Source organism: Acinonyx jubatus, chromosome A1, assembly GCF_027475565.1.
Source record: "Acinonyx jubatus isolate Ajub_Pintada_27869175 chromosome A1, VMU_Ajub_asm_v1.0, whole genome shotgun sequence".
Classification (NCBI taxonomy): domain Eukaryota; kingdom Metazoa; phylum Chordata; class Mammalia; order Carnivora; family Felidae; genus Acinonyx; species Acinonyx jubatus.
In genome coordinates, this window is record NC_069380.1 from 191,539,045 (window position 1) to 191,611,133 (window position 72,089).

The window sequence follows — 72,089 nt, forward strand, 5'->3', positions numbered from 1 at the left end:
TAAAAAGGGAAAAGATCCTCAGGAAGTACATACAGAGTATGTTTATATTCAGAAATAGGAAGGAGGTAAATGTAGGATATTGTTTATAAACACAGGCTTTGGAGGCAGATTAGGAATCAAATCCTGCCTGGACCAGATACTGGTTTGGCATTAATAAGTTGTTAAACTCATCAGAGCATCAGTTTCCTCAGTGGAAAATAATAACGTTGACATTATAGAGGACATGAGCCAAGTGTCTGGTGCTTCACACACTGGAAGGATTAGGGAGGTGGTATTTACACTGGTACTTAAAGAATGAAAAAATTTGGATATGCCGAAGTGAGTGGGCTATAAGTACAATTAGAAGAAACTAAGGCAGGCACCAGTTCAAGCAACCACGGTGTTGTAAGGAGAAGAATGTTAGAAATATAAGGTTGATCAAGGGAATTTGTAAGGATAAGACTAAAAAAAAATCAGGACCGGATAATACAGTGCTATATGGAGACATTCTGTGTAATAAAGCAATTTTCATACCCTTGCCTAAAGGGGGCGCCAAAATATCATGGTCTTACCATTGTTAAGAAAGTGGGCCCAAAGGACAGTCTGCCTGGGTTTTCACTCTGGCTATAACTATTCACTGGCTGGATGATCTCAGGCATTTAGTTTAACTTCTCCTCATTCATAAGGATGGCTCATTCATAAAATGCAGTGAATATCAGTACAAATACTTACCATAGTTATTCTTCTCATTGCCTGAGTTTCTGATAATGAACTTGTTGAGTGGGATGGAGAAAAATCTTCTCTAACCATCACTGAATGATTTGTAGCTCCATTGTCGATATTTCTGGGGGTGAGAAAGTAGAAATTCAAAACGAGCCCAAGGTGGGCAGTGTGATAAATATTACTTGCACATGAATGTAGGTGACAGCAAACCAGAGTAAACCATTCTTCACTCTCACTTCTGGAGCTGGGGTGACCATTGCTTTGGACAAGCCAATTCAGGACAGGTGTGAGCAGGAAGACGACCCATCTGTGGCCTTTTACTGAAATTTCAGTCCAATTTTACATTATAAATGTGATTCCAAAGCCACTTAAACCTTGTATTTAGTTTAAAGTAGTTTCACACTATCAGAGAAACCCCTGAAAAATAATTTTCAGAGCCAATAACCAGCCCACGGTCCCAGATAAACAAATACCCCAACAATAAACAGCCAAGAGTAGAAGCCATCAGAAGCAATAGCTGTAGAGACTGAGTCCCCATGACTTCAGGAAGTAAAGCTATCAAATACAGTTTACAAAGCAAGTGGGCTTAGCATATTTAATAAAAAAAGCAACCTTGCAAGTGTCTAAGAAGAAGACGGGCACAATGGGTGGCTCAGTTGGTTAAGCATCTGACTCTTGATTTTAGCTCGGGTCATGATTAACCTTCAGTAGTTTTAATGTATAAGAACAGTTCCCAAGTGGTGGTGAGAGGTCAGGGTTTTACAAAGAAGGAGGAAAGTAATGTTGGTGGTGGAGGCTCACCCACACGTATGTGTCTACTACTCTTTGACAGGCTCCTGCATACAATGTGCAAGTGATTATTACCCATGTGCGGGGGATGTGGCAGTGGGTGCTCAGCTCCAACCCTATGTCCTGGGGAAGAGGCATGTTTTCTTAAATACACCAGAGGCATCAGGAGTTGTGTCCTTGAATTTATTGACCTGACGGTGCTCAAGCCGACTTGGAGCTGAGCAAAACAGTAAGTGATGGATTTGGTGATTCCCTGATTTATAAAGCTGAATTTAGTGGAGGAAAAGGTGATGAGATGGTGACCAATGAAATGACACCCCAAGTGCTTCCAAAACGTTAATGGATGGAAATTTAAACAAGTGGAATCTTTGGTACAAAACAGGTCTGAAAAGGCCCTCCCTCCCCCGCCCTGAGAAACATCTGGTCCAGGCCCCTCAGTATAAAATCTCAGAGGAGAAAAAGTGCCTTTTCTCTACTTGAAGGAACAAACAAGGCTTGCTGGAGGCCAAGTTCTTTCCCAGGTGGGCAGGGCTGAGCACGTGCTGGGGAGGGTGGGGCAAAGTCTGCTTCTGGGGTATACCTTGTTTGATGCTTTTGCTTCTGTTCACAGGGACAAATAGGTTCCCTTTGCTGGTGTTTCAGGTGGCACATTGTGTGGTTTCAGTTTTGAGACTAAAAACAAACTTTCCTGTAACTGAATGGGCCCTCACGTGGAATACAATACTCTCCAGATGAGAATTGAAAAAAATAAACCTTAGTGACAATTTCTGCCAGTTCCAGACCCCTTGAGCTCAGGGGAGGGTAAGGGTCATGGACTTACCAATCCAGATAGAGTGGTTTGTACAGGGAGCGGGAGATGGGGAGGGGTAGGCATCATCCCACATAGCACAGACCTGCTTGAGGCACTGGGCCACCTCGTCCAGTCATGGCGAAAACAACAGTTGGATCCACAGGTTCGTGTAGTGCCCTAGCACAGACTGAGTTATGTACCTTGCTCTATCAGGATGCTGGAAGGCCAAAAACTCACCTTCTAATGGGGCTCAAAGATGTGCTTATAACGCTTGTCAAGAGAAGTCAGGCACTTTAGGTCTAGTACAAGTACCTTGCTGTTCTCCCCAAGCAATAAAAACAAAAACACTTTTAGATTCAAATGGCATTTCTACCTAAATGCAAACTCTCATATGCACCATCTTGCCTATAATTCACGGACTAGCTGGCCTAAGGTAGCAACCTCTTTACAAAGAAGCATCGATTTGGAGCATCCAGTCCCCTGCATGAGAGACTTTCTCCCGTCTTCCTACCAATGTGGCAAAAAGGAGGAATTAGAAAAATGACATTTGCTGAGCAGTTATAATGTGCCAAGTGCTGTGCCAACTACTTTCTTAAATTATCTCTGAAGTTCAGACCATTTACTTGAGGAAGAACTATTACCCTAATCTTCCAGAGAAGTTAAGGGACTTGTCCTAGTTTAATAGTTAATAGGCAATGGATCTGAGAATAAAAAGGAGGACTGTCTTTTTAAAATATTGATACTCTTTCCACTATACGTATTTTCAGTAAGCAGTTACTCAAGGTGGTGATGTTGATAATCTTGAACCATTGAGAATAAAAAAGGTAACATTTATCTAGAGAAACACAATCTTCCTTTCGGAAGAAAATGAAACCAGTCACAGGTGATGATTATTTAGACTATTAAATCATTGTTCATCTAAAAAATATATTAGGTGTTACTGTGTAATTTCTCCATTCAGGAAGCATTTCAGCATAATACGCTAAACTGACTTGGGTACTTAGGGCTTCAAACCGACTATGTTTTTAAGTTTGTATGAATTTTCATTTTTTTTTCATTAGTATATTGAGACATCTCAGCAGTGAGACAAAATTCAAAGACTACAGCTATTTTTCCATTGTGTATTTGTTGCATAATCGCTGGCTAATGAGCTTTTTGAGAATAAAGAAAACCAAGTACATGGAAGCAACTCTATTTGTCTCCTTTTGGACAGCTACTGCATTTAACAACATGGTCTCTTCGGGAAAATGTTTGGCTCTGTGCGTTTCTTTTTCTTTTTCTTTTTGTTGTCATTATTATTCAAAACCCCTCCTGCTTCTCTACAAGAAGATAAAAAAGTGTTTCATGTTTTTAAAGTGCCTAGTAATATCCCTAGGGAAGAGCGAGGTATAATTACTCCCATTTTTCAGATGAAGAAGCACAGAGCTGTTGACTAGTTTTCCTGGGTCAGAGGGCCAATTTCATAGAAAATCTAGAATCTTGGGGTCCTTTTTGTGTTTCACTATGTTTTGAGATTGTGGGAAACCCACAGCTCATCCCTTGGATGTGCTTTCTTTTAGTGATGACCAGGATGGATATGGGAAGAACTAATGGCTATGTAATACATCCTATTCCCAGGTCCCACGCCTGCATTAAATTAGACTGGGGGAAGCACAGGATAATAGATTATCCCAGATGTCAAGGAACCTTTCAAAATATGCATATTTTCCGATACCTTCCCATCCCCCCAACCAAAATGAATGGTTCAGGAACAAGGCTCAGAATCTAGAGTTCTACAAAAGCAGGAGGATAGCTCTCATATTCAGCAAGGAGAGTTTGGAAAGTATTATTTTTCTAGTTTACCTGATGCTTTGAAGACCCTCTTTCATATCTCCCTGTCCAGGGATTACTGTGGAAGTAGTGTAGCTTCGGTTTGAATGCTAGTTCTGCCACATGCTAATTGGGTGACCTTTGACAAATTATCTAATGTCTCTGAATTTTGTTTGAACTGACAACTGACATAAAAAGATGAATAATGTAAGGGTAAGATACCCTAAAACAAAATCAAACAAAAACTAAACAGAATAAGAATGCAATTAATCGTTTCTTCCGGTAGAATGGTAGTGGGGGTGGGAGAAGTAATATTGGCCTTCTGATAGTCCATGGCCTTCGTGCCTACTTGTTAGAAAACCCTTACATTGAGAGAACTTCTTCCTTTCAATTTCCAGCCATCAGTGTTAGGCACGATCTTCATAATGATAGACTGCTCTGACTTCCTCCATGTGAAAGGCCTGCTAAAGTATTTCCTCACATCTCTTCTCTCCCCAACCCAATACTTCTTTTCTCTGGAATTGTTATTGGACTATTTATTCTAGATTTGTGCCTTCAACTGTTGCCCATAAGAAATAATCCTGGTCCAGGGTCTGTGGCTTCAAACTGTAGATGAATAGGTGCTTTGGGGTGCTTTTCTCCATTAACAAATCCTTCTGACCCATGGTTGACCAGTGTTCCCATATGAGTGTCAAACAAGAATTGAAGCCATTGCATCTACTACATCAGTGCTTCTGAAACATTTGAATCACCTGGGGATATGGTTAGAATGAAGATTCCGGTTCAGGAGGTCTGGGATCAGGCCCTATATCCTGCATTTCTGGTAGGCTCCCCAGGTGATGCCACACTGCTACGTGGGCTGTACTTTGAGGAATGAGGCACTACATCACTACATGTCCTTCATACCTAGATTTATATGGTAAATTCTTGCTTTTGTTTAATCCTACAAAAAATAAAATAGTCTCTGTAGATGGATTTATATAATTTCTACTGTCAGATAATGTCAATTCTACAAGTCAGTGTGCCTTCCTTTTGGCCTTAGCTGTCAAAAAAATACTGCCTGCCTATTATCTCCTCAGTGCTGTTTCCTGCAAGCATCTATAGTGCCAGATTCTTTCAGATGGGCATTTTCTCTGTTTTCTCTGTTTTCTCTGTTACGGCCCTCTCTTGAAAGTTTTTGTATTAGGCCATGTTTAAATCTCTTTAACAATAAGGATTTGCATCATTCAGGATTAACAGTGGCAACCTTTGTGTGATGGGAAACTTGGGTAGGAACTAATTTTGGCTTCTACAACTTGCTATTCCACTGGCTACTTGTGTCTTGTTACCGTGTAAAGACAAGCTAAGCAGATTGGAATTGATGTCACAAATTGAAAAAATAACCCCCTTCAACTTCCTATGATATTAGTTGGGCTAGGTGTCACTCTACAAAAGGGATAGTGGTGTGGGAGCTTCATTTCGGTCCAGGGATTTGGGTAAAGAAAGACACTTTGGAGGTACTGTTGTATTATGTTTTTTCCTTATTTATTTTAAAAATATTTTAAGATGAAATTAAAACTTATAAAGACATTATAAACTACAGAAAAAAAATTTAAGAGTCAGAAATTCCAGATGCCAACAGATTAGAGACATATACCATTGATTTTTCTTTCCTTCCAGAACTTTTTACTTTATTTTCTGTTTATGCACGTGCAATTTATAAGACACACACGCACACACACACAAACACACACACACAAATAATTTATTATTGGCTAGAGCATATAAAATTTCTATTTTTGTATGCCAAAACAGTTGAATGTTAGCAGTTTCTTACAATTCAAACTGTATATATGTTGATTTATAACCTGGTTTTAAAGGTCAAAGTTTATATAAACATTATCCAGTTCTATCTCCAACAATGTCACCAAAAATGGTAATATTAATGCCGTAGTATATATTTTACCAATCTTCTACTCCTGAACACTTAGTTTGTTTCCAACTTGTTCATTATTTTAAGTAACTATCCTTATGAAGTAAATGTCCTTATGAAGAATTGTTGGTATATCCCCACAATAATTTTCTCAGGAGAATCCCCCACAATTGGATTAATGGGTTGAAGATTACACATATTTAAATATTTCTGACACAATTTAAAATGCCAACATCTGTGTATGAGCTTGTGTCCCATCCTGTATCTGACACTCTTGATATATTTTAATCTCCTCTAGTTTGACAGATGAAAAATGGTTATTTTATTACTTGCTGTACATTATTTGATGGTGACTTTTGTTCTGTTAGTGTTTTTATTTTATCTTTTGTAAATTGCCTACCGTGTAATCTTCTGTTGTGCATTTTACTTGTTTGGCTATCTTTTTTACTTTCAAGTTATAAAAGTTCTTTTATACTTATGATATTGCCTTTTCAAGTCACAGGTGCTACAAACATGCCACCATTTTAGTTATCTTTTGATAGTCTTCAAGGCAGTTTTTTTTTTTAATTGTGTGATTTCAAATTCCTATGGAGATTGTATTTTATTCTTTTTGAATATAGTTTCTGCATTTTGTGCTTAGAAATTCCTTATGCCCTCAAATTATTGAAAATGTCTTCTAGGCTTTTTTTTCTTTCTAGTTCCTTTGAACTATTCAGTTAGTCCAAGATTTTTTTAGGAAAATCTTTGAGACAAAGATCCAGCCTTCTGTTTCTCTGAGCACAGCTTGTTGAATATTCCATCCTGTAATTGCTGATCTAAAATGACACGTTGATCCTAAACTAAATTCTGAGAGGTAGGTGTGTCTGCTTATGGAATTGTACTTCTTCTCATTCATCTTCCTGTTCTGCATCCATTACCAGAACTGTAATAACTCAATCGTTACACAGATTTTGAATGGCTAGCAAGGTAAGTCACCCACTATTCTTTGTCTTAGACCTTTCTTTAGCTATTCTTTTTAATTTATTTTTTTTTATCATTTTGTTCAGTTATGAGGAAAGAAATTCCATTGAGATTCAATGAGAATATTGAATTTAAAATTAATTTCGGGAAAATTAAAATGTTGAAATTTTGAACTTTGTTGCAGTCACGGTCACCCTTTTTACTTTTATGAGGACTTTTTTATGTCTATATTAAAGGTTATTTCAAATAGGTCTTACACATTTCTAGTTAAGTTTCGTCCAATACATTTTCTGTTTTTTTATATGAATAAGATTTTTTTAAAAAGCATATTTGTTTTAAAAAATCACATTTGTTACTGATTTTTAAAGGATCCTAGGCAAGTTGTTACTGTCTTTTCTTAATAAGTCATCTTACTAAACTCTAGTAGGATTAAATAATTATTCCATTTTCCCTTAGGCTTATTATTTCCAGTACCCCGGTAGTTAATAAAAATTTAGCCTGTCTTTTACAATAAGTTTTACATTTCTATTCCATTTACCTTACATAACTTTACCCAATCTTTTGTTTCTAATGTTTATTTATTTATTTTGAGAGAGAGAGAGACCACACACATGGTGGAGGGACAGAGAGAGAAAGAATCCCAAGCAGGCTTTGCATTGTCAGTGCACAACCCTACATGGGGATACATCTCATGAACTGCGAGATCATGACCTGAGTCAAAATTAAGAGTCAGATGCTTAGCCAACTGAGCCACCCAGGAACCCCTGAGTTTACCAGTCTTATTGTCTAGAATTTTCATAACCTTGTGGTTGATAGCTTAACTTTCCTTTTTCAGATTTTAGTTAGAAGGCCGTTATAGTTTTACTTTAAGTACAATTCCGGCAGTTGATTTGGGATACATTTTTCTTTCCAGGTTAAGATACTGGCATTCTTTTCATGGATTATTAAGAGTTTTTAGCTGTAATGTGTGTTGAATTTTGTCAGTTGGATTTTGGCCTCTGTTGACATAATTGTCCTTTGATCTATTTATTGACAAGTTGCTCTCCACTCATATGTTTCCTAATATCATACTGTTGTTGCATGCCTGAATAATCCATTTGTGGTATATTCTTTTAAAATGGCTTTAGATTACATTTATTTTACATTTAGTACTGCTATATTTTATTGACAGGATTATTTACAGGTATTTATTTTTTTGATATTTTCATTAGGTTTTATCATCAGAGTTATATTAGCTTGGTGAGCATAATTGGGAAGATTTATGATTTATTAATGTTTTTGAGCCAGGGTATGGGAGATAAAATATCTTGTGTCCACAGTTTAATCTCCTTCCAGCTTTTCATGTTGTGAGTTACCTGTATTCCTTACTTCTAGAGCCATCCATTTTGAGACTATACCTCTGAAACAACACTTCCGAAATAGGGGAGACAGTTTGTGTCTCTAGTTTGTTCTTTTTTATTTGAACTATGGTAGCTCTCTAGGTGTCCAGAAATTTTTCTCTCCTTTCTCATCTTTCTAAAATGAGTCTTATGCTCAGCTACTTGACATTAGTTCCCTTAGACTGTATGGTTCTGCATTTAAATCTTCTAAATTCAGATTAAAAAAATAAACCAAACCAAGCCAACAGGTATTTAACCACAATATTACTTGACAATTAGGAGATCCATCAGCCTGCACAGGGGGAGGTTGTTGGGTTGTTGAGCCAGAGAGTTCTGACATGGTCAGAAATTCCTTCTTTGTGTTTGTTGGGGTAGCCCAAAATTAACTGGGGGAATATGTCAGTAACAGAGAAGTGGTCTTTTGGTGAAGAATGCTAGTATTGTGCCCATATTATTTTATAGAACATAGAAGAAGCTCAAATAGGCCATATTGGGTACTTCTCAGATTCACTGCTAGAATAAAAACTTGTCATTTATTAATTACTCTTTTCTCTAGTGCCTTTATGAATTTGAGAATATGGATATGTAGGTATCTGCTGGGGATCTGCTTATTTCCTAAGCCAACACATTCTTTTCCTGTGGTAAATTATGGGTCAGTTTGTTTACGTCTCATTCTGGTGTTCTCTGCATTTTTTTTCTTTGAAAATATTCCCAATTTTTAAAATAAGCCAAATTTTACCCTCATTTCCATTACTGGTATGGATTGTTGTATTCTTTTGGTCATTTGAATGGGAAGGCAGAATAAAGGGAAGGAAGTTTATGAAGTTAAAAGCATGCCCCCAACCCCTGACCTTTCTTCATAGATACACGTTGTCCTTTGGCCTTACCCTGAGGAAACTTGTCCAAGTGAGTCATAGAGAAAAGTTTTCACATGCAAATATTATATGATTCTAAGTGTGGGTCTTGCCTGTTTCAGAGATTTAGAAAAGGTTTATTATAAGAGCTTTTGGAGTAAATAGCTAAGACTGTTGTGTGAGAGTTGTCTGTACTGATGACTCTATGGCCTGTGAAGATGGGGGATGACTGTTAATGATGAGGAAATGGGGCCCTGAAGTTAAGTGTGTGAGTCAGAAATTCTCCTCATGGGTGACTGGAGCAAAAATATTTTGGTTGCCATTGTGTAATTTATATTGACTTACCCTTTTTCTACATAAATTTAAAAATCAACTTACTTTTGATTTTACCCATCCAGGCTATGAGACCTGACAAATTACAGTTACATTTTATATACACAAGGCTAAGATAATGCCAGCCATTTTATATAAGAGGAGAATGAAACTCCCAAAGGTAGGTGATCTCTCTAAGCTATTCAGCTAATATGAAATAAGATGCAAAACCCAGGGCTTCAGATGACCTGTGTGCTATCTTTCCCATCCCACCATTTTTTTTTTTTTGAGAGAGAGAGCTAGCGGGGGTGGGGGGGGGTGGGGAGGGAGGGAGGGAGAGAGAGAGAGAGAGAGAGAGAGAGAGAGAGAGAGAGAGGCTTAAGTAGGTACCACGCCCACAGTGGAGTCCAAGGAGGGGCTCAATCTCAAGACTGTGAGATCATGACCTGAGCCAAACTTCAAGTACTTAACCAACTGAGACACCCAGGTGCCCTCATCCCACGATTTTTTGAGAGAGAGAGAGAGAGAGAGCTAGCAGGGGAGGGAGGGAGGGGGAGAGAGAGAGGGAGAAAGAGAAAGAAGTTTAAGTAGGTCCCACGTCCACAGTGGAACCCAAGGAGGTGCTCGATCTCAAGACTGCGAGATCATGACCTGAGCCAAACTTCAGGTACTTAACCAACTGAGACACCCAGGTGCCTCCCATCTCACCATTTTTAAACAGTGGCTTCAGGATTTGGGTGTCACATTTTAATAGGGGATTTCTCAGAGGCCATTTCTATTTCTGACCCAGATCCAAAAACCAAACTGAAGCAATTCACACTTTACTAACTGAAGTGTTTTCCCTTAGATTCTTCACAGGAATTAGTCAAAGGAAAATCCGATAATGTTCCTGGAAAATTGGATGCTACTGTACTATTCTATAGGCAGTACATTTCTTTGACCCCAGCTTGAGCTCAGTGCATACCCTGACACCGGGGGACTAATTGGCCATGTAATTGTTATCCTTGCTAGTAACTGCACAAGCTGTTCTTATTCATAGAAGCACCTAATCCTTTTCCAAATTCTTCTTGCTTCAATTTGCCTCAATAATATCCTGCAGTAATGGATAATTGCACATTGTGTAGAGAAGGATTTTCCTTTGATCTTCTCTAAATTTAGACTCTGTTAATTTCATTTACTGTCCCCTTCTGGGTAGGCAACGGGACCAGGTAGCAAGGAACACTGAAATAGATGCCTTACAGCATTTCATTTATATTCCTCTATCATATATCAGGCAACACTTTGCTCTCTCCATTTCCCCTGCTGAAGAGACAGACTCTTTGTCCTTTGCCTGGAATCCTCCCTGTTATACTTCTCCAGCCATTCTAATTATTTCCGTTGCAATCAGATAGACCTGGCAGCATTGCTCAGGTTCAAAGGAAGAATAAATGGAGATTAGATCACTGACTTTGAGTGTCTGGAGGGATGTCAGGAGGATGAAGGATAAGACTTATCCTGAATGGTTTAAGAATTTGAGCTAGCAACTGCATAAGTTGTTGCAAAGTGGACTTGAACTCAATGAAAGGTGGGGGGTTATACATTAAATAGAGTTATCCATCTAAGAAGTGGTTACCTCAGAACAGAACAAGCTCCCCTTATGGGAGTCCTCAAAGCTGTTAAAGCCTGAGCTGAAAATCACTCAATTCTAGGCTTACATCTGGGTGACCCTGGGTGGGCTGCTTCACTTCTTTCAGCCCTTCTAATTTCCTTTGTGTAAATGAGTGTGACCGCATGTCTGGGAGACCTGTATGACTATTACTTAACATCATAATTAGTCCTCTCAGTGGAGGTGAGAGCTAAGAGGTAGGATTTTGGATATATTTGGGAGATAGAAAAACACTTTGTGGTGAACTGTTTTGGGTATGAGGGAGAAAGAAGTGTCAAGCAACAATTACCTGTTCTTTTTTATTTAATGTTTATTTATTTTGAGAGAAAGAGAGAGAAAGATGTATGCATGAGTGGGGAGAGGGGCAGAGAGAGGGAGAGAGAGAATTCCAAGCAGGCTCCATGCTTCCAGCAAAGAGTCCAATGTGGGGCTTGATCCCACAAACCTTAAGCTCATGAGCTGAGATGAAATCAAGAGTCAGATGCTCAACCAACTGAGTCACCTGGGCATCCCAACAATTTACTCGTTCTTAAGGATTTCACATACGTGAAGAAAATTGTATAAAGTATAAAACATTTTTACATATAAAAAAACATGAAGTGTCACTTTGTAATATGTTAAATGTTATTTTTTATTTTTTAAGTGAGCTACATTTTTAAAGTTTATTTATTTTGAGAATGAGAGAGAGACAGCACACGGGCACATGAGAGATGGGGGGAGAGACAGAGAGCGAGGGATAGAATCCCAAGCAGGCTCTGCACTGTCACTGCAAAGCCCTACGTGGAGCTTGAACTCACAAACTATGAGATCATGGTTTTGAACATTTAATCAACTGAGCCATGCAGGTGCCCCTGTAATATAGTATATGTTATAATCACTTCAATAAATAAGGAAGTAGGAAAGGTCAGGGAAGGTTCCCTGTAGGAGGAAATGATTGATCTGCATTGTAACCCATGAGTGGGCCTGAGAAGCAGAGCAAGGGTATGCTGAGCTCAGGATAATGATGATGACCACGATGACATTTATTGACTGACTATTAATATGCAAGGAATTGTGCTAAATGAGTACATGCATGATTCGATTTAACTTCATTTTAAATATGAAGGGACTGAGGTTCAGAAAGCTTAAGTAATTATTGTATGGTTGCATATCCAGTAATTGGTGGAGTTGGGCTCAAACCCAGAACCTACGTCCTTAATAATTTTGGGAAGCTGGTTGAATCCCTACACTTGAAGGGATTCTTGAAAATGTGTCAATCCTTAGGAGTCATCTTGAGTATCTGAAGTGTTACATTTGCATTCATAAGTTTATCGGAAACAGAATTCTAGTATAGGGCAGCAAAGAGGTAAAAGGCACAAAGGAGGCTGATACTCCTGGGGAAACTGCGATGATGGGAAACCTCATAAAGAACTAAGTGATGTGTTCACACAACACTCAACTATATGCTCTGAAAAATGAATGGATGAGAAGGATAAGGCTGTGGGCAAAGAAAGTTCCCACAAGAAACCAGTCGGCTGACATGAAGTTAACTTCAGTGTGGAAACTGGGTGCATCCATGTGGAAAGAAACGAGTATAGATTCATGAACATGACTTGAGAGATCTCTTAGACCAAACCACTCCTTCATAATTCCTCTCATTTAATAGAATAAGGTTTGGCTCCTGGACCAGAAACCTGCTCAAACTGACTGAAACGAAGACAATTTCTGGTAAGAATAGGGAGAGCTCAGAGAATCCAGGGCAGGTGATGAAGCCCCCTTCCCCCAGAACCTTAATTAAACTAGAAATAAAAACTATACACTTGGAACCAAGGCAAGTAGCTCCATCTCTGAAGGGCCCTCTGCTCTGTGCTGTATTGAACACTTATCTCTGTCTCTCACCTTGAACAGAAGCAACATTGCGCCCAAATCTTGTCTCTGTGAAACATCTCCACCCAAGAGCCTTCTGTGGATTGGCTCCAGATTCCACGAGCAATAGTTGAGGTTCACAAGAGGGAAACAGTCTGGTTGCTCATCGGTTTTATGGTATACTATAAAATCCCTTTTTAGGGGCTAGAGTATGGAACAAAGATGTGGGTAATTTTGGACTAAGTGGCATCCTAGAGGAGAAACTATTGTAACAAAATCACACAGCTAGTGAGAAGCAAAATCCAGCTTTTGATTTGCTCAGAATCCGTTGCATCCTTCTGCAATGCTCCACAAGAATTTTCTTTAACAGTGCTGCTGTCGCTAGACTTAAATCGGCTAGAATGGGAAAGAAAGCAAGTGATAACAATTGGATGTGATATTATCCTGCTTCTCTTTGACTACACAAATTTAAAAAAACTTTGCAAAGGCGCCAGGGGGACACTCACTCTCTCTACCCCAACACACACACCATTTCATTGGATGTCTTGGCAAGCATGGCTCATCTGCAAGGTTGAGTCCAGAAGTGATTCCAGGACAGTGATTCTCACATAGGCAATATTGAGATTTGTGTTCTATTCCCTGATGGGACAGCTGACCCCAGGAGAGGGAAAGGAATTTGTCCAGAGTACAGAATAGGTCAGTGGCCAAACTGGGGTAGAACACAGGTATCTTACTTTTCAGTCCATGCTTAGTACCTAACTTTCTGCCTATAAGTCTTATCTCATGTGTCAAGTTCTGCTGGCCATTGTAGGGGCCTGGATTATTTTTGAAAAGGTTTCTGAGACCCCATCAATTCTTTTTTTTTTAATTTTTTTTCAACGTTTATTTATTTTGGGGACAGAGATAGACAGAGCATGAACGGGGGAGGGGCAGAGAGAGAGGGAGACACAGAATCGGAAACAGGCTCCAGGCTCTGAGCCATCAGCCCAGAGCCTGACGCGGGGCTCGGACTCACGGACAGCGAGATCGTGACCTGGCTGAAGTCGGACGCTTAACCGACTGCGCCACCCAGGCGCCCCAGAGACCTCATCAATTCTTAACAGAAAAGACTGCTATGATTAATTTGTGATGTTTGAATTGTGCATGGAAGATGAGTATGGTAGCATGTAGCCCATGTGCTCCCCATCCTCGTTTGCCTTTTCCTCTTCTCCTCCCTGCCTCATTGTAAGCTACTCTGAGCTACTCCTCAGATAAGCAGTGGACTAAGTTCCACATGTAGTGTCTTCACATGATGGAAGGCTTTCCTTTGCTTGCTTGCATTCTGATTTCTAATTCCATCCTCTCTGAACAAGAAAGGACTGATTAGAGTTAAATTTATTTTAGCTAAACTGATCAGGTGGACTAGTGGCTCAGGTTCCCAATAAACATCCACCATCTCCTAGTTTATTTGCCTGGACTCTTGAAAGTAAATCAGAATTTTAAAGGTATGCTCAGACTACTAGTGGTAACAATCACTCGTGTTATATACTTTCATTTATAAGTCACTCTTTTCTTTATTCTTATGCTTAAAAGAACCATATAGATCATCTAGCCAATAAGAAAAATATTTAGTGGGTCCCCGATGGCGCAGTTGGTTGGGAGTCCGACTTCAGCTCAGGTCATGATCTCATGGTTTGTGAGTTCAAGCCCCATGTTGGGCTCTGTGCTGACTGCTCAGAGCCTGGAGCCTCCTTTGGATTCTCTCTCTCTCTCTCTCTCTCTCTCACTCTCGCTCTCGCTCTCTCTGCCCCTCCCCCACTCATGCTCGGTCTCTCTCTCTTTCTCTGTCAAAAATAAACATTGAAAAATTTAAAAAAAGAAAAATATTTTGTGTGCTCTACACTAACTCCCTCTGTGCATTCATTTAAATTGAAATAGATGACATGAAAGAGAATCCTATCATATAAGGTTGTGCCTCTTGTTTTGCTTCTTAGGGCTGATCTAGCCTGTTCTAACTGTAAGGCATTGCAAGGTAACACAAGGGGAATTGAACCATAGATATGGAAGCCTGAGTTTTGCATAAAATTGTGTGATTTTGTTCAAATATTCCCACCTTGGGTATCTCATTATAGACACATTTATCTTTGTGTCTTTTGGGGGGAGCTGCACTTGGAAAATCCAATTACTGAATACTAGGCCATATTCTGACTCACTTTTGCCCTCTGATGAGGAAGTCTGAGTGCAGAGACAAAAAAATGTTTTTGGTCTCATGAGATAGCACTCATCTTGTGGCTATGGCCACTGTACTACCGTCATGATAAAGATTCTGAAGCTACCTCTGAACTTATCACAAAGAATGACAGTAATCCATAATGTAGCATCTAACATGGACAAGGTCTGAGCTCTTTGTTTTAATGATTCTTTAGATAAGATATCTTCCCAGAAGTCTTTTTAATTCTTCTTCCCAGAATGTGCTTCTGCCCTGTTCTGGTGGATCTGAATCATGGCCACTAAAAGTCTACAAGCTACCACCCTATCTACCCCTGCTAATGTTGGGAATGACCTCTCAGGAATTATTTTCTCATTCACTCGTTCCTCACCCAATCAGACTCCAAGATCTGTCTTTGGTAAAAAGTGTCAAAAAGTGTGTTTACATCCCTCATTCCTGGCTGTCCATGCTTCTCCTTCTTTAGAACATGATAGCTGTTCTGAGTGGTACATGAGCAGTGGGCTTGGGGACTGGTGTAAAGAATGGCACTAGACTGCAAATCAGGAGATTCACATTATTGTCCTACTTCAGCTTCATTTATGTGAGCCCTGGGGGAAGGCACCTTCATTTCCTAATGAACACAGGCTAAGGGGAATTATTACCCTCATTTTACACAACAGAAGGTCAGAAAGGTGACCAGCACAGAACTTCTCAGCTTTGGGAGCAGACCATAGACCCAGCGGTCTTTTTACCACATTTATACTGCAGTCATAGTTCTATCTTCTGAGCTCTAGAGTCAGTACAGTAGAAAGAGAGACATTTCAGGATCTGGGAAAGAAACAAGGAAAATGGTTTCATTGGAAAACAGAAGCCTGCAGGAGTCATTTGTTTGTAGTCTCTTTCTCCTCTTCCCCCATTAACCCATCTGTCCACTGAGTCCCTCTACCCCCATATGATCTGGCTTTAAGGATCAAGACAGATTGTTCCCTTGGGAACACTCAGAATCAGGAAAATGTGTGATTTGTCAAATGCCCTCCTCCTCCCCAACCTACTGGGAACTCCTAAGGGTCATACCCTTTAAGTTGATTTAAATTCCCAGAGAAGGTAGAGCCCCTATTTCTAGCTACTTACCTTTCTCCTTGTTGCTGGAACCCTTAGTTCTCATCTATAGACTAAGGGTTTAGTGGAAGCAACCTAAGAATTTAGCTAGTCATATCACCTTGCTGTACATGGGAGAAACTTGAAACCTATAGATGGGAAAGATTTTCTCAGGGTCAGATAATACATGAGTGGCAGAGCTTGGATTAGAACCCAGGTCTCTGGATTACTGTCCCTACAAGAAGGGTATTCAATCTAATAAAACAAATATTTTCAAACCTTTGGTGGGGGTCATTGTTCTAGATACCTATTATTACATTAGGAGACCTAAAATTTAGTGGGATAAAACAATCATTTAATTATGCTTAATGATTCAACATATTAGGAATCAGAAAGGGTACCAACAGGAAGGACAGCTTTTCTCTCCTGTATGATTTTATAATTTTGAGGGTCTCACCTGAGATGGCTTAAATACCTGAGGTCTGGGTCATCTGAAGCTGGAGGATCTACTTGCAAGATGGATCCTTTATTCACATACCTGGATGCTGGATTGGGGTGGCTAAGGAAGGGTATCAGCTTGGATTGTAAGCCAAAGCACATATGTGTGGGCTCTGTAGCTTGGTAGTCTCAGAGAAATGGACTTCTCATGTAGCAGCTCAGGACTCCATGAGTGAGTGTTTCCAGCAAACAAGGCAGAAGCTGCATGGTCTTTTATGTTACTCTCAAAAGCCACAAAGCATCACTTCCACTGAAATGTATTTGTCAAAGCTTTCCCAGATTTAAGGGCAATAAATATAGATTCTACCTCTCAGTGGAAATACTATCAAAAAATTCACAGCATACCCAGTTACATCCTAAGACAGCATCTCAGGTGGATATAACCATTATGATTTCTCCCTCAATGGAGTTGATCTTGTTGGGAAGAGACATATATAAACAAATATATACGAACAAAAGAATATAATTATATTTTGACAGTATCAGTCAAGGAAACTGAGATGACATGATCAATGTTTAACAGGGCAAAGTAAAATGATGGGATGAATATGAAGTCAAGAAATATTTGTCCAAGGAGGTAATATTAAGCTGAAACTTGAAGGGTAAGGAGTCAGCCATGAAACATCAAGGGAATAGTGTGATCTAGGTAGAGAAGAAAATTGCAAAGGCCCTGGGGCAGAAATAAACTTAAGCAGGCAAATTACAAGAAGCCAGTGTGGCTGAGAAAGAACAAGCATTGGAAACACTGAAGAGGTTGCATAGGTGGATGGCAGGGCATCTGGGATTCTATGTGTCCTGGTAAGATATATAGCTTCTATCCCAAGCATGATGGGAAGTCACTAAAAGGTCTTAAAATGATCTCTGTGGCATGGATGAACACAGCTGGAATGGGATACTAGTCGTAGTGGGAGATCATTTGGGGAAAATGGTCATGTCTCAGACACAAAATGTAGGATACATGTTATAGAATGGAGTTCAAGGAAAGTAGATGGAGTGCAGAATATCTTGGTGATAAATAGACATAAGTTTCTAATAGTTTTGAAGTGAGAAATTAAAAAAAAAGCCAAAAATAATTTCCAGATTTTTTAGCTTGACCAGTTGGATCAATGCTGCTACCATTCACTAAGACAGTTTCACTTCCATCTCTGATCATTCATTTATGCCTCCCCAAGAACTTAATCCATGTGCATGCTTTGGATGCAAGAAATAAAATCTTTGACTCAAATCTACATAAACAATGTTATGTTTATTATGTGTGTAACTGGAGGTTCCGAGGTAAGTTAGGTTTAGTAATGTTACAACAGACCCAATATTTTTCCCTGTCTCCGTTCAACCTTCCTCAGTATTTATTTCATGGCAGTGCTGATTACTTTGTGGTGACAGTATGGCTGTTATTAATATTTGGGATTATGTAGTATGTTGTTTACATCCTGCAGAGAAGAGAGAGACACAGACACACAGACTGAGAGAGAACCCAATCAACCAAGCATGGACTGAGACCTTCCATTTGTACTAAATGAGGTCATCTCTGATCCCCATAAGTCATCCGGAAAAGACCATGGGCTGCTCGCTTGGACCAATTAAATCTGTACCTGAACTATTCCTTGAGGCATATAAAAAGTATCGCATCCTGAACAGATGTAGAGTTCAATAAATAACAAAAAAAAGAGAAATGGATGCTGGGTGCCTAATAAAAACTGTTAAAAGCTCTAGGCCACATCTGGGCCTAGAAAAAAAAAGAATGTCTTTGTCCAAAGGAGTAATTCAGTCATAAAAATTTCAGATATTGTGCCTTTCCAGATATGTTTTTGATAGGAGACATTTTTCTGATAGTTAAACAATTTAGAGCCAACACCACTCCTTACAAGTCATAGCCTACTTCCTTCTCCCAAGAAGGCTGGTGCAGTGGAAAGCAATATAATAGAAAAGGCTTGGTCTTCACAGAACCTCTCCTTCCAGAGTCTCAGTTTCAAGTAGTGGAAGATAAATCTGGAGGGGTGCAAAGCACAACACTGGATTACTCAGTACTACGAAGAAGACATCATGCTGTCAGGTGAAATTTGGGAGTTAAAATTTTGCCTCAAGGAAAAAACTCTACCAGTACGATGTCATGATCACTCCCTCTCAGTCCTTTGAGAATATCCATCACCATCTCTTTCCATCCTTATTGGAGTCTGAATTAATACCTTTTTGGTGGGTCAAGTTAGCACGTTCTCTCAGGAGGAGGAACTCTGGTACAAAGAGGTAGTCATCATCTATGCCTACCTTCTAAGATTCTGAAACTAGTTCCCTGGTGCTTTCTATTTATTTTATTTAAGTTTATTTAGTTTTTTAAGTTTATTAATTTTTATATTTTTATTTCTTTTGAGAGAAAGAGAGAGAGAGACAGAGAGAGAGAGAGAGAGAGAGAGAGAGAGATTATGAATGGGGGAGGGGCAGAGAAAGAGAGGGAGAGAGAGAATCCCAAGCAGGCTCCGTGATGTCAGCACACAGCCCAACTCAGGCCTCATCTCATGACCTGCGAGATCAAGACCTGAGCTGATATCAACAGTCAGCTGCTTAACCAACTGAGCCACCCAGGTGCCCCTCCCTGGTGCTTTTTAAAGAGTGAACTATGATAAACATTTCTACTATTACATATGGGGAAATTGCCATTTAAAGAAATCTGATGAATAAAAGATTTTATGGTTTGTGATTGGCAGGGCTAGAATAAAAAGCCAAGTCTCCTCGAGTATTATTAGGGTGACTATATAATTTACTGTCAAAATTGAAAAAATTTTGAGGGTACTCATAATTGCTTTGGGACATCTGGCATGAGCCAGGACCATCTTGAGCAAATAAAGACTCAGGGTTGCTCTAGGCTTGTCAGAATAAAGTATGTGATTGAAGATATTGTATGGATATAACAGATAAGTGATTTAAACTTAGTTAATGTAACATGAATAGTAGTCATTTTTTTCTTCTTCATCCTACTTCTGTATTTTTTTCTTTTTCTTTTGCTTTCTTTTTTTTCTTGCCATTTCTTAACATTTTTATCATTTACTATTTTTACCCCATAAAATTTTCACATATACATAGTTTAACAGATGAAACTTTCACCTTTTCAATTGTGTTCTGATAAAATATTTTACACTGTAGATTGTTTTTGAATTACCATTTTTTAAAATACAGAAATACAGAGAATAAATATATTGAATACATTCTTTACAGTATCTGTCTTGTTTTCCTTTGCTTTGAGCCTAAAGTCTATCTTAAAATGTATAATATCAACTGATTTAAAAATATATGTTAAGGCACACAATATGTACTTTGATTTTGATAATTTTCTTTCTCTGGAGCCACTCTGACAGCACTCTCCTCTGCTTTCCACTACATCCTATCTCGGAGGTTATTCCCAAGGGAACTGTGGTATTGTTTTCTTTGTTGAAGTCATTTTCTTATAATCAAGGAACTGTAGTCATGCTCAAGCATCACAGCCTTGGGGTCAGACCTAGACTGACCCCTGTCTCAGGGGCTCTGAACTAGAGCCATGTCACTTCACATGTCTGCACCTCAGTGTCTTCATCAGAGCCTCCATATTCTCCCCTTCAATTTCCTCCACTTCTAAAGTTGTAAGCAGTAAAATAAAATGATGTTTATAAGGCCTTTGGCACTGTACTTGGACCATAGCAAGTGATCAGAAAATAGTAGTTAGAAGGTAGGAATGGTAATAAAGAGTCAAGGTCAGAGAGACTCAAGGACATAGTAAAAATTCAAAGGAAAAGTTTCATGACAATTTGGACGGTCAGCTAGGTCTTTTAGACTTCTGAGAGCATAGCTCTGCTCATTCCTTAAAGGAGGTGACACATTTTTAATAATACTGTTTCATTTAATTATGTAATTAAACCACTATTGATTATAGACACCCTATGGATTTCAATACAAATTTTCAAGAGAAAATAGTTGGAGTACCACATTAAATGTAAGCATCAATTCTAAGACTCATTTCAGAGATAGTAAAAATTAACATAAACTAATATATTAGAATTAACAAAATAAGTGATTTATTGAGTGTGAGGTATTTTATGATATCCCCTGAGAAAATGTGAGGTCCATGGTGATCATGCTAGTGTCAAGGCATTACTGTTCCTCTGACACAACTAATTAACAAGAAAAACTTGTCATCTCTTTATTTGAAGTTGCATGTTGATAGAATTTGATACAAATTTATTATATGATTACTCTGTGCCAAGGAATATGCTGGGAACCCTATATTCATAATCTCATTTAATGAATGAAATGAATGAATGAAACTAATTTAATAAATGTCTCTCATCAATCATGTGAGATATAATTATTAATCCTGTTTTGTAGAGGGGGAAGAATTGATTGGCTAATGTTCTTGGACTAGTGGGTGGCAAAGGTCAGTTTTGAACCTAGTTTACATGCCTGAGGAGCCTATACTCCTGTTTTGCTAAATCAACTCCTTGAATGGTTTTCCTTGCTTTGGAATCAATCAAATTCCTTACCCCTTTTAACCAGGTACCAGGAAGAACCAACAGAGCTCAACGAAGCCAATTCCCCTGACCCCAGGCTCCCCATCCCTTGTTACTTTACTAGTTGCCTCAGAAAGCTGTAATTAACATCTACCCTGAGGAGCCAGGGGAGTAACAACAGAGGTGATTTTTGTGCTATTGACTTGCTCTGCCAAGTAATTGCCCACATTTAAGCTTTCAGGAGGAAAGCATCCCTGGAGACAAGAGAGTTCAGGGCCTGATAATGTGGGAGGGTGGTAGTAGGAGAAGCCTGGTAAGAAGAAAAGAGCTTTATTATAGTACATGCTGCTAATTTGGAGCTGTGACCTCTGCTGTTTTTTTTTTTTTTTTTCCTTCTAACTGGGTTTATGAAGTTTGTGTTCATTATCCACAAAAATATTATCATTTCTAGGTTTAGTTGTGAGTGATGAAAGGAATACAAGGATCTTGACATGGCATCCAGGGAGGAGTTTGAGTGTCTATGCTGTTTGGTAAAAGTGGTCAGTCTTAGAGTTTCTAGGATACTAGAAAAGAAAGATCAGAGTGGGTTCTGGGACTGAACAAGTCTTAGATGCAGGGAGAGAAGTTGTGTAGTAATTGATTAGTGATATCTGCTACATGGGAGGCATCAAAAAATGGGACTCGTATTTGTATTAGTTATTTACCAGACTGGACCTTTAAGTGACAACTAATGTCATTTCCTTACCTAATCTACTATAGCATAGCATAACATAACCAAGACTCACTTATGAAGACAAGCCCACGATTAGTGGGTAACAGAGAATAACTGAACTAAGGGAATAGTCCTATCTAGAGAAATGAAATATATGCTTGAAAATGGAAAGAGTTGTTCTGGCCACTGGAAAAACCAGTTGGTGGTCTGAGTTTTTTAGGATAAGGTCAACTGAAATTATTTGAGAGTGAAAAGGAAGGAACGGGCTATTTTATTTTCTTCTAATTTTAGGCCCTTAAAGATACAAAACATGTCTATGTTGTAATTCTGACTTCCCAAAGACACTCCTCCAACTTTGAGTATAGCTATGGTAATTCACTCAATGTTCTAATTAAATTAATAGTTGATGAATGTATTAAGTATGTTAATTGGATTCTGCTTGCTTGAAATCCTGGCTTCTTAATTGGTTAGATATTTGGAAAAGAGTAATCTAGGGTTTTAATCTCAGCAGGAAGAAAAAAAAAAAACAACAGTGAAAGGAGCAGCTAGGGAAAGTTTTAGAAATATATTACGTAACACAAATCTCAACCTAAAAGGATTTCCTCAGGAGTCTATATCCTAAAGACATTATATCCTAAAGACAAAGTGGATATTTCTTGGACACATTTACCAGTTTTCACCTCTGACTGCTTTCCCCTAAGAAATGTCAGAGTCTGTTCTGAGCTAGAACATGATTTAGAGGAAATTTAGTTTCATTTTTAGTGATAGAAACTTTCAAACCAACCGAATTCCTGAGATATGCAATATAGAAAACCAGGACTGCTTTGGTGGGCACAGTGAGTGGAGGACCAGGGTTCTGCCAAATCGATACTCTCTCATCACACAGGGCCCTTTTGCAGAATATCTGAAAACTCTGGTCTTCTACTGCCTGTAATTACGTAAAAGACAAATTGTTCTTTAGATGGGCTTAGGGTCTTACAAGGTCACACATTGAGATAGTGACTAAGTCAAAGCCTATACCTGGGCATCTGGCTCTAAGGTAGAGCTCTTGACCATATGGTTGTATTTTAGTATTCTTATTTTTAATCGAAGAATAATTGATATACAATCTTGCATTAGTTTTAGGTGTGCTATATGGTGTTTTGATATTTATATACATTACTAAATGGCCACCACAATAAATCTAGTTACCATCTGTCACTATATGAAGTTATTACAGTATTATTGATTATATTCCCAGTGCTATGCATTACACTCCCTGACTTAATAATTTTATATTTGGAAGTTTGTACTTCTTAGTCCTTTTCATCTATTTCTTCCATTTCTTGCCCCTTTCCCCTCTGACAACCATCAGTTTGTTCTCTGTACCTATGAGTCTATTTCTGTTTTGTTTTCTTTGTTCACTTGTTTTGATTTTTAAACTCCACACAAATGAATATCATATGGTATTTGTCTTTACCTACTTGACTTAATTCATTTAGCATAATATCTTCTGCTTTCATCTATGTTCTCACAAGTGGCAACATTTCATTCTATTTTATGGCTGAGTTATATTCTGTTGTATGTATGTATATATACATGGATATATATCAACCTCATCTTTATCCATTCATCTATTGATGGACACTTAGGTTGATTCCATAGCTTGGCTGTTGTAAATGATGCTGCCATGAACATGGGGTGCATGTATCTTTTTGAATTAGCATTTTCAATAACTTTGGATACATACCTAGAAGTGGAATTGTCGCATAGTACAGTAGTTCTATTTGTAACTTTTTGAAGAATTTCATATTGTTTTCCATAGTGGCCACATTCCCACCAGCAGTGCTCAAGGGAACCCTTTTCTTCACTTCCTGTGTACACTTACTGTCTTTTTGATAATAACCATTTTGACAGACAGAAGATGATATCTCATTGTGGTTTCGATTTGCATTTCCTTGATAGTGATGCTGAGCATTTTTTCATGTGTCTATTGGCCACTTGTATGTCTTACTTGGAAAAATGTCTATTTAGATCCTCCATCCATTTTTTTGAATAGATTATGTTTTTGATATTAAATTGTATGAGTTTAACATATTTTGGTTGCTAACCCCTTTCAGATATAAAATTTTCAAATATGTTTTCCCCTTCGGTAGGTTGCCTTCTTGGGCAAAATCTTGGGATTTTTGGTTGTTGTAGTCCCACTTGTTGCTGTTTGCTTTTGTTACTTACACTTGCCTGAAGAGGTAGATCCAAACAATATTTTGTTGAAAATGACATCAAAGAGCTTACTGCCTGTATCTTTTATGGCTTCAGGTCTTATATTTTGTTCCTTAATCCATTTCGAGTTAATATTTGTGTGTGGTATAAGAAAGTGGTCCAATTTCTTTCTTCTATGTGTAGCTGTCCAGTTTTGCCAGCACCATTTATTGAAGAGACTGTCTTTTCCCCAATGGATAGTCTTCCTTTGTCGTAGATGAGTTGACCATAGAGCGTGAATTTATTTCTGAGCTCTCTGTTCTGTTCTACTGATGGATGTGTCTGTTTGTGTGCCAGTACCATACTTTTTGATTACTGTAGCTTTGTAGCATGGTTTGAAATCTGGGATCATGATACCTCCAGCTTTGTTCTTCTTTTTCAAGATTGTTTTCACTCTTTGGGTTGTTTCAGGGTTCCGTACAAATTTTAGGATTATTTTTGTCTAGTTCTGTGAAAAATGCCATTGGTATTGGATAAGGATTGCCCATTGAATCAGTATATTGCTTTGGATGGTATGGATATTTTACCAATATTAAATCTTGGTAAATATTAAATTACAAATAGTAAATATTAATTTTACCAATATTAAATCTTACCAATATTAAATCTTACCAAATATTAAATCTTAAAACCAATATTTACCAATATTACCATTCACTGAACACAGTATATATTTCCATTTATTTGTACCTTCAATTTCTTTCATCAATGTCTTATATTTTTCAAAGTACAGGTCTTTCACCTCCCTGATAACATTTATTTCTAGGTATTTTGTTATTTTGATTCAATTGTGAATAGGATTGTTTTGATTTCTCTTTCTGATAGCCTGTTATTAGTGTATAGAAATGCAACAGATTTCTGTATATTTGTTTTATATTCTGCAACTCTCCCAAAATCATTCATTCTAGTAGTTTATTTGATGGAAGCTTTAGGGTTTTCTATATATAGTATACTGTCATCTGCATATAACGACAATTTTACTTCTTTTACAATTTGGATAATTTTATTTTTGTTGGCTAATTTCTGTGGCTAGGACTCCCAATACTATTTTGAATAAAAGTGGCATTCATGAGCATCCTTATCTTGCTTCTGGTCTTAGAAGAAAAGCTTTTAACTACTATCACCCACTCTTGAATAAAGACTATGATGTTAGCTGTCAGTTTGTCATCCATATCTATTATTACGTTGAGGTACATTTCCTCTATACCCACTTTGTTTTTATCATAAATGGATGTTATGGATGTTGAATTTTGTCAAATGCTTTTTCTGTATCTATCGAGGTGATTGTATGATTTTTATCTTTTATTTTATTAATGTGGTACATCACATTGATGTGCAGATGTTTAACCATCCTTGTATTCCTGGAGTAAATCCACTTGATCAGAATGTACGTTTGGCTATCTTTCCTGCTCTTGAAGGAGTGGCCTTACTTAAGAGATGTCCTTGACTACAAGGAGCGTAATAACTCCCTAGCCACCAGGGCCAGGTGCTCCAGTGATGTCCCCTATATGGGCATATGTCTGCATGATGTGGTGGGTTCACTACTACTACAGGTGTGTTGGTTTGCTGAGGTGGCCCCTGGCTCAGCTAGTATTCTTAGTTTATCTTTACTTAGATTAGTGAGGTTTGTCTTTTTTTCTCTAGATTTTGTTTTTTTGAGCTTATTTATTTTGGAATGTAATGTTCAAATCATTTAAGACTCAAAAACATTTATGTTTGTAAGTTTTAACCCACTGTTTTTATTCCTTATATGTTCATTCATTTTTCTAGATTATAGTCTCCTTGAGGGTAAAGCTCCAACATATCTCCTCAATGAGCATGTGTTTAACATAGCCTGGAATATAAATTTTAGAAACTCTTATAAAATGATCCCACCCCATCATTCCTGGTCCCAATATTTCAAGATATTGGCAGTAAGTGCCAGAAGCCCTTACTGATTGAAGCCCCAATTGGTTCATTTTCTGTAGTTGACTCTTTTCCCAGATAGTTTTTTCTATGAAATTATTTTGTATTCCAAATTAATTTTAGATTTCTTCATGTATTATCATACTGTGCTATCACATGTATTCTTTGAAATTATTATCAGAGGCATTAAAAATGGGTAACCACTGGTGTACAATACAGGCCCTGGTCAGTCAGAATGGGCACTCGCTATAAAACTCACTATGGCCCTATGTGTGCCCATGTGCCTCCCATGTGCCAGCCTCCCCCATTGCTCCCTTGCTGAACAAGTTGTCCATCTGCCTCCCCTTGTCCAACCTGCTCTACCAGACATTAGTGAAAAAAATGATCTTACTGAAGGTTTCATGGCAAAGATGAATAAAGATTTTGTAGGCTACAAAACGTCACTTTCCAAATCTACATCACACTTTCATGAATCCATTCAGCAAATGTTTATTGTACCAGAACATCTCTTCTTTCCAGTAACTTCCTTCCAGCTTCTGTCCCTCATTGTGTCTCCCTTCCTCTCCTGGCTTCAAACCATTTGAAAATAAGTTGCCGTCATGTTGCCTTTTTTTTTTCAATATATGAAATTTATTGTCAAATTGGTTTCCATACAACACCCAGTGCTCATCCCAAAAGGTGCCCTCCTCAATACCCATCACCCACCCTCCCCTCCCTCCCACCCCCCATCAACCCTCAGTTTGTTCTTACTTTTTAAGAGTCTCTTATGCTTTGGCTCTCTTCCACTCTAACCTCTTTTTTTTTCCTTCCCCTCCCCCATGGGTTTCTGTTAAGTTTCTCAGGATCCACATAAGAGTGAAACCATATGGTATCTGTCTTTCTCTGTATGGCTTATTTCACTTAGCATCACACTCTCCAGTTCCCTCCATGTTGCTACAAAGGGCCATATTTCATTCTTTCTCATTGCCACATAGTACTCCATTGTGTATATAAACCACAATTTTTTTGTCCATTCATCAGTTGATGGACATTTAGGCTCTCCATAATTCGGCTATTGTTGAGAGTGCTGCTATAAACATTGGGGTACAAGTGCCCCTATGCATCAGTACTCCTGTATCCCTTGGGTAAATTCCTAGCAGTGCTATTGCTGGGTCATAGGGTAGGTCTATTTTTAATTTTTTGAGGAACCTCCACACTTTTCCAGAGTGGCTGCACCAATTTGCATTCCCACCAACAGTGCAAGAGGGTTCCCGTTTCTCCACATCCTCTCCAGCATCTCTAGTCTCCTGATTTGTTCATTTTGGCCACTCTGACTGGCGTGAGGTGATATCTGAGTGTGGTTTTGATTTGTATTTCCCTGATGAGGAGCGACGTTGAGCATCTGCTCATGTGCCTGTTGGCCATCCGGATGTCTTCTTTAGAGAAGTGTCTATTCATGTTTTCTGCACATTTCTTCATTGGGTTATTTGTTTTTTGGGTGTGGAGTTTGGTGAGCTCTTTATAGATTTTGAATACTAGCCCTTTTTCCAATATGTCATTTGCAAATATCTTTTCCCATTCCGTTGGTTGCCTTTTAGTTTTGTTGATGTTTCCTTTGCTGTGCAGAAGATTTTTATCTTCATGAGGTCCCAGTAGTCCATTTTTGCTTTTAATTCCCTTGCCTCTAGGGATGTGTCAAGTAAGAAATTGCTACGGCTGAGGTCAGAGAGGTCTTTTCCTGCTTTCTCCTCTAGGGTGTTGATGGTTTCCTGTCTCACATTCAGGTCCTTTATCCGTTTTCAGTTTATTTTTGTGAATGGTGTGAAAAAGTGGTCTAGTTTTAATCTTCTGCATGTTGGTGGCCAGTTCTCCCAGCACCTTTTGTTAAAGACAGTGTCTTTTTTCCATTGGATATTCTTTCCTGCTTTGTCAAAGATTAGTTGGCCATACGTTTGTGGGTGTAGTTCTGGGGTTTCTATTCTATTCCATTGGTCTATGTGTCTGTTTTTGTGCCAATACCATGCTGTCTTGATGATTACAGCTTTGTAGTAGAGGCTAAAGTCTGGGATTGTGATGCCTCCTGCTTTGGTCTTCTTCTTCAAAATTACTTTGGCTATTTGGGGCCTTTTGTGGTTCCATATGGATTTTAGGATTGCTTGTTCTAATTTCGAGAAGAATGCTGGTGCAATTTGGATTGGGATTGCATTGAATGTGTAGATAGCTTTGGGTAGTATTGACATTTTGACAACATTTATTCTTCCAATCCATGAGCATGGAATGTTTTTCCATTTCTTTATATCTTCTTCAATTTCCTTCATAAGCTTCCTATAGTTTTCAGCATACAGATCTTTTACATCTTTGGTTAGATTTATCCCCAGGTATTTTATGCTTCTTGGTGCAATTGTGAAAGGGATCAGTTTCTTTATTTGTCTTTCTGTTGCTTCATTATTCGTGTATCAGAATGCAACTGATTTCTGTACATTGATTTTGTATCCTGCAACTTTGCTAAATTCATGTATCAGTTCTAGCAGACTTGTAGTGGTGTCTATCGGGTTTTCCATGTAGAGTATCATGTCATCTGCAAAAAGTGAAAGCTTGACTTCATCTTTGCCAATTTTGATGCCTTTGATTTCCTTTTGTGGTCTGATTGCTGATGCTAGAACTTCCAACACTATGTTAAACAACAGCTGTGGGAGTGGGCATCCCTGTCGTGTTCCTGATCTCAGGGAAAAAGCTCTCAGTTTTTCCCCATTGAGGATTATGTTAGCTGTGGGCTTTTCATAAATGGCTTTTATGATGTTTAAGTATGTTCCTTCTATCCCAACTTTCTCAAGGGTTTTTATTAAGAAAGGATGCTGAATTTTGTCAAAGACCTTTTCTGCGTTGATTGACAGGATCATATGGTTCTTATCTTTTCTTTTATTAATGTGATGTACCACGTTGATTGCTTTGTGAATGTTAAACCAGCCCTGCATCCCAGGAATGAGTCCCACTTGATCATGGTGAATAATTCTTTTTATATGCTGTTGAATTCGATTTGCTAGAATCTTATTGAGAATTTTTGCATCCATATTCATCAGGGATATTGGCCTGTAGTTCTCTTTTTTTTTTTACTGGGTCTCTGTCTGGTTTAGGAATCAAAGTAATACTGGCTTCATAGAATGAGTCTGGAAGTTTTCCTTCCCTTTCTATTTTTTGGAATAGCTTGAGAAGGATAGGTATTATCTCTGCTTTAAACGTCTGGTAGAACTCCCCTGGGAAGCCACCTGGTCCTGGACTCTTATTTGTTGGGAGATTTTTGGTGACTGATTCAATTTCTTTGCTGGTTATGGGTCTGTTCAAGCTTTCTCTTTCCTCCTGATTGAGTTTTGGAAGAGTGTGGGTGCTTAGGAATTTGTCCATTTCTTCCAGGTTGTCCACTTTGTTGGCATATAATTTTTCATAGTATTCCCTGACAATTTCTTGTATCTCCGAGGGATTGGTTGTAATAATTCCATTTTCATTCATGATTTTATCTATTTGGGACATCTCCCATTCCTTTTTGAGAAGCCTGGCTAGAGGTTTGTCAATTTTGTTTATTTTTTCAAAAAACCAACTCTTGATTTCATTGATCTGCTCTACAGTTTTTTTAGATTCTATATTTTTTATTTCTGCTCTGATCTTTATTATTTCTCTTCTTCTGCTGGGTTTAGGCTGCCTTTGCTGTTCTGCTTCTATTTCCTTTAGGTGTGCTGTTAGATTTTGTATTTGGGATTTTTCTTGTTTCTTGAGATAGGCCTGGATTGCAATGTATTTTCCTCTCAGGACTGCCTTTGCTGCATCCCAAAGCGTTTGGATTGTTGTATTTTCATTTTCGTTTGATTCCATATATTTTTTAATTTCTTTTCTAATTGCCTGGTTGACCCACTCATTCTTTAGTAGGGTGTTCTTTAACCTCCATTCTTTTGGAGGTTTTCCAGACTTTTTCCTGTGGTTGATTTCAAGCTTCATAGCATTGTGGTCTGAAAGTATGCATGGTATGATTTCAATTCTTGTAAACTTATGAAGGGCTGTTTTGTGACACAGTATGTGATTTATCTTGGAGAATGTTCCATGTGCACTTGAGAAGAAAGTATATTCTGTTGCTTTGGGATGCAGAGTTCTAAATATATCTGTCAAGTCCATCTGATCCAATGTGTCATTCAGGGCCCTTGTTTCTTTACTGACCGTGTGTCTAGATGATCTATCCATTTCTGTAAGTGGAGTGTTAAAGTCCCCTGCAATTACCACATTCGTATCAATAAGGTTGCTTATGTTTATGAGTAATTGTTTTATATATTTGGGGGCTCCCGTATTCGGCACATAGACATTTATAATTGTTAGCTCTTCCTGATGGATAGACCCTGTGATTATTATATAATGCCCTTCTTCATCTCTTGTTACAGCCCTTAATTTAAAGTCTAGTTTGTCTGATATAAGTATGGCTACTCCAGCTTTCTTTTGGCTTCCAGTAGCATGATAGATAGTTCTCCATCCCCTCACTCTCAATCTGAAGGTGTCCTCAGGTCTAAAATGAGTCTCTTGTAGACAGCAAATAGATGGGTCTTGTTTTTGTATCCATTCTGATACCCTATGTCTTTTGGTTGGCGCATTTAGTCCATTTACATTCAGTGTTATTATAGAAAGATACGGGTTTAGACTCATTGTGATGTCCGTAGGTTTCATGCTTGCAGTGATGTCTCTGGTACTTTGTCTCACAGGATCCCCCTTAGGATTTCTTGTAGGGCTGGCTTAGTAGTGACGAATTCCTTCAGTTTTTGTTTGTTTGGGAAGACCTTTATCCCTCCTTCTATTCTAAATGACAGACTTGCTGGATAAAGGATTCTCGGCTGCATATTTTTTTCTGTTCATCACATTGAAGATCTCCTGCCAATCCGTTCTGGCCTGCCAAGTTTCAGAAGAGAGATCAGTCACAAGTCTTATAGGTCTCCCTTTATATGTTAGGACATGTTCATCCCTTGCTGCTTTCAGAATTTTCTCTTTATCCTTGAATTTTGCCAGTTTCACTATGATATGTCGTGTAGAAGATCGATTCAAGTTCCGTCTGAAGGGAGTTCTCTGTGCCTCTTGGATTTCAGTGCCTTTTTCCTTCCCCAGTTCAGGGAAGTTCTCAGCTATTATTTCTTCAAGTACACCTTCAGCACACTTCCCTCTCTCTTCCTCCTCTGGGATACCAATTATGCGTATATTATTTCTTTTTAGTGCATCACTTAGTTCTCTAATTTTCCCCTCATACTCCTGTATTTTTTTATCTCTCTTTTTCTCAGCTTCCTCTTTTTCCATAATTTTATCTTCTAGTTCACCTATTCTCTCCTCTGCCTCTTCAATCCGAGCCGTGGTCATTTCCATTTTATTTTGCATCTCATTTAAAGCGTTTTTCAGCTCCTCCTGACTGTTCCTTAGTCCCTTGATCTCTGTAGCAAGAGATTCTCTGCTGTCCTCTGTACTGTTTTCAAGCCCAGTGATTAATTTTATGACTATTATTGTAAATTCACTTTCTGTTATATTATTTAAATCCTTTTTGATCAGTTCATTAGCAGTTGTTATTTCCTAGAGATTCTTTTGAGGGGAATTCTTCCGTTTGGTCATTTTGGATAGTCCCTGGAGTGGTGCGGACCTGCAGGGCTTTCCCCTGTGCTGTGGTATATAACTGGAGTTGGTGGGCGGGGCCACAGTTAGACCTGATGTCTGCCCCCTGCCCACCACTGGGGTCACAGTCAGACTGGTGTGTGCCTTCTCTTCCCCTCTCCTAGGGGCGGGATTCACTGTGGGGTGGCATGACCCCTCTGGACTACTTGCACACTGCCAGGCTTGTGGTGCTGGGGATCTGGCTTATTAGCTGGGGTGGGTAGGCAAGGTGCACGGGGGCAGGAGGGGCAGGCTTAGCTCGCTTCTCCTTCGGTGATCCACTTCAGGAGGGGCCCTGTGGCAGAGGGAGGGAGTCAGACCCGCTGCCGGAGTAGTGGCTCCGCAGAAGCACATCGTTGGGTGTTTGGACGTAGCAAGTTCCCTGGCAAGAACTGGTTCCCTTTGGAATTTTGGCTGGGGGATGGGCGAGGGAGATGGCGCTGGCAAGCGCCTTTGTGCCCCGCCAAACTGAGCTCTGTCCATCCCGGGGCTCAGCTACTCTCCCTCCTGTTGTACTCCAGCCTTCCCTCTCTCTGAGCAGAGCTGTTAACTTATGACCTTCCAGATGGTAAGTCCCGCTTGCTGTCAGAACACACGCCATCTGGCCCCTCCGCTTTTGCAAGCCAGACTCGGGCGCTCTGCTCACCCGGCGGGCCGCCCCTCCACCTCGGCTCCCTCCCGCCAGTCCGTGGAGCGCCCACCGCCTCTCCGCCCTTCCTACCCTCTTCCGTGGGCCTCTCGTCTGCGCTTGGCTCCGGAAACTCCATTCTTCGAGTCTTCTGGTGGTTTTCTGGGTTATTTAGATAGGTGTAGGTGGAATCTAAGTGATCAGCAGGACGCGCGGCGAGCCCAGCGTCCTCCTACGCCGCCATCTTCCCTAGAATCCCTGTCATGTTGCTTTTTTAACAGCACTTCATACATAAGTGCATATTTCCTAAGAACAAGAATATTCTTTTACATGTATCCACAGAGTAATTAGTGAAATCAGGACATTTAATGTTTACTTAATGCTAATATTTAAGCCATGCTTTATCCTCATATTTTGCCATTAGCCTAATACTGTCCTTGATAAGTATGGGTCTCCCACCCTCCTCTCATTTAATAACCAATCCAGGGACACCCACTACATTTATTTGTCAGGTATCTTTGGTCTCATTTAATTTAGAACAGCTCTCAGCTTTTCTTGACATTTTTGGAGAGTACAAATTAATAGAATGGCTCACATTTTGGGTTTGTCTGATGTTGTCTTATGATTAGATTCACATTTTGTATTTTTTGGCAAGAATAGCACATAAGCAGTACTGTGTCCTTCGCAGAACGTCACATCCAGTGGCACAAAATGTCATTTTATTGGTGATCTTAACTGGGATCACTTGGTTAAGGTGGTGTCAGCTAGGCCTGACAATGGTACAGTTAGTATTTTTTACCTATGGTAAAAATATAATATGGTAAAATTTATAATAAGTATTTTATGAGGAGTTACTGTGAGACTATCCATATCCAGTTTCCTTATAAAACTTTGACCCACTGATTTTAGCATCCCTTTTTGATTTTTGCCTTAATCAATTATCAGAGTGGTCATCGAAAATGCTGATCTTCTCTATTCCATCTTCTAAATATATTAATTGGCATTCTATTATAAAAAAAGAATTTCCCTTTTCCTCCATTATTTGTTTATTCTCATTATATAATCATGGATTCTCAATTTAGGCAAGAGGTTATCAACTATTACTGTCCTTTATTTTGAGGCTCAAATTAGCCAGTGAGGGGCCCTTCAAGTCATCCTCTGTGACTTCTGGCATGCCTTCATCATTTGCTTTTAAACTTTTCTTTTGGCAGAAGATATTCTGGAATCATTATCTTTCCCCTGCCATGGCCATTGAATCAGTTATTTCTGATTCTGTAATTGAGCAGATATTTTTTTATGTCTGGAGTCTAAGCAGTGGGATACCTTGTAGTTTTTATAACAACATAGGCAGGATTTCAAGTGGGTAGGTGAAGCCTATTTGTGTTTGACATCAATGATACTTGCTCCAGAGTGAGAATTAATTAGAGGTGATACATTTCTTGAGACTGAGGCCAGTCTGGATGGATGGATGGATAAATAGATAAAACCAATGGCTCAGATAATTTCATGACTCATCCATGGTTAATTATCATTGTGATAAGACTCACTTGAAATATCCATGAATAAGATGAGAAAGGCCTCTAAAGCAATAGGTTTAGTGCAAAAGACACTGGACTGGCTGTCACGTTTTTGGGTTCAGGACTTATTTCCACTGCCTGTTTGTCCCTGTGATCTCTTGAGTTCCAGGCTCATTATAAAAGGAGATACTTTTGTTTTGCATCTTTCAATGAATTCTTAGAGTGATCAAACACAATAGTAAATTAGGAAGTGTTTATTCATATGCAAATGTTTCAATGTAAAGTATAATTATTACAATTAATTCACTGATTGCATAAATTAGAAGGGTAGAATACCTTCTTCAGTCTTCACCAGATCTTTAATTTTGTTGCCAGAGTAATTTATTATTTCAACCAATATTAATTAGGCATTGGTACCAGACACAGAGTATAAAAGTGAGGAGGAAAAAAAAAGATTCTAGAACTCATGTTTCTTGCAATCTCATAAAGGGAGATAAACATTAATTCAATAGATATAAATGCAAATGTACAATGTGATACTTTCTGAAAGAAAAGAGGTAAATGGTGCTAGAGGTAAATGATGCTAAAAGCAAATGTAGAAAAGAGAAATTCAATCAGGAATGACAAGGAACAGATTGTTTGAAGGAGAGGTACACATTAATCTAAGAGCTGAAAGAATATTAAAAATGAACTATGTAAGTAAGTGTATATATCCATAAAGTAGAATTAACCACACATCTTGGTTTGCTCGGAGAATTCATGGTTTATACCATCTGGTATAGCATTTAATTAGATTTTTCTTTTTCCAACTTCAGTGAGATATAATCAAAGTTAAATAAACATATACAAAGTATTTAACATGATGAGTTTTGAAACATGTACATTTGTGAAACTATTACCACAACCAAGATTATGAATATATCTATCTCCCCAGGAGTTTTCCTGGGCACTTCCACAACCTCACTCTGTCTCCCTACCACCCATTCTCATCCTGTCCCCAGGCAACCATGGATCTGCTTTCCATCACTATAAGTCTATTTGCATTTTTAGGAAATTTATATGAAAGAATCACAGTGTGTAAACTCTCTTCGTGGTATAGGGTAGTCTAGCTTCTTTTACTCAGCATGATAATTTGAGATTCATTCATGTCGCATATATCATTTTTTTTTGATCAGTAGAATTCTATTGTATGGAGACATTGTAATGTATTTATCCATTTTTTATTCATTATTTATCCATAGATAAACTTTTGACTTGTTTACAGTTTTGGGCTGTAACAACAACAACAAAAAGCTGTTAAGAACATTTGTGTACAAGTCTTTGCATAAATGTATATTTTCATTCCTCTTGGGAAAATATGTAGGAGTGGAATGATTGTGTTGTATGGTAGTATATGTTAAGAAAATGCCAAACTTTTCGAAAGTAGTTGTACCATTTTACCATCTAACCTATGATTTTTAAGAGTTCCCATTCTTCCTTTTCTTTGCCAACAGTTTGTAGGCCAGTTTTTTTTTTTTTAATTACAGCCATTCTAGTGGGTGTGTAGTAGTATCTTATTGTTTTAATTTGCATTTTCTTAATGACAAACGAAGGTAAGCATCTTTTCATGTGCTTATTTGGCATCTCTGTAACTCTTTTTGGTGAAATGTTTGCTTAAATTTTGACCAGTATTATATTTCTAAGTGTTTGTGTGTGTGTGTGTGTGTGTGTGTGTGTGTGTGTGTGTGTGTATGTACATACACAAGGTACAAGTTTTTTTGCCGGGTATTTTTTCCCCAGGATGTGGATTGCCTTTTCATTTTCTTTTTTTTTTCTTTTTTTTCTTTTTTTAATGTTTATTTTTGAGAGAGAGAAAGACAGAGAACTAGCAGAGGAGGGGCATAGAGAGAGGGAGACACAGAATCTTCTGAAGCAGGCTCTAGGCTCTGAGCTGTCAGCACAGAGCCCGATGTGGGACTTGAACTGACAAACCATGAGACTATGATGTGAATTGAAGTTGGTCGCTTAACCGACTGAGCCACCCAGGAGCCCCTGTATTTTCATTTTAATAGTGTATTTTGAAAAGCAAAAGGCTTAAGTTTTGATCAAGTTTAACTTACTGATTTATTTTTTTATAGTTTGTGCTGCTTATGTCTTATTTAAAAAATCGTCTCCATACCCAAGTTCAAGGACAAAGATTTTATCCTTTTTTTCCTTCTGGATATTTTATGCTATTAGCACTTACTTGAGGTCTATGATCACTTTATGTTAGTTTTTTTGCATATGGTGTAAGGTATGGGATTGAGGTTTCTTTTTTGTTTTGTTTTGCAAGTGGCCATCGAATTGTTACAACACCATTTATTGAAAATATCCTTTCCCCGTTGAGTTGCCTAGACACCTAGGTTGAAAAGTCAATTAAAAAATAATGTGTGTGGGTCTATTTCTAGACTAAAAAGTTGGTAGTTGTTTTATGAACTTGCCCAACATGACGATTCAGCACCTGTAGCTGCAAAAGGTATATTTACAGAGCACTCTGAGAAACATAACTTTTCATTTATATAACTAGTTCACATGCACATGCATCAGAATCGACTGTGGGGCTTGCTAAATCTCAGATGGCTGAGGTCCAACTCTAAAGTTTCTGCTTTAGCAGGTCTGGGTTGGAATCAAAGACTAGAATTTTTAACAAATTTCTAATCAAAAATTAAATGAATATTCTAAATTTAATTTTGCTCATTCTCATTTCTAAGTTTTTCAGTGACTATACAGCAAATAAAACAATAGCTGATAATATATCATCTCCATTAGCAGAAAAAAGACTTTGCAAGCAGCTAATGATGGCTGTTTTACATCATTATCATCAGATGCTTCTAATATAAAACCAATTCATTCTGATCATGATCCGATTTGCTATCTAATTCATAGAATCAAAGTAAACGTTGTAAACTTCATCTGTCAGTAGTGAAATGTGACATTATTTTGATTATTAATGTAAATTCAATTTAAAAAACTCACCTTTTAAAGTATTTTTTGTGGTAGTAATAAGTACATTTTAGTGGGCCATGACATTATATTCTTACTAAATCAAGTATTCTTACTAAATTATATATATGCAATTGAAATATTCTTATCATTGTTTGTGAGACATCACATTTATAACTGCCCCCAAACAACATGCAGTTTTTCACCAATCATAATAGACACAGCAGTTGCCAAAATATACAAGCATTTTTATGCATGCAGAGTTAAGCGTAATTAAAACGTTTGTTTGACAGAGGTGATATTGAATATATTTATTTATTTTTTAAAGTAAATTTATTTACAGTAAAACCTTGGAAGATGAGTAACTTGTTCTCTGAGTGTTTTTAAGACAAGAAAACATTTCTAATAAATTTTAAGTTGATAAATTGGCAATGTCTTGCAATACAAGTAGTAAGTGATGCTGAATGTCACATGATCACAACTGAGCCAATGATTTTTGAAGTTCACTTTGATATACAAGTGCTTTGGATCACAAGCATGTTTCCAGAACAAATTATGTTCACAAACCATGGTTTTACTGTATTTGGGGAGAGAGAGACAATGTAAGCAAGGGAGGGGCAGAGAGAGAGGGAGAGAATCCCAAGCAGGCTCAGAAATGCCAGCACAGAGCCTGAGGTAGGGCTTGAACTCATGAAACTGTGAGATCATGACCTGTACTGAAACCAAGAGTCAGACACTTAACTGACTGAACCACCCAGGTGCCCGGATATTGAATATATGAACAACAACAACAGCAAAATAGTTCAGTGTGGCAGTACTCACTTTGTCTTTTGGTTGCCCAGATTGAGTTGCATTTCAGAAAATTTTGAGTTTTTTTAATTAAAGGCACCTGAGTTTCTGAAAGTACTGTTGATCTTTTAAAATAATCCTTTCAGTTTTTATTGCATTTTCTTCATATTCAGGAAGTATAAGAAATATAAGAAATCTTTATTCAGATATTCAAATAGTGGAACACAAATCAACTATTTATTTATTTATTTATTTTACAACTCTTAACGTTGATTTGTTTGTTTTCTGGCCTAAGTATTACATACATTGCCTAAAATAAAATACTTTGGGGGAATATTATTAATTTTTTTACAGGATTTTCCAACATGGTGCTGTACAGCTACCATGTAACTCCTACCACCAAAGAACTTTGTTGTTAAGACCCTTTTTGGAAATTATTTTAATGTGGTATTTGCATACATTGAAATTCACTCTCTTTGGTGTACTGTTCATTTTTATAAGCTTCTATTCATTTTGAGAAGCTTCTTCAACCATGAAACCACTACTGAAATCAAGGTATATATATAATGGTTTTACCAAAATCTTATGCCCTTTACAGTCAGTCTGTTCTCCAGTCCCACTCCCTGTCCCTATGTTTTTGCCTTCTCCAGAATGTAATGGGAATTGAATTGTATAATAGTGACCTTATTAATCTAGATTCTTTCACTTAGGGCAATGCATTTGATATCCATCTATGTAACAGTTTGTACCCATAGTTCATTCCTTTATATATTGCTAAGTAGTACTCCATGATATGGACATACCTCAGTGGCTTTATCCACTAACAATATGGAGGACATTTGGATTGTATTCAGCTTTTGGCAATAGTGAATAAACATCCAGGTACAGGTTTTTGTGTGTATATAATTTTTTATTTCTCTTCAGTAAATATCTAGGAATTACTGAATTGTTTAGTAAGCAAGTTGTTTAACCATGTAAGAAACTACCAAACTATTTTTTAAGAATGGCTGCACCAACACATCACTGTTTATAAAGTTCTTAGTGAATTTCAGTTATTTAAACAAAGCTTGCAAACTGAAAGATAATGAAAACTTTATAAAACGGTGGTGTTGGGGGATCCAGTCATATCTGACAGTATGCCAGATTTAAACTGTGGTTGTGATTTGATCTTGATTTGTGGGGAAAATATTTTGATGAAGCTCCTATTTTGAATTGGTGAGATTTTTATTCTCTACTGTAATAGAATGAAACTGAAATGATACATTATTTGCTTTATCAAGAAAATAATCATAGAAGCTATTTGAAAGAGTTTGCCCTATAAAAGTATGTGATGAAGAAACAAACTATAAAGTGAAACTTAAAAAGGGGCAGAAATATTTGGGTACTGGAGACTATTTTTTATTTAGCATAATGGAGAGCTGACAAGCATATGCCACATTTAGAAAGACTTTTGATTTTTTTTTTTAAAAATATGTTTTATAGAGTCAATTCAAAGTTTTCAAAAATTTCAAAATTTTAACATAATGCCACTTTGAAGATGCTTACATGTAATTTTATTTAAAAACATTAACAATAACAAAAGCATATTATTGGGAAGGAATACATACTCAAAAAATACCAATGACACATTTTTTTTGGATTTACATCCAAATTAGTTAGCATATAGTGCAACAATGGTTTCAGGAGTAGGTTCCTTAATGCCCCTTACCCATTTAGCCCATCCCTCTTCCCGCTCCCCCTCCAGTAACCCTCTGTTTGTTCTCCATATTTAAGAATCTCTTATGTTTTGTCCCCCTCCCTGTTTTTATGTTATTTTTGCTTCCCTTCCCTTCCCTTGTGTTTATCTGTTCTGTGTCTTAAAGTCCTCATATGAGTGAAGACCAGAGACACATTTTTAAAGACTGAAATGACCAAGAAACTGATTAAAGTACTTAACTGAACTTTATTCCACTTATTATATTTTAAATGCTCTTAAATAACCAATAGGGAGTGCCTGGGTGGCTCAGTTGATTGAGAGTCTGACTCTTTATTTCAGCTCGGGTCATGATCCCAGGGTAGTGGGATCTAGCCCAGCCTCAGGCTCCAGGCTAAGTGAAGACTGCTTGAGATCCTCTCTCTCTTTCCCTATGTCCCTCTCCCCTGCTTGCAAAACTTCTTAAATAAACAAACTAACAAACAAATAAATAATTGCTATAAAAAAAGTTTTAAATGTTTTTGCTTAAGCATACAAAGGTAGGTTGGTTTTATATCTTAAATACTTTTATTTTTGAAAATTTTTTTGGAATAGGGCACAAATATAGTAAAACCAATTTAACAGTCAATAATCATTTCAATATTATATAAATTATAATTTTTAGCATCACCTTTCATTATCAAAATGTTCTGGTTTGCATCATAATCTCTATAGTCATCCAACTTGAAGGGGAAGCAAGTTTGGTTGAATGAGCAGCATATACAAAGGCTAACAACAGGCAGAAAGGAACAGCAGATATTTGTAAATTGGAAAAAAGGCTCGTGAGGATTTTGTTTGCTATAAGGTTTCAGATAAACTATATAGTCTTGGCTCTCTTTTTCCCTAAAAATTGAAATGTGCACTGCTTTGTAATTAGGGATGGTATTTTTAGCCCAATAGCAGTCTGCAAAGACCTGCCACTTACCTAAAATCCAGTCATACATCTAGAATAAATACATGTTGCCATTTATATATTTTTTCCATGTTGACATTTAATAATTGAATTAGTATTCCTCTGGATATGCTGCAGCTTTGAACTGGGTTTAAGTGGACTCTATTGTTTTGTTCTCTCCCATACACTAGTTCAGTTAACATATGTTCCTCTGAGGGAAGCTCATGAGCATTAGTCTTGGCTGATGTCTTCTTTAAAAATTGCCTCTGCCTAAGAGGAAACTCTCCAGGTAGATTACTCACCTGCCATGAGGGTATTCCCAATGGGACTTAAACGATCAAATATATAAGCCCTTTCCTTTATTTTTATGGTTGATATATATATATATATATATATAATATGTGTGTACAGTAAGAGAGATAGGTAGTTAGGTAGGTAGGCAGGCAGGTAGATATCAACTAGTAAGATACACCTAGTTGCATACTTAGGTTCTGTTAAGGATCATTAACATTTAGTCATCTTTTTCTCCTCACCTTTCTCCTTGTCATCCCAACAATTTTAGAGTTCACAGAGTTCTCCAAATAAGTATTCTGTAAAGCATAGGACTCCACATATTTGTTCACAACCTTAAAAATCTCTCCTGTTCTCTGCACACATCAGATTGTTGGAATTTTTTTTTTTTTGTATTTTCAGGTAAGATAATTGATGAATTGGCTGTAGTTTTCAATTGTTGCTCATCTTTTAGTTTAGACTATGCTTTTCTGGATATGCTATGCTTCAATTATAGATAATCTCATTATTTTTACTAATTTGATTCTAATATATTATCACCAAATTCCATTCTTCAACACACATCCCACAGGCTGGAAGTGGATGAAGTAAGTGAACCAAGGTGTTGTACCCACATAGGGGAATTGCGGTAAAACTAAAATAAAAAATAGCCTCTGACCTTAAGGTATCCTTTAACTCAATCATGACTGGGTTTACATGGCCAGTGGGAAAGGATTTCTGGAGTAAACTTTGTTGGCTATGGAGAAACAAAGGGAAGCGGCATTTGCTCCTTTCTTCCTTTGAAATATGTGGAACACTCAAATTGTGTTGTTGTTCTAGGAACTGAGAAAAATGTAAGGCATATGTTGCCCAGGTATTCAGTGTAACTGGGGAAGTAAGTCCTAACATAAAAAGCAGTTAAGTAAGTTTATTAAGCAACATTCACCTAAGCATCAAAAAAAAAAAAAATCCCATTAATGCCTGTTAGAAAGTCTCGTTGAAAGGTTAATGTCAGTGGAGGAGTCTTCAAAGAAAGTTTTGTAGATCAGCAGAGAATTGGGATAGATTTTGAAGATAAATAGTATTTAAAAATATGAAGGGAGAATGAGATAAGGCATTTAAGGTCATGGCTTGAGAGTCTCAACTTTTCATCCAGACACAATTTTACCAAATACTTAAAGCCAGTGTGGTCCACTATGTTCTAAGGACAAACAGTGCTTCCCATAACTTTAGTAGAGAGGGTGGGGTAGAATTTAATACTACATTTATTGTTAGTTGACACTGAAAAATACATGTCTTGAGAACTTCCTCAGAATTTGTAAATTTCTTGAAAGCAGTCAATATCTATTTCCCACCCTACCTCCACACCTTCTGCCTCCACAACATATACAACATATTCAACCCTGTGCCTTGTCTGTGGGACTCAAAGTATTTGGTAAATATATGTCAGGGTGAATACTTGAGCACTTTGACTCTCAAAGAGTTTTCCTTGGTTCAGAGAATTTGATTTTATATAGACTACTTGTGTAGATTAGGAATTTGGGAAGAATGGAGAAAGAGTTCCTGGCTAAATCTCAGCAATTAGACAAACTCACAAATCACCTATCATTTTTTTTTAAGAATACATGGTTATGGTAATCTCTGTTCTACTAATGCACTTGACGTTGGAATGATTTATTTGATAGTTGATCATATGGTGCGGTGTCAAACTGGCATTAAAAACAGAAAGAATTGCTACATCTTTCTGACTTTGGAAAGTCTTGTCTTCTCTGGAACTCATAATAACTTTTATGATCTTGCCTGATTTTTCCACTTTCTAAGATTATTTTTCAAGGATCTGGGAACATTATACTTGCTGCTTTGAAAGGGTTTCCCTTGAAATTTCTTTATGTCTTGCCCTAGATGTTTATGAGACACTCAGCAGCTGTTCCCATTCCATGAAAACTGAAGTGAATAGGTCTGGCAGCTGTTTCCATGCTGCTTTGGCATACAAGGGCTTGCACTATTCTATATAAATGGAAAGTATTAATCATACCCCATTCAAGTGTTTACATTTTGTAAGCGGCTTCAGAATTGTTACAAAGGGGGCTTGGAGAAGAAAAAAGTTCAACTTATATGCAGACATTTAAAGATAATTGAACTTTAATTCTAAAAATTATGTAAAATAACAAAAATGATCATCTTGAGATGTCCTTATAAAACCTATTTTGTGGATATGGTTAGCTTAAGGTTTAGACTTGAAAACTCAGTGTTAAGGAACTCTGTACAAGGAGTGGGTAGAAGGGGGGTGGGCAGAGAGAATGGGTAAGGAGGAGGTGATAGAATAATATATAAATATCTGTAGGCCTTATGAAGGGGTAGACATTTTCCATGTGACTCCAAATGAGAGAACAGGGGCAATGGTGTAAAGTAGAGGGAGATATATTCTAGTTCAACGTAAAGAAATAGAAAGTCAGCCCATATGGAATTCACATATGACAGGAAGTTCTCCCATCATTTGGGGTAAATGTGGGCATGGCAGCACTGAGAGCCACTTGATTTGGACATCTTTCACTTTCAAGTGAAAAACAACAACAGATCAAGACTGTTCAGTCTATTTAAAGCAAAGAGAATTTATTGTTTCTGGCAGCTGAATAATCAAGTCCCAGCTGGATCCAGGGTCTCACGTGATATCATTAGGACACAATGTCTTTCTATTTCTTGACTCTGCTGTCTTCTACAGTAGCCCCATCTGTCTTCTTTGTCATCTCTACTGTCCCAGGCAAATACTAGTTCCTCATACTGGCCAGGGATATTTGGGATATACATGCTATAGGATCAATTCTGAGTTGAGTATAAATAAGAACTCTTCTCTGTCGTGTGCTCGTGTCAGCCTCAGGACTGGCTCAGATTTGAAGAAGTTTTGGTCTCATGACTTTCAGTATGGCTTATTTCCCAGGACTGGATAACATTCATTCCCTCTACCTGCCCAGAAGTGTCTTCACTGCTATCTGAGCACATGGCATCCAACGTGTGAAGGGTATTACCCAAAATAAAATCAGGGTTCTGCTTGCATAAGATGAAATAAAAGGTAGGCATCAAATGCAACAAGTTTCCATCAGAGTACTTGAGCCCTAGAGAAATGATAAGATTAGATTAATGGTTTTCAGTAAATTTCTGGCAGTGGATCAATATTGCCAACAAAATCTTTGACAACATACATATAATAAAAAAGATGCTATTCTGGTTGAAGCATGATGAATGGCCAGAGGCCTCACAAAGTAAACATTTCCTTCACCCCTGTTTATATCCCCCGAAGAGTCTGGGAAATAACACTTTGGAATCTACTGAGCAAGATGAATAGTAAAGTCCTGTGGTATCTGGAGTCTGTGACTATTATCTTACATTTGTGTGCCCCTTGGCTCCAATGGGATGTTAGCCCTGCTTAATCAATATTTACTGGGTTGAATTTAAATGAGATGAATTGAATTTAGTGAGGGAAACACCTGTCTAACCTTTGTGTGGCATTTGCATTTTCCAAAGCAATTTTACTTACATTTTTGTTCATTTCTCATGACATCCCTGTGAGTTAGGCAGTGTGCTATTTTCATTTTTTAGATCTCAACTTTAATATATTAATGTAGACAATGAGGAAGAATAATTAACTGCTTTGTACCCACCATCTCATGTTTGTCAAGTTTTAATGTTATATATGTTATGATTCTCCCTTTTTCATGAAGAAAACATTACAGTTAAAATACTCTCTATTTTACATCCATTCAGTACCCTCCTTCCCTGCCCAGAAGTAAATACTATCATGAATTTGGGTTTTTATAATTTACATAAATTTTTTCTGCTACATATTTATCCATAAAATATTTTTGTTTTGCATTTTATATAAATGGCATTAAATCATATGTATTAATAAACTATCTGCCTTTAACTTAAATGTTCTTAAAACTTGTAACGATACATGTAGATGTAACTTGTTTTCACTCTTGAAAGGAATTGAAATAATCAGTTTAATCCAAGTTATATAAGCAGTAACTCAGGGGGATGTTAGGTATTTTTGCCTGTGTTTTGTTTGTTTGTTTTCAATGAGCGTTAGCCATTAATCGGTAGACTTAGCAAATCTTAAAAGAAGTCTTCACATTGTGAAAAACTAGATTTAATGTACAGAACACACACACAGAGCCATTCCTCCACAACAGTTGTACATGCCCTAGGATCTCTGTGTAAACTGCAAGGACTCCATGAACATCCTGAAACAATGGTGGAAACTTGGTGTTTGTAGTGGAATTTTTCTGAGAAAGATCTGCCTTTATCTTTGGTGTCTCAAGGAGAACTATACCCCCTCAAATTTAAGAATACTGCCTTAGATTTTTTATAAAATATTTAGAAATCATTCCCAACTTGTAAAATTAAGACAAAGTTCCAGCAGAAGGGATTAGGGATACATTCTGGTCTCTTTCTCCACGACCTACAGAAATTAGCATGCCTCATTTTTTATTTCCTCTATGTCTCAAGGCAGGGGTGACGTTTGGTAAAATAGCCATGATAAAACTGTGGATCAGTCCATTCATCTCACATACTTTCAAGACGTCTGAAACCAAAAGCCTAACCTATTCTTTCGTGATCAGCATTTTCTGATGAAATGTCATTGCTTTTATATTAACTGAGCTTGACGACACACTTAGAAGCAACTCAGCACACGAATGGAGAACTTAGAAGAGAGGATGCTTCCCAGAAGAGGGGAACTAAGATGAGGACTGCACCTCCTGCCTTTCTCACCCCTTTCTACCTAAACTGCTGACCAGGGTCACATACCATAGGCTCAGTATGTGTGTCTGGGGCTAGTGACTCTCTAAGCCAAAGCTGCTCTGAGATGAACAGGTTGAATAATAAGGTTTCTCCCACGGCCACCATATAAACTTCTTGTTTCCTACTAAACTTGGGGAATTTCTCTAAATCTTTTCACCCTTGACTAGATACCTTACATTTAACACCCTCTGTTTCTCTTATTGGCATATCCATTTCTCTCAGCCACTACAGGAGTCCCATGCCAGAAAAACAATAGCAATGGAGGTAACAGTAACAACCAGCTCTTATTGAGTGCTGGTTGTCAGTCAGGTCTGTGCTGAACACAGACATTTCCCTTGACCTCGTGGAACTTAGAGTCAAGAATGAAGGTAGATACAGGGTAGTTCGCTAACAATTGTGAACTTGCAGTTGTGATCAGAGCTACAAAGGAGAAGTGTTAAATATGTAATAAAGAGATTTAACCTGGTTAGGAAGGAAAAGGAACGGATTGGCTAAAGAAATGGTGATGGCATTGACACAGGATATAATCATTACCTAGGCAAAGATGAGAGAAAAGAGAAATCTAGACAGAAGAAACATTCTGTGTAACTGTCTTAGATGATGGGAAAGAACATAGCTACAAGGCATATCATCTCAGTCCTGAAAACAATCATGAGATATAGCAATTATTATATTTATTTTATGATTGAATTGAGACTAGGAGAGTTTAAGTATCGTGCCTAAAGTCACTCTGTTAGAAAGTAGCAGGGCTCGGCTCGGGGAGCCTGGGTGGCTCAGTCAGTTAAGTATCTTGAAACTCGTGGTTTCAGCTCAGGCCATGATCTCATGGATCGCGGGATGGAGTGTCACATTGGGCTTTGTGCCAACAAAGCGCAGCAGCACAGAGTCTGCTTGAGATTCTCTCTCTCTCTCTCTCTCTCTCCCTCTCCCTCTCCCTCTCTCCCTACCCCTCCTTCCCTCCCTACCCCTCCTTCCCTCCCTACCCCTCCCCTGCTTGCTCACTCTGTCTCAAAAAGATAAACTTAAAAAAAATAGTAAGGCCAAATCAAATGGACGTCTAGACTCAAAAGATATACGCTTAAAACCAACACCGCTCCTACTTCTCACAAAAAAGCACCAGACCCAGATGATTCGCAAGGGGATTTTACCAAAGATACAAAGGTCACAGAGTCTTAGTGTTTATTAAAATAAACACTATTTAATGGATAATGGATAGTGGAAGAAGACTATTTTCAAATTGTTTCTTATAGAACAACTCCTAGTCAATCTTGTTTTATAGGTATATCCCTTACTGGGTAATTTTTAATCAAAACTTATCATGTCTTTCATCCATAAATATATAATCATATATGTCTAAAAAGTATTCTTTTAAAAAATAGACCTCTTATAATAACAATACCACACCTAAATAGATATAAACAATAATTACTAAAGTAGTCAACTTTTCTCAAGTAACTGAGAAGCTATTTATCCAATGTCTGTTTTCTATTTCTTCACAAATTGTTCAAATTAAATAAAATTAAGATGTATACATTATAATTTTTGCTATGTCTCTTAAGGTTCTTATCACATAGATTTTCCATTTCTCACTTTTTTTCTTCTTTATTTGTTGAAAAAACAATTTTGCTTTTTTAAAAAAAAATAGTTTCCTACAGTTGTGATTCTACTAATTTTACATCCTCCTCTCAGGTAAATTTTCTGTGATTTGGGAATTAGATGAGATTTTTTTTTCAGGAGTCTTCATAAGCAGTATTGTATAAATCATCAAGTGGCACACTTTGATTGTTCATTGTCTACAATAGATTGAAAATCATTGGTTAGAAACTTCCACTTATTAACTGTCCCAAGTTACTGTTCATACAAAAAAGCAAGATAGGTATGTGATTTTCCGTCTTTATTTAATAGTTTTCAAACTGGTAAACTGTTTTCTGTCATACTCTGAACCTGATTATTATATTTTTCTTAAATTGCATTGTTTGGTTTTAATATGTGCTTATAAATTTATTAGATATGTTTGTTAAATTATTGGATATGTTTCAAGCCATTGAAATTATTCTTACTGAATAATGACCCCTATTTGAGCCTATTCAAATTAGCTCCTGAGTCTTACTGACATGACATTCATAGTAACTGATAACTTCTTTGATTTCTGATATAGCAAGAAATTCTAGGATTCTCTTACACACTTCTTATAGCTAGAATCAACCATTTCTCAAAAAAAAAATCTGGTGTCTTTTAATTAAGAAATTTTGGAGGGGAGACCAGAATATGGACACTAGAGGTACTCATTCCAACCAGGTTAATGTATTATTTATAGGTCTTTTTAGTGGTTAAAGCCAGGGAATGAGCATTAAAAAGAAAAAAAAAGACGAAAACATAATTCTTACGATTTCCAACTCAAATTTAGGATTGCAGGACTTATACTTAAATTCTTTGATTATATATTTATACTTTCTTATCTCTCATGCTGAAATTCCTGATTTTTAATGATGTTCTTTACTCTATGCAATCATTTATTTATAATTATATCAGAAGTACATTGTCAGTAGTATTTTCCCTAACAATATGATAATTGAAAGTGGCTGAGACTTCTCTGGAGTTTCCTTTGTCCTTAAGATACATTCCAAAAAAACTGTACTGCCAAATTGCTATGCTTCAAAATCACTTGAAAAAATTCCTCTCTGCGTGATTATGCACTCTTGATAAACACTTGAATTCATTCATCTCCTTTTGCTCTTGATTTTGGAAATTAGAAAAAAAAGTAAAAAACCTTGTCTTATAATTATGTAACAATACACAGGACACATGAAAGGTAGGGTAGAAATAAGTAGTATCCTTTCTTGGTGATTAAAATATGTCTAAGAGCATGAATGGAGTGGGGCAGTGGCTATACAGGGAGGGAGGTCTTTGATCCAGAGTCACCTTGGTGCTCCCAGAGAAGCTACCTTTATGCCTCCAGAGCAGCAGTCCTGCTATTCTGGATTTATGACTTGAGACATCAGGATTGCTTCCCGTATGGGGCAAGGTACTTCCTGTATTGGTCAGGATTCTTTTGAATGCTGGAAACAGAAACTTAGTTTCCATGTTATGAAGAAGTAAGAAATGAAAACAAGAACAAAAATCTAAAAAAGAACCTTAAATCAAAACTAGAATGAAACAAAAATATTCATTAAATTTTTGAATTTATTTCTCTTGTAATCTCACATGTGAATTTAGGACATAAAACCAAAGATCCTGGTATGGTTTCTCATGAATTCTCTTCCTCTTGTTCTCTTCCTGCCATCCCCCACATCATGCAATCTCACTCCCCACATATATACTATGTGCAAATTGGAGATCCTCCTTTATAGGAGTCTTGTAAAGATTAAGTGAGATCATGCATGTAAATGTAAAGTACCTAGTGTAGCGCCTGGCACATACTCAGAATCCAATTAACATTGGTTTTTACTACAGACGCTGTTGTTTCTGTTTCCACGATGCAATTGGTACAAACTATAGTTTTTTGTTCTCATTCCTTTGTCATTTTCTTCCTTGAGAATTGCAGAGACTTTATACCCTGTAATTTTTCGTTCAGTTGTACTTGTCAACCAAGACTTAGCTAAAGATAGCTCTCTAAACTTAGGCTTCTTAAAAGGGAAAAAGGAGGAAGATGTTTGAGCCTTTCTTTAATCTGAGCTAGCTTGGTACTGTATTTTGAGTTCTCAGCACAGGGTCAAGAATAAGGATGATGAGGTTCCTCCTTTCTTTCCCAGGAAGCAGCCATGTGGATTTCAAAGCAAGTGATGTAATAACATGGAGAATGTGGTAGACTCTGAAGCCCTGATCCTAGCATTATCTGCTTCATGCCCTGCGTGATCTTAGGAAATTTACTTTCCCTTCTCTGTGCCAAATTCTGTCTGTGTGTAAAATTAGGTCACTCAAAGAGATTTGGATTTCCTCAAGTTTTAGAATTATGTTGTTCTGTATTTATTTAAACCCTTTCCTTGATACAGTTCATATAATCAGCTGGGTGACTTTTATGGTCCATATTTCTCGTACCCAATGTATTGGCATTTTTTCTCTTCAAGTGATGCAGTCTATGGAGCCCATAGGCTTTCATTTTTTCCTCTTGGCTGTCAATGAGTCTAGAGTTAATTCTCATAAAAAATGATAGCTCTCGTTAGTCCTAGTTTTCTTGTAAAATAATACCCTTTTCCATATTGTAATTATATATAGATTTTTTTTTCTTCAGACATTGCCCTCAATATCAAGTAATATCAATCTTGTTTTAAGCCACCCTAATCTTGTTATTGTTGTTAATATGAGACTCTTTATAGGTTATAAGTATTATTTTTGTGTCTCAATGGTGTCATAACCATTTGGGAGAAAATAATCACTTTCCTGTATATTTTGTTAGAAAAAAGGGAGTAATAGATATAAAATTTAAAGGAATACCATAATTTTCAGATAGAGCTTTCAGTTATTAGCATCAAGTGAGTGAAACATAATTCTAAGAGAGTAATAATTAGTAAATAAATATCTGGCCTGAGATAAAAACATTTTTTAAAATCCAGTATTTCAGTCTTACCCAAAGATTCTGGGTTTGATGCTATTTCACCTGAGTGGTAATTAACATGCTCAGGATGACCAGTTGTTTCACTGTACCAAATAGATGGCAGGACTCTATTATTACAGCTCTCTTAGCAACAGGGATATGTAATTTGCCAAGTGATATGGTGAGGTTCTAAATGACTTTTCAAACATTCTCATGAGTTCTAGGATGAACAAGTGGAGTAATATAAGAGAGGCCAATGCTTGGTGAAATGAGAAAGTACATGAAGATTATTTTCTCAGCCTGATTTTATTGATCAACTCTGTTAGTGATTTGGGCAGGACAAACTGACCATATTTTCACATGACACTAAACACATTGCAAAAACTGATAAGAGTACATGCACTGGAATAATACAGAGCTGGTCTGGAATCCCAGCTCCTCTATTCACTGTCTACATGATCATCTACTGACAATTCAGACCAAAGCTTGAAAGCAACAAAGATTGGCTTCATCTTATGGCAAGAAGGAACTTTCTAGCAAAAAAATATTAAATGTCTTCCATTATATTCATGATGTCTAGAACTAAGTAGAAAATTGTGAAGACCAACAGCTGTGTATTTAAATCCGCTTGTAAAACTCTAATTTGAATTTCAATATTATTTGCTATTGTGATAATGGTAGTATCCCACCATCGATTAACGGTGATGATGGCTATGATGATCCTACTCTACTCAATGCTTATCAGATCACATCTCATAAACTACTTCTAGGGAGTTTGAGAAGAATATTGTTGAATTTTAATGGATAGGGATACATGAGAGCAGTCAGGGGAGACATTTGGAAGCCACATCTTACAAAAACAGAATAAAGGACATGGGGATATTTAATAAGAAATGAACACTTTGGTCTTGGGAACATATCTTTAGTGTCAAGCATATGAGCATAAAATTATTTATGAAGGTCCAGCTGGTAGAATCTGAACCAGTAGTTTGAACCTCCAGAGAAACTGACTTCGGCCCAATCAAAGAAACAACAGAGAAAGGACTTTGATATTAGATTGGCCTGGGTTTGAGCCCTACCCCCACCCCCAGCTTGACCGTTAACTGTGTTATCATGTTCATATTACTTTACTGTCCTGAGCCTCAGTGATCTCACTTGTGAAATGGGATAATGTTAGACTCTACATTATAGGACACTTACATAGAATAAAATAAGATAATACATGCAGATGAACAACAAAATGTTTGACATGTAGTACATACTCAGTAATTGCTAGCTGTGGTTGCTGTTTTTGTTAATACTGTTAGGTCTAGAATATAATGAATGTAGGGCTGCTTCAAGGGGAAAGAACCAGGCAGTTGTCACTGGATATTATTTAAAACGGGGCAGGGGGGTGGTGGTGCTGTGGAAACAAAGGTGGTTTTGGAAGGGATTTGAAATGGGGTTGGGGTGTTAATGAGTCTATAATTCTAGAAGTGCCTTTCTGGCATTGCCCTCTAGGTGCCTCTGGTATTTTTCCACTAGTACCGTTTCTTTCCTGGCCTCTTCTATGCCTAGGCCCCTATCTCTATGATCTACTTAGGCATCTGCTGGATCAGATTTAGCAGTCTTCCCACCATGTAATTATCTACAAATGCTTGAACATTTACATGCTTAAATTTTCATAACTACTTCATGCTGTAATACCAACAGCTAATCATAGAGCCTTTGATTGTAATCTCTTCAGAGTATGGACTCTGCCTCTTTTGTTTACAACTGATTGGCTAGAGCTTATAATAGTAGCAGATACTGAATACATGATGGATGGGTGCATGGATATGTGGATAAAAAAGCAAACTGATAGAACTTCATATGTGGAAATATATATGTTAGTAGTCATCATATTTAATATTCCATTCAGTGCCTAAATATTTATCTTTAATACTTCTTCCAAGTGGCTGTTGAACATTGCTTGAGAACCTCCTGTAATAGGGATTCATCACCTCTTCAGGCATCCCATTTTCTCTTTGGACAAGTCTATTAGCATAGCCTGGCAAAGCTTCACCATACGTTGAACTATACTGTATCACTGAACTAATGAATTAATGTCTTGCCCCTTCCAGCAGTATTAGTTTTAACAGAAGACTCATGGAAGCTTTTTCTTTAAAAGAATTTATATTTTAAGGGCAGAATTTCAAGCACTAGGGTTGGCAGAGAGAAAATATGCTAATTTCTTGCTTCATAAATACAGGATCCTATTGTTATGTGGTTGTGGGGGATACAGGATGACAGATGTTTGCAGGATTTCCATGTTACAATAAGAAATAGATTTCACACATCAGTAGGTATGTGGGAGATGAGATATAAACTATGATAGAACTAAATACATAGTAGTCATGCCTCATGAATATAAAAAAATGGTTGTACAAAATTACATTTCTTTTAGTTTTAAGGAATGCTATAGAAGTGAACTGTATTTTTTTTAACTCAACAGCTTTGTTAAATTAAACTTAGAAAACTATGAGAGTCAATTTATTTGAATCAAACACTAAAAAGGGTATTATTCTAAGCAGCAATTAAGACTTAAATGTCATCATTTGATTTCTCCCTGGAAAACATTTGTTTGCCATACTATGACTGAGCCGTTAAATTGGCCACATCTGTAGATAAACCAAAGACAATGCTATATCAAACCTCATTTTCAGAAGGCACATCTGCTTCTTGAGGAAAAAAAAAATAAGAAAAGACAACCTTAGCAGTAAAAGTATCACAATAAATATGCGTGTGGGTGATATACTGGTTACTTTGGAAAACAGATTAATTTGCATCCCACCTACCAGTGTGTCCCTGTAGTGTCATGATGTCAACTGATGGGGGTGGGGGGGTTGGGGGGGAAGACTTCTAAGAAATATCATCTCAGGCAAAAACCCTAACGTAGATATGTGGACATGTGATCATCCTATTATGACCTGTTTCTTGACTTGGCCACCCTCACTCATAAGGGTGAGCCCTGGTAGCCTTGTTTATATGATGTGATCCTATCCTCATTGCTGGCCATAACTGAGTGGACCAGGGTAGATGCCTGACTTTCAGTAGATCAATTGGATTTTCTTATGACAGTATTTGGCATTTGGATTGAGATATGTCTCAGTATGGATTGTTCGCTTGAATAGAGACAATGCAAATGTTGAGATTTGAGGAAGCTGTGTTTGTCCAGGCATTATAGAAGAGAATGGATGAAAGATGGAAGTGGATTATTGCCACAGGTCTTGAATGGCATTCAAGTCTCTGGTTCTAGACTTTTACTTATCCTTGGCTTCTAAGAAATTGCCCAATATCTCTCTAGTACACTTACATTTCCTCACTTGGTTGAGGTATTTGAAGTCAGTTTCTATAAATTGCAAGCAAAAAATGCCAACTTGAAAGGTCTAAATGTTGCTGTCATAACCTTGGTTTCTCAGTTGTCAGGGATAATTTTTTTCAGAATCAAATCTAGGAACCCTTCTTTAGCACTTCTTTTCTATTACATGGAGAAGAGAGCCCAGAAAAAAACATGTTATAATATTGTTCTCTTCTTGTTCTTTCATCACTGCTTTCTACCTCAATACCACATCCATACTAGACTTTTCTAGGGAAAGTGAAACTCAGTATATGGAGGTGGTGATGTCTGTTTAAAATAAAAACAATTCTGGAAGGACATTATACTTCCACTGATCTCATTTCAGCCTTGACTAAAATGGTAATGTTCCTCTTAGTAAATGACCACATCCATTTCTCTTAAGATGGTAGCAGCAATTGCTCTTTTAATTATATGGCAACTTCTCCTTTGCCTGGGAGGAGTGAGTTGTATTAATTTTATGTTATTAGTAAAATTAATAATTCATTGATTAATTTTCCATTTCTCTTTGAAATGAGAAAGGAGGCAAGTATGAGATTTCCTGAGCCAGGAAAGCCTGAAGAGGGTTGAATTTATCATAAAGTTTTCTGGCAGGATCACAAGGTTAAAGAAATGAAAATGAATCAGTGGGTTAAGGAGAAAGTGTAGACATCATAGAGATTCTCATCATTACTTCATAATGGGACATTCTTTCATTCGCCACCAGGCTCCACTTGAGCTGAAGTCATATTTCCACTGCTGAAATTTTGTATGGAAGATATTTGCTTAAATATCCCCAAATTCATTTTCCCAAACACACACACACACACACACACACACACACACACACACACACAAGCATGCACATGATTATTCATCTCTACTTGCTTTCAGATTAAAATTCCATATATTATTCCAAATATATGAACTTGAAGTGTCTGTTAATTTTAGAAATTAAAATCCAGGCCATCAAATTTATTTTCACGGCAGTTAGAGTGTTGGTATCTGAAGATGCCTGGGAATTAGAAAACATCCTTATCTTTTAGCAGGCAGTAGAGGACAACATGATTAATCTTGAATCTGGAGTTTGTATACTCTGTCCTAACAACAAGTAAAAAGCTAAACAAATTGAAAAATCAGCTCTTAGATACATCAAAGAAACTGCCACCCCCAAACTGCTGCACCCAAAATTGGCAAGACAGACAGCTGGATACAGAGAATCACCGCTTAGCAAAGCAGATACTCATAAGCAGAAACTTCCATGAGATCCAGTGCTGAAGTAGGAAAATATAAACCATATTTGACAAATTGCTGGAGGCTCAGTATGGACAAGTATGAGAGTTAAAACTCCAGAGGGACCCAGTCATGGGGAAGGTGGTGCTGACACTTTTGAGAACTTTAACTCTAGGAGCACTACCCCTTCTTAACAGCGAATATCTGAGAAACATTCCCCCGTGATTTGCTTAGGGGAAGGGTTTAAGTAACCACTTTAAAATACACCAGAACATTATGTTCTTCTTAACAAGGACTGCCCTCAGGAGAAACTATTTTACCAGAGCCTAACCTACCCAGGGGAAGAGAAATATGTACCTTCAGCTCCTCTCTAGCCTTCCAAATGGGATAAAGGAAATAAACTACTCCAGCCTGTTCTAGTCATCCTGCCCCCAATGAACAGGGCACCTAGGAAGCACAGGTGAAATTCACAGCTCAGGGCTACTGGTCACCAAAGGACTGACTTAACCATAGGACTGTAGGGTGCTTCCCCTTCACCTACACCTTATCACCACACTACTAGGATCCTATTTAGTAGAGTTCCTTTGACCCAGTGCATCATGTCCAGCTATTGACAAAAAAAAAAGGCATATTAAGAAACAAAAACAAAGTTTGAGGAAAGTGAGCAAAGATCAGAATCAGAGACAGACATGACAGAGTGTTGGATTTATCAGACCATAAATATAGGGCAAATATTATTATGTTTAAATATTGATGCATAAAAATACACACAAAACAAATGGATAATGTAAGCAGAGAGGTAGAAATTCTAAGATAAAAAAATATGCTAGAGATCAAAATCACTATACTGAGTGCCTTTGGCTTATCAGCATAGAGCACATAGCTGAGGAAATCTCTGAGCTTGAGGCTATGTTGATAGAAATTTCCAAAACTTAGATGGAAAGAAAAAAAGACTGAAAAAAAACCCCAGAATATCTCATCACTGTGGGACAGTTATAAAAAGTGTAACATGCTTGTAATGGGTATACCAAAAAGAGAATAAAGAAAGAAACAGAGGCAATATTGGAATCATTATGACTGAGAATTTCCCCTAATTAATGTTGTTGTCACTATATCACAGATCCAGAAAGTTCAAAGAACACCAAGCAGAATAAATACAAGAACCCAAAATAAACAAGCAACAACAACAGAAATCTACACCTAGGCATATTATAGTTATACTTCATGAAATAAGAAATAAGGACAAAATCTTGAAAGAAGCTAAAAACAAAAATTAAGAAAAGCAAAATATTTTACCTTCAGAGGAGCAAAGGTAAGAATTACACACAACTTTTTCCTCAGAAACCAAGCAAACAAGAAAAGAATGGAGTCAAATATTTACAGTACCAAGGGAAAAAAATCAACACAACTGTAATTCTCCATTCTGTAAAATTATCCTTTAAAAATGAAGGATAAAGGCATTCTGATACACATAAAAATTTAGGGAATTGTTGCCAGCAGATCTAACTTGTAAGAAATGTTAAAAGAAGTTCTTCAGAGAGAAGGAAAATCATATACCTCAGAAATTAGGATCTACATAAAGAAAGAACATTGAAAAGTAGGTAAAAATAAAATTTTAATGTTTTATTTTTAATTCTCTTATTTGTAACTGATCTACAAAAAGTTTATTCAAAATAATAATACCGAAAGTGTATGCTTATGCTTATGTATCAGAGAAATGAATGACAGTAATGATACAAGGGACAGGAGGAAATAACTAGGAATATTTTGTTGTTATAAGGTACTTGCACTGCTTATGTTGTTGTATAGTGTTAACTGAAAATGGATTTGGATTAGTTGTAAATATACATATTTTAAACTCCAGGACAATCGCTAAAAATGTTTTAAAAAATGGGAAAAGAAATACATCACTATCCTAAGAAAGGAGAGAAATGCAATCATAAAATTCTCAAATAAAACCACAAAAAGCAGAAAGAGTTTGGGAGACAAAAAAATTTAAAAAGAACAAGTTAATAAAATAGTAATAAACATGGTAGACATTAATCTAAGTATATCAGTAATTACTTTAAACACCAATGATCTAACACATCAGCTAAAAACCAGATGGTGAAGTGTATCATGGGACAAGACCCAATAATATGTTGACTATAAGAAACCCATTTTAAATATAAAGCATATCTAAAATAAAACTAAAAGAATGCAAAAAACATATACCATGATAACATTAATCAAAATAAAGTTGGAGTATATAACTTTTAACAGAGCAAACTTCAGGGCAAGGAGAGTTATCAGGGATAGAGGGAGGCATTGCAAAATGACAAAGGGGTCAATACTCCAAGAGGACCTGACAATTCTTAATGTTGTATGCACCTGAACAGATCATCAAAATATGTGAGGCAGAAATTGATAGAACTGCAAAGGGAAATAGATGTATCCACTATTATCGTTGGAGACTTTAAAACACTTTTATCATAAATGGAACAATCCAGCAGACAGAAAATCAGTAAGGTCATAACTGAACTCAACAGCGCCATCCATCAATTGCATAAAATTGACATCATCCAACGACAGCAGAATATACATTCTTCTCAAACTCACATGGAACATTCACCTAGATAGGCCACATTCTGAACCATGAAACACTATCTTTAACAAACATTAAAAATCCTGTATCTGCTCTCAGGCAATGATGGAATTAAACTACAAATCAGTGCAGAAAGAAAGCTGGAAAATTCCCCTAATAGTAGATGAAACAATTATTAAATAGTATATAGATCAAATAAGAAATATTAAGAGAAATTATAAAATATTTTGAACTAAATGAAAATGAAAATATAACTTATCAAAATTTGTGGGATACTGCAGAAGTAGTGCTTAGAGGGAAATTGATAGCATTGGATGTGTACCTTTGAAAAAGAGACAGATCTGAGACCAATCATGTAAGTTTTCACCTTAGGAAACCAGAAAGAGAAAATTAAATCCAAAGTAACAGGAAAAAATAAATAATAAAAAATGAAGCAGAAATCCATGAAATTGAAAACAGAACATTAATAGAAAAAATCAGCAAAACTAAAAGCTGGTTCTCTGAAAAGATAAATAAATGTATCCGCCTCTAGCTAAGCTAACTAAGAAAACGAGAAGACATAATTATGACATCATAAGTGAGAGGAGATGTCAGTACTGACCACTGTAGACACCATGGATGATAAAGGATTAATAAAGTAATATTTTGAAAAACTCTATATCCACAAATTTGCTAATTTAGAGTAAGATTAAATTGACCACTTTTTCAAAAGACACAACCTGCCAAAACTCAAGCAGGAAGGTATCCAAGCTGAATAGGCCTATATATATTATAGAACTTGAATCAGTAATTGATAACCTTCCAAAGCAGAAAGCAGTAGGCCCAAAAGGGTACACTGATAAATTCTACCAAGCATTTGAGGAAGAAATTATACCAGTTCTCTACAATCACTTAGAGAAGATAGATACATAGTAAATATTTTCTGATTCATTTTATAAAGCCAGAATTACCCTAATATCAATAAAGACATTTACAAAAAAAACCCCAAAATACAAACCAATATCTCTCATGAACATAGCAAAAATCCTCCAGAAAATGTTAGTAATTGCATCCAATAATGTAGAAAAAGAATTGTATAGCATGATCAACTGGGATTTATCCCACATATACAAGTCTGGTTCAGCGTTTGAAAATCAATTAATATATTCTCCCACACTGATAGGCTAAAGAAGAAAAATAAAATTTGTAATATCAATACATGCATAAAAATCATTTGAATAAATCTAAGAGCCATTCACTATTTAAAAAAAACTGTGAATTAGGAATGAGGGGAACTTCTTCAACTTGATAAAGAATATCTATAAAAATACTACAGTTGGGGTGCCTGGGTAGCTCATTTGGTTTAGCATCTGACTCTTGATCTTCACTGAAGTCATGATCTTGCAGTTCATGAGTTCAAGCCCCACATCAGGCTCTGTGCTGAGCATGGAGATGGCTTGGGATATTCTCTCTCTCTCTCTCTATCTCCCTGTCCCCCCTCTCTCTGTCCCCTCTCTCACAAAATAAATAAATAGAACTTAAAAAAATTTTTTTAAAGCCCACAGTTAACACCATACTTAATGGTGAGAAATCTCTTACCACTGCTTTCAACATTGTACTGGAAGTACTAGCTAAACCAATAAGACAAGAAAAGGAAATGTATACAGTTCAGGAAGGAAGATGTAAAACTGTCTTTGCAGATGACATGATTATTATTTAGGTAGAATATCTGAAAGAATTGACATGAAAAAGGATTGTACAGCATCAAGAGTGAATCCTAATATAAACTACATACTTTGGGTCATAATGATGTGTCAGTGTAGGTTCATTGAATGTACAATTGTACCACTATGGTGGATGTTGATAGTAGGCCATGCATGTGTGAGTAGAGGTCATATATGGGAACTATCTGTACTTTCTGCTCAACTTTAAAATTTTGCTATGATTCTACAACTGCTATAAAAAATAGTTTTTTAAGTTGACCACAACCAGCAGTAAAAATCAAAGTAGAAGCTTATTTTTTTACAGTTTTGATATATTTTAAAAGCAATGCTTTTATCCTCTTCCTTGTTGGGATGAGCACTGGGTGTTGTATGTAAGTGATGAATCATAAGAATCTACTCCTGAAGCCAAGACTACACTGTATGTTAGTTAACTTGACAATAAATTTTTAAAAAAATAATAAAAGCAATGTTTTTATTAATATGCAAATAAAACCACTTACATTTTTCAGCTTAATATTACATTATAGTGACTTCATGTAAGCAAGAGCAAAGTGTCTCTTTCCCAAATCTTCCACCATTCTTCACACTGAAGTCTTCTCAACTATTTCCAGAAGTCTTTGTCAAATCTCAAGGGAAGCTGTTAAGTTACAGTGGTTAAGAAAATGGCTTTAGAGTTCCAGTTCTTCTATTCACCATGTGACCTTGGAAAGTAATGAAACCTTTGAAAATTCTTATATTCTCTTCAGTACAATGAGAGAAATCACAGTACTTACCTCCTAGGGTTGCTATACACATTCCAGGAGATGATGTACGCAAATGCTTATGCAGTGCTTGGCACATGTGAGTGTTCAATCTATGATAACTCTTATCCTAAATCCTGCATTTTCTCAGTGGCCTCTTATGTTAAACTGTTTCCTCCTGTCCTGCTCAGAATATGTACTCCAAAATCAGATTACTAAGCCTTGTTGCTACAGGCAAAGTTTGAACTGATAGTTCCCCAAATTCATGGAGTAGTTACTCACCAGCAAATACTGTTCCCAATCTCTCTTGAGTAAGACTTATTCTCACTACTCCACCACAATCATCTTTTTAATGTCACAAATAATTTCTTCTTCACATTACTAAATCCATTGTTAATCCTCATCTTATATGAGCTATCAGTAGTGTTCAAGAGAGTTGATCATATTCTCCACTTTGTTTACCTTTTTAATATGTAGTTTACAGAGCCTGAGGCTTGAATTTCCTTCCATCTCACCAGTTTCATTTGTCTACTTGGCAGTTACCTTTGCTTGCTTATTTCTCCTCTCTGATCACCGAATCCTAGGTTCAGTTCTTGGTGCCTTATTTCAATATCATATGCTCCAGACTTCAGTTGTTGATCTCCTTTTCTATTCAATATCATGATGCTCTAGGGTTTAGTTTTGGCCTCTTTCTCTATTCACACCCATGTGTTTCAGAGATCATAACTAGTTCCATAGTTCTAATACCTTCTATATGCTGATGATCCCCCAATTTTTACTTCCAATACAAACTTCTCTATTAAACTACAGATTCTTATATCCATCTGCCCCTTGACATTCTGATATGGATATACAGACATCTCAAAATCACCATGTCCAAAACTAAATTCCTGATCTTCCCCAAAACTCTTCCTATCTTTGCTATTTTAGCTGATAGCAGTCCATTCTGCCAGGTTTTCAGAGCAAAAATCTTGGAGTCATCTTTTTTGTTGTTTGTTTTCTTTCTCTTTTTCCTATGGTCTATAATTCATACATTAGAAAATCTTCTCCTATCTTTAAAGTCAGACCAATTTACCAAAAATTACACCAATTCTTACTGTCTCCAATGATAGTGCCCTGGTGTGAGCCACTTGGCTGTGTGCAATAGCCTTCTGACTAGTCTATTTTGGTGTCTGAGCTACTTACAATCCACTTGATGCAGTAGCCAGAGTGGTTCTTTTAAATTATAATGCAGGCTATGTTTCTCCTCTGCTCAAAACCCTCCAGTGCTGCTAGTTCCCATCTCATTTAGAATAAAAGACAAAGTTCCTATAACGGATTATAAGCCACTATAAGATTTCCTCTACCTTTTCTTCTACTGTCATTCCTTTCCACACCTGTTCCCTCTGCTTCGACCTCCCTGGCCTTCTGGCCATCTTTGAACATTACAGTTATCCTTTTGCCTAAGGCACTTCACTGGCTCTTCTCCATCCCTATAACACCCCCTAAATATCAGCATGATTACATTTCTTATTTTCTTTAATACATATCACAATTTCTACAAAAATGATACCTCCCTGTTTATTTACTAATATACAGTGTCCTATCCATGTATATCCCTTATTATCTCTCTGTCTTTTTTTATTGATAGAACTTACCAGTTTCTCATATACTGTGTACTGATTTATTACATTTATTACTCTCCACTCCTCCCCCATATATGTACATACACTGGGAAACAAGTGTAATGAAGACAGGGAGTTTTGTCTTTTCATTGAATTAAACCAAGTACCAATGAACAGTGCTTGGCAAATGCTGCTGAAAAAAAATTTTGCTCACTAAGTAAGTGAACCATCAAAAACCTTCCAATAAATTAAACTAGGTACCATTGTGAATCCTAAAGAGTCACCTTTTTATATCGTCTATATGTATTCACTTAACAAACTTTTGATGAGCACTCAATGCTAACAAAGGAGATTTTGTATTTAGCATTTATATACCAGACACCAAGAATCCAATCATCTTGTGGTGAATGCATCAGACCTGTTCTCCAAGAGCTCAATATCTGGTAGGAGGAGACTGAGGGATAAACAGGCACTTGTGTCACAGTGGGAGGTGCCATGAAATGGGGTGCTCAGGAGAAGCACTTCATCTGAACAAGAAGACAGGTAAATTCAGGGAATGCTTTCTGAAGGGGGGGGAGAGAGAGAGTGAGAGGAAGGAATTCAAGTGTAGTAAGGAGATCCGTGAACATTTGGCAATAAGGACATGTAAGAATTTCAGTATTTAGAGCCTAGAGTTTAAACTGCAGAGGAGTGAGGCTAAGGCTACAGGAGGCACACAGGATCAGGATCAGGAGAACCATGAAAGAAACACTAAGGAGTTTGAACATTGATATCTGTGCCTTACGTGACAACTTGTAACCCATACATTATCCATCTTAATGAACTTCACAAACTAATCCTGGTTACATTTATAGTTAATATATGATTAAGCTGCTAGTATACTGCTAACATGTGATGGGGGGATTACTATCTCTTCCCTATCCCCCAATTTGTCAAACGTACTTATGCAGTCTGGTGCCGACATCTGTTAGGATCCCAAAGGAGAGCCTCCCGTGCTCCCATACTTCAGAACAATTTTGAATGTGATACTTTTTCTTTTTCCTTTAGAATCCCCACAAGGCTATGCCCAGCCATGAATCTACAGTGCACTGTGTCTGATGTGTATTGTCAGCCGTTACTTGTCCACAGCTCCCCACCTTCTTTTACTACCCAAAATATCCTCTCTTTCATCCTGGCTCTCCTTCTGATTATCCATACTCCCCCACTGTCCAGAAAGCAGTACTTTTTAGTTTAGTTTTTTTTTTCTTTGAGTTTTGCTATAAAATCTCTGTGAAACCAGTAGTTTTTCTATTTATATATGTTGTAGTGATGCCCATGGCATTCTGTGTAATAGACATGAATGTAACTGGCACACTCCAGACAGGAGATGGTGCACAGGAAGTAGGGAAGGAGAGATAAGGCGTTTCACAGTTTAACAGAATATAAGTGCTAGTACCTCATTTAAAAAAAAATAAAAATAGCATTTTCATATATTGTCTTTTAAAAAGTTTTGTAAAAATTCACCTTTGAAAACAGGAAGAAATTAGTAGTCATACTGAAAAACATTCAAAGGATATAGTTTAGGTAGATAGCTGAGTACTTTGGAAGATGGAGTGGGAAAACACTATTGTAGAAGTGAACACAGTTCTTGTGTTCCTGAGGAAGGTATAAGAGGGACAGAAGGCAGCAGGATCTGTTTCCTTTGTTTAGAGGCCCAGGAACAAATGAAGATTTCACATTTGATCCCCTCAGCAATGTCAAGATGCCCTTGAAGAGAATGAATGTGTCGTTTCCAAGCCTGCAGAGATTTTTACAGATGCCCAGAAACAATGCCCAGAGCATTCTTCTCTTTCAAATTAGCATTTCTAAAGAATTGGTCACATTCAAATTCAGCCAATATTTATGATGGGCAAACTGTACATAAAGCACTATACAAAACATTTTCACAATCATTTTACTTTTATAACAAGACTGTGAAGCAGGTGTTTAGTCAGCTAATATTCCTTCTTCCCTCCCTCCTTCCCTTCCTTCCCAACATCTATAGTTCACTTCTTAGGTACCCAGTCACTAATAGAGAATCCCAAGGCACTCACTGTCCCTGCCCTCACTGGTTCACAGCCTGCTAGGGGGATAGGGGTGGTGGAGCCCTTCCTATCACATACTTGGAACAGAATTGTATTGGGGAAGCCTGTGGCAGTTAGGATGCACATTTGACATGTTCCTTCAGAATTTCTTATATCTCTATGGATTTTTTCCTACTTGTACTCACTTCAGTTCTCATGCATACTTTCCATAATGCTTCCTTTCAAAACCCCAAATTCACCATTTTTCATCTCTACTCTCTGTTTCTGAAGAAGCTGGGCAGTGGTTCTGAGTCTTCTCAAAGAAATATCTGTGTTTCTCAAACTAGGCTATGGTTCCACAGCTTTCTGAAGTTGGAAGTTTTAAAGGCCAAGTATCCAGGGAGTTTGTACATTCCTGACATGGAGGTGTTTGCTTTGTTTTGTTTTAATCTTTTAATGGAAACTGTCAAGGAAAACAGGAAACTATCAAGGAAAATGCAGGCTTTCCTGATTGCTTCAAGACTGGTTATCTTTCTTTCCTCTGTTCTTTCCTACCACTTACCATTTTTTCTCAACTGGCTCAGAAAATTTACTCCCCTGAACCTTCATGTAATTGTTTTCCTCCAGTTTTATTGAGATACAGTCGATGCACAGCACTGTAGAAGTCACAGGTGTACAACATAATGATTTGACTTATATGTGGTGAAATAATTACCACAATTAGTTTTATTAATATCAGCTGTCTCCTATAGATATAGGACCAAAAAAAGGAAAAGAAAAACATGTGTTTTTTTGTTGCGATGAAAACTCTTATGATCTACTCTAAAAACTTTTGTATATACATACAGCAGTGTTAACTGTGATCATCATGTTGTACACTACATCCCTAGTACTTATAACTGGAAGTTTGTACCTTTCGAATAACTTCTTTTATTTCCTCTTCCTCCACCACCCACCCCTGCTTCTGGTATTCACAGTTACGATCTCTGAGCTGTGTTTTTTTTTTTTTAAGATCCCCAGTATAAATGATATCATATACTATTTGTCTTTCTTTGAATATTTCATTTAGAATAATGCCCTCCGGGTCCATCCTTGTTGTCACAAATGGCAACATTTCCTTTTTTTAATCACAGAATAATATTTTATCATATATATATATATATATATATATATACATACATACATACCACAATTTCTTGATCCATTCATCTGCTGATGGACACTCAGATTGCTTCTATGTCTGGGTTATTATAAGTATTGCTTCCATAAACATAGTGGTACAGATATCTCTCCAACATAGTGTTTTTGTTTCCTTTAGTCATCCCCCAAAGTGGAATTGGTGGATTATATGCTCTTCAATTTTAGAGGAACCTCCATACTGTTTTCAGTAGTGGCTCTACCAATTTATAATCCCTTCAGCAGTGGGCAAGGGTTCCCTTTTCTCCACATCCTCATCAGCATTTGTTAGCTCTTGTCTTTTTGATGATAGCCATGCTAACAAGTGTGAGGTGATATCTCATTGTGGTTTTGATTTTCATTTCCCTGATGATTAGTGATGTTGACCACCTTTTCATGTACTTGCTAGCAATTTGTAGTAAAGTCTATTTTGGAAATTGTCTATTCAAGTCCTCTACCCATTTTTATTTTTGTTAATGTTTATTTATTTTTGAGAGATAGAGACATGGCATGAGTGGGGGAGGGGCAGAGAGAGAGGGAGACACAGAATCTGAAGCAGGCTCCAGGCTCTGAGCTGTCAGCACAGAGCCCGACGTGGGGCTCGGACACATGAGCTGTGAGATCATGACCTGAGCTGAAGTCAGATGCTCAGACGACAGAGCCACCCAGGCACCCCATCCTCTGCCCATTTTTAAAACTGGATTGTTTTCTTCTTTTTTGAATTATATGCATTCCTTATATATTTCGGATATTAACCCCTTATCCAACATGTCATTTGCAAACATTTTCCCCATTCCATTGGTTGTTCATTAATTTTGTTTATCATTTAAAAGGCAAAAGCTTTTTTTTATTTTTATTTTTTATTTTTTGAGAGAGAGAGCACACACATACATGTGAATGGGGGTGGGGCAGAGAGAGAATCTTAAGCAGGCTCCATACCCAGCATAGAGCCTCATGAAGTGTGGCTTGATGCAGGGCTTGACATGGAGCTCGATCTCACAACCATGAGACCATGACCTGAGCCGAAATCAAGAGTTGGATGCTTAATTGACTGAGGCACCCAGGCACCCCATGCCATGCATGCAAAAGCTTTTTAGTTTTATGTAGTCATTGTTATTTATTTTTTATTTTGTCGCTTGTGCTTTATTTCTGGGCTATCATTTCTATTGGTCTTATGTGTGTTTTAATGCCAGCACCATACTGTTGTGATTACTATCGCTTTATAATATAGCTTGAGATCAGGAAGGACGAAGCCTCCAACTTTGTTCTTTTTTCTCAGGGTTGCTTTGGCTATTTGGGGTCATTGTGTTTCATATAAATTTTAGAATATTTTTCTACTTCTATAAAAATCGCTAGACTCTTTCTAGGAATTGCATTGAATCTATAGATGATTTAGGGTAGTATGGACATTTTAACAATATTAATTGTTCTAATCCATGAGCACAAGAGATCTTTGCATTTATTTCTGTCTTCAATTTCTTTCATCAAATATCTTTAGTGCAGAGATTTTTCACCTCCTTGGTTTAATTTATTCCTAAGTATTTTATTATTTTTGATGGGATTGTTTTCTTTATTCCCTTTTCAGATACTCTTGAACTGTTAATATCAATGTGGGGATATAAGCTAAAAGTAAACCAAATTTATGATGAGTCTCACATAAGGTGCAAGTTTGTATGAAACTGTGATGAGCTCCCAAAAGAGCAGCAACCACAACAGTAATGACAACTCCATCACCACCCTAGTGCAGACACCTGTATTCCTAGAGACAATAAATAAATAAGTAAATAAGTAAATAAATAAAATCCCAGGATATAAGGTTAGAGAAGAGTAAAAAAAAAGGTCAGGGTGAAAGTGATTGAGGAGAAAGACCAACCTACAGCTCTTTTTTAAAAGACCAGTCTACAGCTCTTTTTTAAAATATAATTTATTGTCAAACAGGCTTATGTAAAACACCCACTGCAGTCTAAAGCTCTTAAAGTAACTTCAGCCTGTGTTCTGGTCCATTGGATTCTACGAGACAGGAGTTCTTCTCTGTAGTTTTTATTGATGAACATTCCTACATAAAACCTTTGTTATTTGAACTGCTTCTGTTTTCTACTGCTGGGGATCTCCTTCCTAACACCAACAATGAACCTCATTCTTACTCAGCTAAATCCACCTTCCTGACTTCCAGGGGAAAATACAACAGGTCACTTTAGTTAGTAGTTGGGACTTATATTCAACTCTGCATCGCATCCCATTTTTGCTAGTTACCATGAATCTCACCTCCTGAAACAGCTGGCTTGATCCTGGGGCCATGACCTCTGCTTTTCTGTATATTCTGTATTTATTCTTTGGTATAGGTTATGAAGCATGTGATTGCTGAGTGTTCAATGGTGCTACATACACTCTAGGGTATGGACCCTCATTATTCGCCTTCTATAGTGAATTCATCACATCTTTATATTTACTTCATGGGAAAACTTTAAGCTGGACTTTCTCGAGCAAAGTACAACTCTTCTACTTCATTTGAACTTCACCTCAGCAAACATGGCTGTAAAGTGCACCATATGGACTCATAAATCCTTCAGGCAAGCAATGACCTTTTTGAATTTGCCACCCTGCTGTAGAGCCAGACTGCCCTAAAATATGCCACTTTGGCATACTGATAGTTTTAAATAAAAGTTACTTAAGAGATAGCCTATGCAGGAAGGGCACTCAGACTCTCCTCTGGTCCCCTGAAAGCAGGAAATAAATCTCCCATGTGATACCCTCCCTGTACTGGGAGGTAAAGAGATGTCCTTATCAATGATAAGAAATTTCGAGTCCAGAAGTCTATATAAACAACCCTGTTACTTTTTACTAATTGACCACTCCAGCCCAAATTCTGTTTAGAATTTCTTACTAATTGAACTAATTTGAGGTTCCTAAAGCTAAGTTTTGTTTTGTTTTGTTTTGTTTTTTGTCCTGTCAATTCCTTACAGATTTACTGTCTCTGTCTAAAAAGTATAAGAACTGTCTGCCTTGGTCACTTCTTTAGGTCTTGATTTCATAATGGGGCCTCCATGTGCATGTAATAAAACTTGTCTCTCCTATTAATCTGTCTCATGTAAATTTAATTCTTAGTTCAGCTGGAAGACCTTGAGTGTAGAGAAGAATTTTTCTTTCCCTTCACTGTTAAGAATCTGATACTTGCCTTAAAGGTAGATTGATTTGAATGTCCAGGAAATCATACAGCTTTTCCCTTTTTCTTTAGATTTGCTCAGAGTTACCTCTTTGTACATCAAAATTATTGTATGAGGTTGGTTACATAAGCTAATATGTCTACTCTAGGAGTGACTTCAAGAATTTTAAGAGCACTTTTTTTTCCTGTGTTTTTTTTTTTTTTTCACTATCTCCAATTCAGATCCAAACCTGTGAAATGTAGCTCCATTGTATGTCCTGCACATTCTCTCTGGCTTTTCCTTGAAACATTACTGTCCCCCACCCAGCCTAGAGCATCATTTCTGTTCTGTTGATCCCCCAGCATCTGTGTTGGTGTCTGAATTATAGGTCTCTCATTCCACCTTACCTCAACTGCTGGTGATTAAGGGCATGCCTCACATTTCCACTAGACTACTAGAAAGCTCTTTGAGGTCACTTTGCTTTCCTTGGACTGCCCAACACTGGCCTATGTCTGAATGCATATTTATTGAATTTAAAACAATGAATGTATATGCTAGAAATAGGGAAATTTCCTAGCTCATTTAAACTCGGGCAATTTCCATGTAAATAATTTCAGAGGATCAGTCCAGATACTCCTGGTTGGTTAATTTTCTATGTAAAAAAATATTTACTTTGGCGGTTTAGATTCAGGTTCTTTTTCTAAATAGCTATCATATAACTAATGTCTGTAAAATTGACATCAACCTATTATGAATGTTGTGATAAACATAATATGAACACACTGCATAGACATCAGAAGATTGGCATTCTAGTTTCAGCACTGACACCGCGTGAGTTCCTTCTTATTTCTGAGCCTTAGCTGTCTTAAATATAAAATGAAAAGAAGATGCTATGCAGCGCCTTCCTTATGGTTCTGAAGTATCTCTCAAATCAGTTGTCCTCAATGCCAGTTTCATATCAGAGTGTCCATGGAGGTTTAATTTAAAAAACAAAATAGGTGAGTCACCCAGGTGGCTCAGTGAAGCATCCGACTCTTGATTTCAGCTAAACTCATGATCTATACAGTTCATGAGCTCAAGCCCTGCCTTGGGCTCTGTGCTGACGGCGTTAAGGCTGCTTGGAATTCTCTATCTACCTCTCTCTCTGCCCCTCCCTCCCTCTCTCTGTCTCCAAAATAAATAAATAAACGTAAAACAAAAACAAAAATGAAACCCAGACGTCCAAGTTGTTTGTCCAGAGATTCCGATTCCAGTTTGTTTGAGGTTGGGGCAGTATCATTTAAGTAGCATCTCAGGTTAGTGTACTGTGCATGCAGGTTTGGCAGCAACTGTTTTAAATGAAAAGGAAATGAATATATATTCCACTCACATGAGGGGTCATAGTCTGAAGCACTAGAATGCAAAATCTCAATTTCTTTGAAATATCAAAATGTATCTTAAAAGTAGCCTCCAATTGTTTATTTTATTGAAAAAATACTGAAAATATTGAAACTATATATTTATTTTACTCCAAAATTTATGTTTAAATTACTCATTATTGAATAAAATTTCTTTTCCAGAATGATGTGCACTGTTTCCCTGTAGCTTTGTATATCCTCTGGGATACACCATTGGGATACATACACTCCAGGTTGAGAAACACAGGGCTTGGTAATCTCAGAGATGATTTTCAGTTCAAACACCTATTCAGAAATATTTGGAAGTGGATTCATATTACACAATTTTAAAGAGTGGTTTCTACTCTCTGGATCTTGCATATAAAATAACACTTGCATTGCCCATGCCTACATAGTGAAACGAGGCATTGAGAAATTCTTTTAATTAGTGTCTAATTAACTCTGAGCTGCTAGCAGGTAACATAATATTGGTTTTTATTATATTAGATATAATACTTTCAAGAGCTAACTATATAAATAGGAAATTCTCTGAAAGCATTGGCAGCTATGATGGAATCCAAAAGTGTGTTCACAGTCTCTCTCTAATTCATTCCAACCCTCTGTGGAAGAATATCCTGCCTTTCCAGACTGATTTTTAAAGTTTTGTAATATAGAAGTAAGCGAATAGGCTAATAAAGATAAAACCAAAAAGGAAAAAGAGGAGAGGAAAGGTTTAATAAATTTCTAGGTTCACTGATATAATATACAAGAAAAAAAAAAGGAAAGAAAAAACACCACCCATACTCTTAGAGCATTGATGCAACATTACATAGAAGAGGCTTGTAAAGGAGAAAAAAGCTACATGAGTAGAGTCATAGGAATGGAGTTTCTTTAATGTCTCTTGAGAGACATATAAGATTTACAATATTTAAAAGTTAATTTTGACTCAACTATTTCCATGTTAGTTACTTAGGGGCAGAGGCTCAGCCATGTGATCAATTATTTTTTAAGGGTTTCACAGCCTTTTAAACATCAGTGGATTAAAATGAAAATAGTGTAATTCAAGGTCAGAGGGACAGATTCTGATGGTGTAGGGGGCGGTTCACAGTAGTGACTCTAGGGAGTGCACAACTCTGAAGATAAGTTCTGGTTCTATGTGGTTGATTTTTGCTATTTTCCCTGTGTGGGTTAGGACCCCTGGATTCACAGTGAGATTAGAGTTTGTGTGAGGCCAGGACAGTTGTCAGCCAAGCAAGCAGAGACTACTAGGAGTTCTTAAAAGTTCCTATGATTTCGCTCATATGTGGAATTTGAGAAACTCAACAGATGAACATCGGGGAAAGTAAGGAAAAATAATATAAATATAGAAAGGGAGGCAAACCATAAGAGACTCTTAAATACATAGAACAAACTGAGAGTTTCTGAGGGGGATGGGTAGAGGGATGGGTTAAATGGGTGATGGGCATTAAGGGGGGTACTCAATGGGATGAGCACTGGGTGTCCTATGTAAGAGATGAATCACTGTGTTCTAATCCTGAAGCCAAGACTACACTGAATGTTAACTAACTTGAATTTAAATAAAAAAAAAAGTATGCTATCGTGCCAACTCTCTTGAGGTGGCAACTGCCTACTGTCATTGAGGGTTTCATGGCAGCCATATCTGATAGGCTTGCAAAGACCAAAAACAAAACGAAACCCTAAAACAACAAAAACAAACAAACAACCCCCCAAACAAAACAAAACAAAACAAAACAAAACAAAAAAACAACCATAACAGAAATATCTAACATGTGGGCCATCCATGGTTGCCAGTTGCCAGTCCTGGATTCTGCCATGCATTTTCCTAAAATATTTTGTTTCCTAACAATTCTGTATTTTTATGTGCCCCAAACATACAGTACTTCTTTTATTCTCTGTTACAGATTCCCTTTAATGCCAAAATGCAATGAAACTATAATATAAAAAAAGGCAGGAAATATGAAAGTAAAAGGGGTTCAATATTTTAAAAAATCAGTGTCATGAAGTAGAGTAAGAGGTACATTCCTAGAGTCAAGTCATTGAGTTTCACATCAAACAATGGACTGTTGACATATGTAAAGAAAATCACAGTTCAGCACCTGTCCTATTATGTATGTACATGGTTTATTTGGCACAGCAGTCACCCCAGATCTGATGTTTCCATAAATGATACTCAAAACACTCATTTTGAATGAAAATCACTCATCATACCAAGAATCAGGAATATATAAAACTGAATTATAGATTTTTTGGATGATACCACCAAGATGACAAAAATGCTAGAGTCATATGACAAAATTTAAGAGCAGCCATATGAGAAATGCTTCAATAATCATGAACATCTTTGAAACAAATAAAAATATAAAATTTCTTAGCAAGAAAACAGAAAATGTGAGTAGAACCAAACAAATCTTAATACTTAAAAATATAGTAACAACAGCAACAATAAAAACTTCAATGGATATGGTCACTAGCAAATAGAAGAGACAGCAAAGAATCTGTGCACTTGATGCTGAATCAACAGTAATGACAGAATCAGAACCACAGAGAAAAGGTAAGCTTGAAAAGAAAAAAGAAAGACTAAAGAACATATGAGAATATAAGAAAAGATCTAATGTTCCTCTTACTGAATTCCTGGAAGAGGGGAGAAAAACAGAAAAACTGATAAAATAATTTGAAACTTCCCAAATTTGGCAAAAGATGTTAAGTATACAGATTCAAGAAACTTAACTGCAAACAGCATAAAACTAGAGAAATACACACCAAGACCCACTATAGTTAAATTTCTACAAACTAGAGACAAATTTAAAAATATGGGGAAAGGAACCAAAGAAAGAGAAAACTTACTTAACTGTAGAGGGAAAGCCCTCTAAATGACAGCAAGTTTCTTTTTTTTTAATTTAATTTTTTATTTTAAAAAATTTACATCCAAATTAGCATATAGTGCAATAATGATTTCAGGAGTAGATTCCTTAATACCTCTTACCAATTTAGCCCATCCCCCCTCCCACAGTCCCTCCAGTAACCCCCAGTTTGTTCTCCATATTTATGAGTCTCTTCTGTCTTGTCCCCCTCCCTGTTTTTATATTATTTTTGTTTCCCTTCCCTTATGTTCATCTGTTTTGTCTCTTAAAGTCCTCATATGAGTGAAGTCATATGATTTTTGTCTTTCTCTGACTAATTTCACTTAGCATCATACCCTCCAATTCCATCCACATAGTTGCAAATACAAGAT